The sequence below is a fragment of the Pteropus medius genome, unplaced genomic scaffold (assembly GCF_902729225.1).
Source record: "Pteropus medius unplaced genomic scaffold, Ma_sr-lr_union100, whole genome shotgun sequence".
NCBI lineage: Eukaryota > Metazoa > Chordata > Mammalia > Chiroptera > Pteropodidae > Pteropus > Pteropus medius.
This window is the reverse complement of record NW_024342468.1, coordinates 1,833,131-1,900,709: the sequence shown is the minus strand read 5'-3', so window position 1 is coordinate 1,900,709 and position 67,579 is coordinate 1,833,131. Positions and strand designations below refer to the sequence as shown.

Genomic DNA, 67,579 nt, shown 5'->3' with positions numbered 1-67,579 from the left:
GTTAGAGAGGTAAAAAATGCATCACCTGGAAAGCCTCGTCCGGGCAAGGACGGCCCCTTTGCTGAACATCGCGTCCCACCACGACTGACGGTCAGAAGGCCCAGGCCTTCTGTTTCTTTTCCCTTCCTTTCTCCTCCTACCCGCTTCTTCCTCCCTCAGTCATTATGCTCCTCCGTGCTGAGAGCTGCAGCCGCAGCTGCAGACATTCCTAAGGGCCCCCACGGGTGTGGGCTGGCCCCTGAACGGGCACCATCTCCCCGACTCTTCCCGAGGCCCAACGACCGCCGGCCCACCGCGCGGACAGGGAGACGGAGGCGAAGGGAACCGAGCACCCCGTGCGAAGAAACTCGCGATGCTCGGGAAGGCAGAGTTCCCATTCCCAAGTCCGAGTTCTTTCTTACGTCCCTTCCCACCCCCTACCTTATCACCTCCTCACTGGGGTTCCCAGTGGGTAGCAAACTCGATTGAAGACCCCCTGGAGACACCCAGTTGACCAAGAGTTTAAAGGAACGTGGGGTCCCCAGGGGCTGAGGTGATGTGAGAAGGCTTCAGAGGGGAGGCGAGACCAGCAGCAGTCAAGACCAAGTCTCAAAACACTGGTGGTTGAAAATCGAAAGCCTGATGACCAGTTTTATTTGATCCCCCATGACATCTTTAAAAATTAGGACATTTTTCATAGAACCCTAGCTTCTCTTAAGAATGCACATCAGGCGGCAGCGAGCCCAGTCTGTGGCTCCTGCCCCGCACGCCTGGGCACGGCTGGGCCCGCCTCACTGTGCAGATGACCCACGAGGCTCCCGCAGGCAGCGAGCCGGGACGCAGGCCCTGAAACAGCCCAGTGCAGTGGCAGTGAGGACGCACTCTGCGGTTACCTTGAAATTTGTAAATGGTGGAGACGATGCCAAGGATCTCCACGTCCAGCGTGACCTCGGGGTGGGTCCGGGACCCCGGCACCGCCTGCTGCCGCTTCGTCTTTCTCTTGATCCGGAGCAGCAAGCTGCTGGTACTGAAGCGGTTGGCACACACGGGGTGGCAGTAGGGGTCCTTGGGTCGGAAGTACAGTTCCAGCCTCTTTGTGGGGTCTGCGTAAATCTGGTGAGGCCAAGGGAGATGCGTGAAGCAGTGGCCAACTAAGTAGCCAGCAGGGAACTTGTCCTCTCTCAACGAGAGACTGCTGGTGACCTAGGTGACCGGGGAAGGGCCACGAAGCTCGTGTTTCATTCTGAGCTCTTAGTTCCCCAAAGACTCATTTTTCGAGCCCAAGTATCTTAGTTTTTATCTGGCAGAGAAAATGAGAATCCCCTCTTCTAAGCGGCTGTGAAGCTGGGGATGGAGCTGCCAGGTAAGTCAAGCCGTCCTCTGCAAGAGCCCGTTCAGCGCGGGGAACCGTGTGACTTTTCCGGCAGTATGTCATGGAGCGATTACCACCCGAGCTTACCACGGAGGTGACTGAGGCTGCGGGATCAAGCGACTTCCTACTCTAGGAACTACCCACCCCCAGGGTCTTGGTACTCTGTCTCATGTGCAAATGTTTCTAGGTCCAGAGGAGATGAAATCAACCAGTAATAAGCATTTTGGCTCCGACTAGCTGGTGCTTATCCTTTCCAAGCCTTGGTTCCTTCTTCTTAAAATGGAGATAATATAAGATTGTTACAAGAACTAAATGAAAATACGTGTAAAGCACTTAGCCCAGAACCTAGGTCATGGAAGACATTCAACACGTGTCACCTACATATGAGTGCTTGCCCGACGCGGCATGTCAGCTGTGTGCATATGAAAGCACACAGTGTTCACTGGGACAAGACTATCTCCTTTCTAGTTAGCTGGCTCTCCAACATCCAGGACAGGGCCTGGCCCGGAGCAGGTGCTTGGGGAACATCTAGGGAAGGGAGGTTAAAAGGATCCTTCTTCTTAATAACGGAATTTAGCTCACTAGACTGTTGCGAGGACTCAGCATGTGATAAATATTTTGAAAGCAGGCACTCTCATGGATGTTAGGACTACAGGAGTGAACGAGAGAGACAAGCTCCTGCTCTCGTGGAGTTTACAGAATTGGAGCCAACGGGCCAAGACAGACAGTACACATTAAAACATAATTTCAGACTGGAATTAACAGGTTGTGGAGGCAGATGTTAACTGCTAGAGGCCACTTTAGTTAAGGCAGTCAGCGAAGGCCTCGCTAAAGAGGAGACATTTCAAGATCCGGTGCACATAAAGCACTTACACGGGGCCGGGCACAGGTAAGAATTCATCCCAGCGCCCCCATTTCCTGGTGGCCTTGAACAAGTTGCCTCAATTTCCTTGTAAAACGCGGACAATGACAGATCCTGCCTGGCAGGGTTCTAATGAGGATCCCATGTAAGTAAAGCACCGAGAACTGTGCCGGGTACAGAATGCGCCGTTAGCTATCACCGCCTTTAACACTAACAGAACACTTCGCCTCCCTCTCAGTAAGTCAACGGTTCTTAATCTCGGCGTGCCTCGGTTTTCTGCTCCGCGAAAAGAGGACGTGGCAGCCCAGCACAACCTGCGGGGCTGCAGGTGAGCGTCGTGGCAGGGATGCTGAGGCTGCGGCTCATCCGAGGATGGGATGGAAACGACACCCTCTCCCCTGGGTCTCCCCTACGGTCCTTTTCCCTCCGCTCCCAGGGGGAAACGGTCCATTCCCCGCGGTCTCCCAAGCAAAGCCCCGCCCAGAGCCCGCCTCAAATTCCGTTGCCAAGGAAACCACACTTCCCGGGGCGGCCCGCCCCTCCGCCTGTAATCCCGCGATTCGGTACCTCCCCCGTGGTTCCGGAGATGCCCCGCTCCTCACCCGGGAGACGCCTTCCTCGCCGCCCAGGGTCGGCAGCATCTTGGACACGTCGCGCACCATGCCTGGACACTCCACGCACACCAAGCGCCGCTCGCGCCGCAGCTCCACGGGGACGGCGATCCCGGGCCCCGCGTCGGCGGCCCCCGCGGCCATCCCTGCCCGGCTAGCCCGGCCCGCCGCGGTCCGTTACCCCACGCGCTCTCCTAGCTCTCGCCTCAGTGGTTCCGCGGGGGAATCGTTCCGGCCTAACTCACTGCTCGGGTCTCTCTAAATCCTTGGGCTCAGCGAGACTCGAAAGGCCTCGGAGAGCAAACGCTCGAAGGCCCCGTGGCGCCACACGCGGGTTAGCCCCATGTCCCCAGAACACATGCCAGCAGGGTAGGAGTAGGCTTTGTGCGCTCAGTGACCTGTTCTGGGGCTGTCTCAGACACCCTATGTCCCCTCACTGTCCCCTGGGGCTGCCGGGCCCATCACAGGCCCTTCTCTGGGCTATGAACCTAGTTCAAAGCTGGCATCAGTGAGGAGTGAGGAGAAAGGCTTTTCCCCTGGGGCCAGGCAGCCGGACGGCCAAGCCCGCAGGCCATTCGATGGGGCATGTTCTGGCTAAGATGGGAAATGGATGTTTCAGAAAGAATCATGACAGCCATGGTCCGAGGCATCCTACATGTTAAAATCCTCACACGTGACACTGTCTTAGTCCTTTCTGGCTGCAGTGGCAAAATACCACAGTCCAGTAGGGTTATGAAGGACAGAAATTTATTTCTTGGGGTTCTGGAGGCTGAGAAGTCCAGGATCTGGCTGCCAGCGTGGTGGCTGAGGGCCCCCAGGCGATGGACTGCTGACTTCTGGTCGTGCCCACGTGTGGGGGTGGGGGGAAGAGTCGGGGGCTCTGTGTAAGGTGCTGATCCCATTCGAGGGGGCCCCCCTCATGACCTCCTCCCCGCCCAAAGGCCCCAGCTCCTAATCCCATCACCTCGAGGACTTAGAACTTCAACACGAGTTTCGGAGGACAGACGTTCCGCCCATAGCAGAGGCTGCTAGGGACCGGCTCAGTGTTCTAAACGACTCCGGTCGGTACAGACTCGGAGTCAGACGGCCAGAGCTCAGAGACCTGGGCAAGTCCCTTAGGTCCTCTGAGCCTGCGTCCCGTCCCACGAGGGAGATCGAGGAGCCAGTGAGTGTTTATCCACATACACACGTACGTGTGCTCACGGTCCGTACGCACGCCGCAAAGGGCACCTGTAAACATCGTCGTCACTACGCCCTCTTCCACGAGCCCATCGTCCACGCCCCGCGGCCCCTGGAAGTTGTTTTCTAAGTCCTCTCTGACTTTCTTGCACTGTTTTGGTGAGGTGGGCGGGGCAGCTGGGAACTCTGTCTCACAGAAAAGGAAGACCGAGGCCCAGGCAGGTGACGGAGCTGGCGGGCACGGATTCCAGCCAGCCGTGGGGCACGGCAGGCTGTGGGCCGGGCGAGGCGGTGGGAGTTAGGAGCCTCAGCGAGGACCTGCAGGACGCCTGGTTCCTCGGGGTCTCAGCCAAGTCTGCCCTCTGTCCTCGAGCAGTGTCATTGGGAGGGGTCCTTGGCGGTCATGGAGTCGGGTCGGGGGGTCTCAGGCCTGCCCTTGTGGGGGCTCTCCAGTTACGGGGTGTCCTGCGGGCCCCCTGTAAGCACCACTGACCAGCCCCGTTCCCCCCCCGCCAGAACTGAAGATCCCCGAGAACGCCAACGTGTTCTACGCCATGAACTCAACTGCCAACTACGACTTTGTCCTGAAGAAACGGCCCTTCACCAAGGGGGCAAAGGTCAGGCACGGAGCCAGCTCGACGCTGCCCCGCATGAAGCAGAAAGGACTCAAGATCGCCAAGGGCATCTTCTGACTGGTCCCTCGTGCTGGCCAGCTGCAGGACCAGCCTTTCCAGGGTCGGGCTGGCCGGGCAGCCACGCCCTGGCAGACTACAGTGGCCCAGGCCCGGCGGGCACCTTCCGCCCAACCTGTGTGCCCAGGCCACCCCCAGACCGCGGTTGCACCCTGGACCTCCTGCTGCCGGGACTGACGCCTGCCAGCCGCAGGCTGACCTGGCCTCCCGCGTGGACCACCCGCTGCCTTAGGTGCCTTCTGCTCTCTGGACCCAGAGGACCAGCTGACTTGCCAAGGAGCACTGCACGTGGGCACGGAGCCCTGCACGCCTCCGGGCATTGCCCTCTGTGCCCGTCCCTCACACGTTCCCAAGTGTGGGTCACCGCCACCCGTGCCCGTGGGTCTGACCACTGCAGTTCTCTCCTCGTGCCCTTCAGGGGGTCCCGGCCCTCCCCTCACCACGCTGGCCTTCCTCAGGCTGCACCAAAGATTTCGTCGTCACGGCCAAGTGAGGGCGAGGGCGTCTCACCCGCGCCCCGCTCCCCGGCCCTCCCTCGGGAGAGGAGAGCGCGGCCCCCTCCCTGGGCCACACTCTTCGCCCGGTGAGTGAGGACAGTCTCAGCCAAGTCCCACCGTTGTCAAGTCTCATGACTCTGCAAAGGGCGCTCGCCACCGCACCCCGGACATCAGGGGACCACACGAGAGGGAGGGCAGTGGGAACGGAGGAATCGGGGGAGGGGGAGCGAATATTTGTATAAAAGGCAAAAAAAAAAAAAAAGTTTACCAGTTGGGGAGGGGCAATATTTATTTGTTGTAAATAGTAAATGCTAGACTTAAATATTATATAAAAATCCCGTTTCTACTACGGCCTGGCAGTTGTGTGGCTTTGTACTCTCGTTTCCCCTGCCCGTTTAAAGGCCACGCGGACTCTCACATCTGCGTTCAAATAAGAAATCTCGCGGGGCCGTGGGTTTATTCTCTGAGGAGGGGCGAGAAGGGCCAGCCGCCGGCTCTGGCTCCTAACGGAGACACGCGGCCCGCCCCTTCACGGAGCAGGCGTTCTCCCGAGTGTCAGCCACCCTGGACCACGAGCCGAGCCAGCCCCTCGGAGGTCCCGGCGTTCGGGGTCGGAGGTGCCTTCACAGGGCTTAGCGACGACCTCTGAAATGTGGGTGTCTTTAAACATAACATTTGGGGTGGAAGGTGGTGCAGTGAGGTGCTCCAGGGGTCAGCTCGTCAGAGAAACAGTCGCTAAGGTGGGGCGAAGACGCGGAATCAGCAGATCTGGGACCTGGGGACATCGTCACACGCAACCGCCAGGGGTCTGCCGCACCTGACAGGTGTGGGAGTCTCCGCCAGGAGGCTTTGGTGACTCTGCACGGCAAGGAATGCGGACTTTGAAAAATAGTTGGGCAAACTCGCTGCGGAAGTGGAAGGCAGGCTGACGAAAGCCACCCCTGAGGAGGGGGGACCCTGATTTCCGCGGGTGCCCCTTCGTGAACCCCAATGTCTGGTTCTCAAGGAGGGACAAAGCCTACAAAGAGACAAGAAGCTGGGGTCATGCACAGGAAAAGAGAAAAGTTCTATGACTGTGCTAGACGTCAGCGCTCCTGGCCCGGGTCCCGTCCGCAGCGCCTCTCCTCGTGTGCTGCGTGTTGCTGCCGACCTCGCGGAAACGCAGAGGATCATGAGCGTGCGGTGCACCCTCGCCGGTCAGCCACACACGCTGGGACGTTCAGCCACAGGGAGGGGTGGCATCCTGATCCGCTCCGCAGCAGGGGAGGACCCTGAAAACATTATGATTCCACCTATAAAAAATAGCTAGACTAGGCAAATCGAATGAGGCAGAGGGGAGGCTAGATTATCCGGGGTGTGTGTGTGTCGGGGGGAGCTATTGTTTAATGGGTACAGAGTGCCCTTTCGGGGTGATGAAAAAGTCTTGGAACTAGATAGGAGTGAGCAGTGAGTGGAATTCACGTCACTGGATTGAACTCTTAAAAACAGTTCAATGAGCATACTTTATGTTATATATATTTTACCCCAATGTTTTAAAAATAACACTCGCAAGGACTGCTTCCTGAGCCTGGACGGTGCTGCCTTGCTACAGCTTGGGAGGAAGAGGGAACGTTTTCTGCTCATCTTGTGGCTTCTCTTGACCACCGCTGGGGAATTTATAGATTTCAAGTTCAAACTCGAGTTCTCTCAGCACTAAGTGGGGGCGGGGGCTGGGGGAGGACCGTCAATAGATCAGAACGTGCAGGGTGGGGAGGAAGAGGCTTGGAGAGCGCCGGCTGGTGGCAGGACGTAGCATCCTCGGGTCTCGTTAGGGGCCCATGCTCGACCCTTTACCCGGACTGGGAACCTCATTTCCGTCCTCAGAATTACTTTTCCTGCTGGGTTCATGGCCAGGAGAAAGTTTACAGACTCGGGGGTGTCGGTACTGAACTGTCCCAAAGGGTAGCGGGGCCCGAGCCCCAGTGCCTGGGATGCCTGCATTCTTTGTCCAGTGCATGGGAGTGTCGAGACACGTCCATCAGCGTGGTAAGCGGACTCTCCTGAGCTTGCCTGAGTGTCGGCCACGGTTTCGCCTTGATTGGAGCTGAAGAGTCTGCACCTGGCCCGGCAGGAGCCTCCAAGACCCTGGACAGCCTCCAGCCTGCACCTCGGTCAGTGTTTTCAACTTCAGCCCCTGGATACAGCCTGTAGAGGCAGAGCCGGATGAACTGCGGGTGACTGAATTGTCCTGAAGGCTGCAGGTGTCACCTGGACACAGCAGGGCTCGCCTCTGCCGGGGAGGCCTCCGTGCAGAGTCTGAGCTCACTCACACCTGGGACCAGCAGCCCCCGCCATTCCGACGTGGCCTAGCCATCCAGCGACGCGACGCCCTGAGTGACAGGCGGGCAGGACTGTGCTCCAGTGGAGGACAGAAGCACCATGTCCCCTGGCCCGGCGGAGGCACTGGGGTCTGCGGGCTCCGGGGAGCACCCACCAGGTAGGAACATGCAGAGGAGGCGCGTACGTGTTGATGGGATACCCTGGTGCCTCCTTGGGCCTCCGCTGGCTGAGAACAGGGACAGTCACCAGGAGAAGCCCACACTCAGGGCGGGTCCATCCCCCTCGGTCTCACACCTGAGAGCCCTTGACCAAGTCTGGGAGCCCAGGACAGCCAAGGGGGCCACAGGCCAGCCCGAGTGCCCCCTGTCCCTCCAGGGGTCGGTCTGAGGGCACAGGACTCGGCTCCTCTCTCCCATCGGTAGGCTGGAGAGGGAGAGGGAGCAGCCGCTGGTCCCCTGGTGCTGCCTCACCACATACACACCTACCTGGCTGCGCTGCTCAGGACTCCAGAACCTTCTCTACTCTGAGCCGTCAGCCTCGCCCCACAGTGACTAAAGAACGGGGGAGGAGAGAAAACACCTCCGATACGTGAGCTTTGGAGTCTCAGACCTGGATCTGAATACTTGCCCTGATGGCCTAGGCATGTGACCCCTCCCGGCCTTCCCTCTATAAGTGTCTGAAATAGGGGTTCACGGTGCCCGCCTCACACGGCCCCAGCGGGGTCATGCTGGTTAGGCCCTCGGAGACGTTGGCACCCTGTCCCAGCCTGCACGGAGTGAGCACAGCCCAGCTCTGACGTCTGCCTCCCGCCCCCGACTCTGCCAGAGTCACCGGGCACGGCCCACGGTCGCCTGCTGGCAGGGGACCCAGTGTCCGGCCGTCTTGCCCGTTTGCTTCTGACGTTCTCGTGTGATGCTTTATTCTCTGACTCAGACCCAGCTGGAGGCAGAATCCATTTCTCTTCCCCGGCTGGTTTCCTCGGCCCCGGTTAGAGCAGAGGCCGTTCCCCACGCTCCAGCGGACTTGGCTGTGGCTGGACTCCATGGTCCAGAGGAGGCCACGGCCTGCAGAGCCTGGCTCCGCTGAGCCGCAGCCGCCATCAACCCCGCCCACTGTTTGGGCCGAGCCGAGCCCCTCAGAGCCAGCAGCCTGGCATGGAGAGACCCAGGCCTGGGTCCCAGCCCTGGCTCTGACGCTTCTCCAAGCCTCCTCTGAAACGTCCACTTCCTGGAGCTGGAGCCTGACAGATCGGAAGTGCACTGGGCCTGGGGCCGGCACCCTAACCGTCACTGAGGCCCGCCTTCCTCCAGGCGGGTGGTGGGAGCAAAGAAGGACACCAGGCTGGGAGACGAGGCTTTATTCGGGGAGAGCTCAGGACGGGGTGGGCCCCCTGGCATCCCAGCAGGGGCTTCTGGGGGCCGAGGACATTAGAAGCCAATGACTACAGGCATCTGAGCCCCCTCAGAGTCACCCGTCGTGGGCACAGGTGCAGCGTCAGAGTCACGGGTGGGGGGCACAGGTGCAGCGTCAGAGACGCGCGTGGGGGGGAGCAGGAAGGCCTGGAGTCTCTTCAGGAGAGACAGGAGGCCTTGGAGTGGATGATTTGGGGAGAGAAGAGGGCATGGAAATCATCTGGGGGGGGGGGGCAGGGTGACAATGGAGATCTGTGGGTGTCGCGGGGGTGACATCGGAGTCGTTTGTGGGGGGCGTGGGGGCGGCCCCCTCTCCGTTCACCGTGGGCAGTGCCTGGTAGGTCAGTGTCCAGTAGCGCAGGTAGTTGGTCCTGAGGTGCTGTTTCACGGAAATGTCGTTCATCTTCTTGATCTCCAGGTAGTTGCCGCTTTCCAGGGTGTAGGGTTCCCAGCGCGTGGGCACAGACAAGTTGCCCATGTTAGGGTCCCTGCAGAGGGAGCAAAAAGGCTGGCTGGGGGCTGGGAGCTCACGGGAGGCTGGAGACCTGTGCCCCGGCCCGGCGCGGCCCCAGCTAGCCCGGGCCGTCCTCTGCCTCTGTGCTGACCCGACCCATGAGGGCGCCTCTCCAGCTTCGGGGTACAGGCTGGGGCCCAGCCAGCAGCTCTCACCCTCACACGCAGGCGGGGGTCCTGAGGCTCAGGGAGGGTAAATGTAAGTGAGGGGACAGGAGCTGGAACCCAGGCGTGCACAGCCAAGGTGGCAGGGGGCCCCAGGCTCAGGCTCACCCCCGCCTTACCCGTTTCTGGCAAAGTTGGTCCAGTAGGCGATCAAGGTCTTGGAGACAGCCCTGTCCTGGGCCTGGTAGCCCAGCGGGGTGGAAAAGGGCTTCCCAAAGACATACGGGATGTCGTTGCCGTGGTCGGCCCCCACCCAGTTGGGGTGCAGAAACATCAGAGCGGGATACGAGAACTGGTAGCTGTAGGTCTTGGCGCTCCTGAGGAGGGGAGGGCAGACCGCCCAGGTTAGCAGGGTGCTCACCTGGGGCCACCCAGCCCGGAGATGGACCCCGGAGGGAGACCATGGGGGAGGGGCAGGGGCTGGGAATTCCCTCCGACTCAGGAAGAACCTGGGACCCTGACACCCAGGGAGGGTGAAGCTGTGGGCCAAATTCACGCATGTCACGGGTTCTATGATTGCAACTGTGTTTGTACTTCACAAAACACACTGAGGCGCCGTCTTCCTGTAATTCGGCTATCAAGAAAGAATTTTTTTCTCTGCAAGTGAATTCGTGTTCTTCATCTGATAGGACGAGGTACGTGCACTCAGATGTTTCCCTTTTTGCCTTGGCTGACAGGAAGCTCGGAGCTAAATTTACTGTTCAGTTGCAGCATAGTTTTCATCCTAGGTTCCTAGGTAGAATTCTGTCTTCCTACTTTCATTGCCCATTATTATGTGGAAGTTTTTTTAATGTGGCCACAAGCTTAAGTTGATTTGAAAGTTGGCAAAGTCAAAACCCACAAAAGAGTCCATCGTTCCAAGTTCTCTGCTTCTGCCCAGCATGAGGGATGGAAGGTGGACGCAAGAGCCTTGTGGTAGGCAGGGCTGCGGGGTGAGGGAGGGTCCGTAAAGCCCCCCCAAGGCTGGGAGGAAGGAGGGACCTCCTCAGGTCTTGTCAGGCCCGGCAAAGTGGCTGGTGTAGGCACAGATGGGGACCCAGGCACAGGTGGGGACCCAGGCACAGGTGGGGACCTAGGCATGGCATTCCCAGGTCCCCTGGAAGCCTGTGAGCCTCCCGCCCTCGAGGCCTTGGCGGGCAGGTGCGTGACCCTGGGGGAGCCTCACCCCGCCCAGGTCCTCACTTGGCATTGGCTCTGTGCTGGGCCAGGGCGATCTCCGTGGACATCAGGAAGAGGATGTCGGTCTCTAAGTCCACCACGGTCTTCTTCCTGACCTCCTGAGACGAGTCGTTGGCCCACGGGGCCGTGTAGAAGTCGAAGGTGGCGCTGGCGCCCCTGAGTCCCTTGGCGATGGTGAATCCACTGACCAGCTTGAAGAAGTCCTCCCTGCAGGGACCGAGCCGGCCGTGGACCCTCCACCCAGTGCTGGGGGCCGCGGACGGCCCCCGACACGGCACTGACCTCCTCCCCCAGCTGCCCTCGGCCTCCGCCCTGGGGCCCGCTCTCCCCTTACTCCGTGACAGGCTGCTTCTTCTTGTTGATGGCCGGCACGTCAATGCTGGCAAAGAGGTGGCCGTCTATGTTGTTGGTGCCAGCGACGTAGTCGATGTCGGCCGCGTTGGCGTACAGGTTGACGGGGTTGTCGGGGATGAAGTCTCCATCAATGACGGGGGTGAAGCCCAAATACTGCACTACGGGGTCTGCAAGCCGAGCGGCAGGTCCTCGCACCTTCCCGTGCCCGCCCGCTTGTCCCCGAGGCCTCGGTGAGGAGCCCCTGCCCCCTTTGATCAGGACCGGGGTCCTCAGCCTGTCACTCCCGATCTCGGGGAAGGAGAGTCCTGTGGCCTGGGGGCCATCCTGCTCCCGTAGGGTGTTTGGCAGCATCCCTGGCCCCGATCCACTGGATGACAGGAGGACTTTCTCCCCAGTGTGAAAACCCAAGCTGTCTCCAGACTCTGCCACGTGATCCCTGGGGCAGAGTCTCCCAGGCTGAGAACCCCTGGGCTAGACGCCAAGCCTGTCCTCTCGCAGCTGGGGGCAACCCTTCTGCTCCCTCCCTTCTCACCGGGCCAAGATCAGGAACGGGGAGACCTAGAAGCAGTTAAGGGGCGATGGAGAGGGAGGACTTTGTTCCATCGGGGTTCTGGTCTGCTAGCCAGGAACCGCGTGAGGCCCACATTGCCCTCCGGACTCTGGAGCTGACCCCGATAGCTGGCTCGGAGCCGGACGCACGGGCCTTGGTCGGGCCCCGCCCGCTGTCCCGCCAGCTCAGGAAATGGCTGGTTTGCATTTGGGGCCATATCGTTGGCTTCGGTTCCCTTCCGCCTCGCCCTTGGGGCTTGATTCACAATGGGTGGAATCTAAATGAAGGCCCCCTTTGTCCTTTGCCTTAGAAGAACGAGCAAGAGAGAACCCCAATCTCCCGGGCCTATGACGGGGACGCTCCTAGGCTTCGCCGATGGGGCCCCCCGAGGCTTCGTGGGGTGCAGAGGAGCAGAGCTGGTAGGGCCAAATGCCACAGCAGGTGCTCAGTGAGTTGAAGGAATGAGCGGAGGAAAGCATGGCCATCGAGCACAAAGACCCTCGGTCTGGGGTCTCTAACACCGTGCGCCTCGTCGGAGGGTGGGCCCAGAGGTTCATGAGCTTCTCAACGGGGTCCTGACCCACGGAGGAGAGGAGGGAAGAATGGCCCCTCCTTTCCTCACAGGCAAGGCCCCGGAGGTCTGGCGGCGTGGAGCCGCCGAGGGACCCCAGTGAGCTGGTGAAGGGGCCAGACCTCAGGCCTGGCACTTCCTCTCCTCCAGGAGCGTGGCCCTCCCCGCGCGTGGTGCCCCCGTGAGCCCCGCCCGGCAGCCCCCACTCACACTCCAAGCTCGCCAGGGGTATCTTATAGGCCAGCGTCAGGGCCCGCGGGTCGGTGACCTTCAGACACCTGGCCATCCTGGCAGTATTGTCCACGGGGCAGCCCACCTTCTGGGCGATCTGGGGGTTGTGGGGAGACAGGCAGGTGAGGCCGGTGCTGGGGCAGAGGACAACAGGGTACAGGACAGAGAGCGGAAAGGAGGACGCCCCCTCCCCCGACATCGACGCCGAGCCCCTCCCCCACCCACCGCAGCTCCTTCCTACCCTTCTGGCCCAGAAGAGAGGCTTCTTCTGGATGACCCAGGGGCTCAGCCCCACGCCGCTCTGGCTGATGGCTCGCCGGATGAGGCCCTTGTTGTAGGGAGAGAGGGTCTGCGGGCCACACAGAGGTCCTGTCACCAAGGCTCGCCTTACCTGCCCGAGGACTGGGCCCAGGACAGCCAGGACGCCAGCTGCGGCCCTGGTGCTCTCGGCCCCCGTCGGCTCCCTCCCACAGCCTTGGGGATAGGCCCTCCCCTCCTGGGGTCCCCAGACCTGCAGAGAGACGCTGGCACCTCCAGCTGATTCCCCAAAGATGGTGATGTTGTCGGGGTCCCCCCCGAAGGCCGCAATGTTCCGCTTCACCCACGCGATGGCCATGTGCTGGTCTCGAAGGCCGTAGTTACCTGGGGCGGGGAGGGGCGCTCTGTCAGGGGCCGCTGCCGGGGCTGGGGGTGCACACGAGGCACACGGTCCACGTGCTGGGAGGGAGGCCCGGTCGAGCCCCAGGGTGGCGCACGGTGGACCCTTAGGAGGCTGGAGGGCATGGGGGGTCGGGCAGGGCGGGCGTACAGAGCAGGGGAGCCAGACTGCTCGTCTCTCCCTCCCTGCCATAGTCCCCACCGTCCGTCTGTCCTGTAGCGCGCGTTCCCCCAGACGCCACCTCGATGTCTCGTCTTCCGTCTCTTTCACGCGGCTTGCTGTCCCTGCTCCCCGGTCCCTCTCAGGGTCTCCGTCTGTCAGTCTGTCTGTCTGTCTGTCTGTCTGTCTGGGGACCTCTCTCTTCCCCTGCGACTGCCAAGGGCTTCTTGTATCTCACACACCGTCTCGTGCTCCCTGGCCCTGCAAACAGGATTCTGGGCCTTTCTGGGGTGCTGTCAGGAGGGGAGCTGAGGGGTGCCCCCACTGGACTCCCCCACCCCCACGCCCGAGGTGCCCGGCAGACCTGGCAGGTTGGGGTCCCCGGTGCTGAGGAAGCCCAGGGTTCCGACGCGGTAGTTGAAGGTGACCACGATGACGTTGCCCCGTGTGGCTAACTCCTCCCCATCGTACAGGTAGTTGCTGAGGAAGTTGGGCCCTTGGCTGGACCCGAAGAGGAAGGCACCTCCGTAGATCCAGATCATGACCGGCAGGTCCCGGGACACTGAGGCAGGGGGAGCAAGCTGATGACCCCAAGTGCCCCCTTCCCACTCCCCTCCCTGCTTGGTGCTGATTTCGGGGAAGTTTAGCTCTGGGGCCCCAGAGACGACCGAGGGGCAAAGCTGGGGCCTTTGGCCAGGCGCGGGGAGCTGGGGGGCATGGGAGGACACACCGACCTTCCTTCTTGCCCTGGGGGACCCAGATGTTGAGGTAGAGGCAGTCTTCTGCCCCGAGGGTGTTGTCCTGGGTGATGGTGATCTGCAGGCATCGCTTCTTGAAGCCCGTGGCCTTCAGGATCCCTGCAGGTGGCCACAGGGCCTGAGTGAGGACAGCAGTCCGTGGATGCCAGCCCAGCCGCCAGCGCTGCCCAGCGTCCGCCGCTCCCACCTTGCCAGCCGGGGTGTCTCTGGGGGTTCTCCAGGGTCTTGGGGGGGGCAGCGAACGGGATGCCCTTGAAGATGTCCACATAGTCGCCAAAGAGGCCGAGCTTCTTGTTGACGCCTTCCACGAAGCCCCCTTCTGTGTACACCGAGCCCAGCTGCGGGGAGAGGCGGGCCAGCATGGCATTTGGGCTGGGGGTCCCGCTGGGAGTCGGGCTGGCCCGAGCAGGCCCCGGGGGGCCCAGGAGCTCCTCAGAGACGGCTTCGAGGAGGAACCAGTCTGCCCTGAGACCAGGACCCCTGCCACTCGCCTGTGTTGGTGACGGATTGGCTTGCCGCCACCCCACCACTCCCGCCGGGGGCCTCCCCGAATCTCAGAGGAAGCTGGTTCGGACAGCGTGATTTTGCTCAGGGAAGCCTTTCGACACGGCTGGGAGAGACAGGGAGGAGGTTTGGATTCTGGCTATGGCCGCCTAGCTGTGACCACGAGCCTCATTTTCCCCATCTGTCAGATGGGTGACAGTAGTGTCTTTCTCTTGGCCTGGTAGCTCGTCCAGCTGCCAGCAGGCGTAGATGCTTCGTATGCACTGAATGCTTCATGCTCAGCCGTGAGCTCCCTCGGCTGCGGGCGGGAGGGCCTGCTTTTTCCTTCCTCCCCCCAGCGTCCCGCACGGCAGCCTCCCGCAGGGTGCCTGCTGGCCTGGAGGCAGTGGCCAGGTTTCAGTTCCTCACAGGCCCCGTGCTCCCTGCTGGGAAGGGCCCCTGCCCCCAGGCCATCAGAACCTCCGCAGTGTGTCCAGCCCTCGCACTGGCTGCTGGAGCAGGGCTGAGAACACCAGAAAAGGATGTCCCCAAAGAAGAAGGGTGACCTCCTCTCGGTAGCAGAAGGGGCCCAGGACCAGTACCTGAACCTCCAGAGCCCAGGGGCGGCAGGGGTGCTGAGGGCAGGGCCTGAGAGCAAGATGAGGGGTGGAGAAGCAGCGGGCCGGAGAGCAGCATGGTGGGGGGCTGGGATCCCCCGTTAAAGCCTACTTGTAGCTGTTGAGGTTTCTGTCCTGGAAGCCCTCCTCTGCCTTGGCCCTCGCGCCCACGGGGTGTGGGGGACAATTAGGGAGGGCAGAGCTTAGAGATGCCCCAGAGGCCTGACTCTCTCCCTGGAGGGGACCTGGCCACTAGCAGGCAGACGAGTGGGAGCCCTCTCGGGAGAAGGGGGTTATGCTGGGAGCCAGGCCCCGGGCTGCACTGGGCCGGGTTTCAGGTTCTCGTTCAGACGCTAGGGGCTGTGTGATGTCGGGCAAATCGCTCGCCTGCTCGGGGCCCTCGTCTCCCCTTCTGCAAGAAGGGCACATCGACATCCCTGGAGAGAGGAAGCGGCCAAAGGGACGTTGCGAGTAACATCCAGACTCAGCAAATAAAAATGCAAGATGCCCAGTGACACTTGAATCTCAGATAAACAATGAATTTTTTGTTGTTCGCATAAGCATATCCTAAACAGCGCGTGGACCATATCCGTACCCCAAATGACTCGTGGTTTATGAAATTCACATGTCGCTGGGCGTCCTGTATTTTATCTGCTCCCGAGTCACCGTGTGGATGAGAATGCACACGCATGGAGTCGGTGCCCGGGAACGCTGCCGTGACCGGCACTGGTTCTCTTTCTCAGGCTGGCTCTTTCTGCCGGTGACTCGTCTGTCTGTCTGCCCTCCTCTTGGCCTGTCCCCACAGTGTCCAGAGCTGGTTGAGCAGGAGAGGGGGTCCCCTGCCTCCTGTGCTGGGCAATCACTTACTTACCTTTGCCCCGTTCACTACTGCCAAGCAGCAGGTGAGGCCCAAGACGACCAGCCGCAGGTGTCCCATGGTGCGTGCCTGCCTCTGGGTGGTTCTGCCTCCGGCCCGCGGGTATTTATGGGGCTGGAGCCAGCTGGGAGCCCAAGTTGGCAGCTGCCTACAGAGGATCCCTTTCCCCTCCTCCTACCTCTGACCCTTCCCCGAGGCTGGCCACACTCCAGACAGTATACCTGGAGCCAGGAGACAGCTGCCATTTCCAGCCGGGCTCAGATTGGGCCAAGGTCGTGCAGGCAGGCATGCATGGGCACACACACACGGCGGCAGCAACGGTCCAGCTTTCCCACGGCCGGCTGCTCCCAGGTGCCTCAGTGCCCACAGTGCACCTGTGCAGATTACTGCCTGCTTGGGAGTAAGCAGGTGGCACAGGGCCGGGGCTGCAAGCGCGGCTGGGCGCACGGTGCCCTGTGTTCTGGCTCACGCACAAGGCCTTGGTTTCACCCTCAGAGAAGTGGGCATGCTTTGTCTCCATGCCCTGCTTGCCCGCCGCACCTCCAGGTCAACAGGAGGAGTTTATCGGGGACTGGACATATGACCTCCGTGACAGAAATGACTTAGTGCTACAGGGTGGCCAGTGTGGCTGCCCTCTGTTACTGGGGGCCCACTGGTGTGTGGTCTGAGCTGGGTGTGGGGACCCAGAGCAACACGAGGCGATCCTGCCGTCGGGCTGTGGGGGAGACCGCACCTTCAGCATGATGAGTCTTGGGGTGGGAAGGCAAGAGGCGCAGCGGGGCCCCGGGGCCCGGGAGAGGGGCTCTAGCCCAGCCCGGTGGGCTTTCCCGGGAAAAGGAAGGGCCTGAAACGCACCCAGCGAAAACCCTGCGGCACACGCAGGCAGAGAAGAGACAGAGACAGACAGACGCAGAGAGAGGGACGGAGACACAGAAAGATGGAGCACAGAGCTATGGGACCATAGCGACGGGGAATGTCTCCTCTCAGTGAATGTCTTCTACTCTAGTCACCAGAGAAGGTCATTAAAAAGTGCAGGACCACCAGAGACAGGGCCTAAGGTCCTCGCCTCTGAAGAGTTTGGCCCCACAGCCATCTCCAGTGACGGCCCTACATTCAGGGGCCAGGGGACAGCCAGAGCCCTCCTAGGCCAACGGCCCCTTGGATGGGGCCCCTTTGCCGCCCCGAAGCGGGTGCTTCTCATGCAGGCCACAGCTCTGATCTCGTCATGCCTGTGGCTGTCACCAAAGCCCACATGGATCTATCGATACTGGTCAGTTCGTCTGGCTGTCTGCCCGCCTGTCTGCCTGCCTGATCCAGGCCCACATCTTTTGTAATGTAGGTGCAAAGGGGTGGGCGGCCAATAAATGGGAGGGAGGATTTAGGACACGGGGAAGGAGCTGGGCTGCCCAGTGTGGCATCAGCTGGGGGTGTGCGGACCAGGAGAGCAAAGGCTTTGAGGGGTGCCGCGATGGACAGAGAAGTGCATTTGTCACGACGTTCTTTTGCCCAGTTATTCCAACTCTGAGAACACATTCGAAAGGAAGTAATTCTGACTATGGAGGAGGGGGACCCCTGTGGGCTCAGGAGTGTTCGGCGCAGGGTTATCTATAGTGATCAAAGAGGGAAGACAGGTGGCGGGGGGTGGGGGGCTTCGTTTTACTTGTTTATTTAACAGTAAGGGGCCCCACACAGTCCTGCATGGAGCAGGCGATCAATAAGCACTGAGTGAGCATTCCCAGAAATATCCAGAAGACTAATATTGTCCGACCAATAAGACATATCGCCAGCTGGCTTCTTGGCTAACTTGTGGAATGTGTTCCTCAGTTAGTCCTGCTTTAGAGAACTGACTTTAGGGAGTCGTTTCATCCAGAAACGATTTGGCCAGTGTCTGAGGTCTGACACACTGTCTCCTTGACCACAGCCTGCTCGGCCTCCTTGGAAGTCTTCTTCAGCCAGGTACCTCTACGTCGTCCATTCTGAGCAGGAATCTTGCTGAGTGGGTTTAGCCAGAAGCCCTCAGCCTCTGCATGTGATCACCCTCCATCTGATCAGGCTCCTGAACCACCACCACCCCCGACCCACCCGCAGGTGATGTCTGATCCCGCCCGCCTGTCTTCAGCAAAAATCCTGCTGGGTCAGTCTAGCCAGAATGTCCCTTATCCCTAAGTTCCTAGTGGTGATTTCCATCCATGGACGCACACGCGCACATGCACACGCACACGCACACGCACATGCACACACACATGCACACGCTCCTTGGCTATCAATTCCCACATGGCCACACTGTGCGAACTCAGCTCGGTTCTGTACTGAAGTCTTTTCTCCATTGCAATTGTCCTGAATAAAATCTGCGTCTACCACTTTAGTGTCCTGCTCTGGTTATCGGGGTGGTTACGACGCTGTGACTCAGCTGGGATCAGATTCATCACTGGACCCCTGGGCCTCTCACCCGTGGCCCCGAGTACACACCTCCAAAGAGTCTGTCTACACTCCCGGTTGATGAGGGAACTACCAGTGGGTCCGACTCCCGAGCCATTGCTCTGGGTGACAGCCCACCGAGGCACAGCAAGCACAGATTCAATTCTTACAGTTCAGAGTATACTCCAGAAGCTAGTGTTGGTCCCAGAGAAATGGTCTGGGGTGGAGTCTTGGGCTTCCCTTTGAAGAGGCTGCCCTCGCCCTGAGTTAGTCCCCACTTCCTCTGCTCATTAGTATGAAGAGCGGGCAGCCGTGGGCACCGTTGGTGAAGACATGAGAGCTTCCCGCTAACTGAAAATCCCTTCTCCAGCCCCTGCTGACTGTGGGCTCCACCAACTCGGTCTGCTCCCTTTTTACTGGCTGAGGATAATTTGGAACCTCGTTGGCCTCTTCGGGGAACATCAGCAGGCTCTCTCCTCCAACACGCCCCTCCCGCTCCCGGCCCATAGCTTCTGCTCCGCCTTCCTCCTCCGCCTTCTCCCTCCCCCCAGCTCCCTCGAATCCTTTGCCGCGTCCCGTCCCCACCAAACGCTGACCCGCCCCTTCCCTCTGTCCCGTCCTCTCCCTTCCAACTCCGGCCCTCGGTCACTAACACTTGAGGCCCCCCTGCTCCCCCATCAAGGGTTCTTATGGGACTCAGACCCTTGAAAGAAACTGCCTGAGGCTGAAAGGGAAAAGGGCCATTGCACTCGCTCTGGCAGCTTTGGGGACACCCCGGCAGCTGCCCGGTGTCTCCCACCTACTGCTCGGCCACCTGGCGTTCCGTCCACAGCCTCCAGCAGAGTATATACCGGGGCAGAAGGAAGCCTTAAGTCTCCTCCACAAATATTGGTAAACAGGTGACCTTAGTGTGTCCCAATGGGAGCAGGAACACAGTTTGAATAAAAACGTAAAGGGGAGATAAACCAGTGAGTCTGTTTTAGTTTTACCGACTCATGACTGAAGTTTTAGAATGAAAGCTACAAGGCATGTGTGTGTGTTACGTATGCAAGGTTTTTCCGCCTCTGATGGTGTTACCATATTAATTTATAAAATCCCTGACAGGAACTCTATTCCGATTGGCTTAGAGAGAAATGAGCACTTACACACAGAGCACTCTTTAAGCTCTTGGAAGTATAGAAACTAACTGAAATGCTTTTCAAGTTCACATGAGTTGGGGAAATCTTTGATAAATTCCGTAGCGTTGGTTTAATAAAAACAACTGTCCTCTGAGTTATTAACATATAATATGAGCGTACATTCTTCTTCTACTTTTTACTAGTCAAATAAGGTTAAAAGTAGTGAACAGGGAAATAATTTGAGAGGATGGGGGTTTTGAGTCCTGGTCCGTGGACCTGTTAGGATGTTCAAGGACAGACCTTGGGGCCTGAGATGCCCCTGAAATTGGATGTGTGTTTCTGGGCAAGCATACTTTTCTGTGGAAAGATTCTGTGGCTACCATTGGGTGCTTGCAGGTTCTGTGGCTTCCCAAAAGGTCTAGGCTGGAAGCATCAAAGTTCTAAATCGATATAATTGACAAAGCCGAAGACTCCCCCAGCTGATTTAATGGCACAGACAGCTTAGGCAAATACTTAAAAAAAAAAAAAAATTCCCCAGGTCGGAGCACAGTCCGTGAGGGCAAACACACCTGTGCTGACATCACGGGAGGCAGACACTGCAGCTCAGACAGACACAGGTGCTTCCCCTCACAGCTGTGCGGTCCGGACACGTGTCGCGGCCTCTCTGAACCCCGGTGGCGCCTCTGCTCGGGGAGACTATGTGTGAGGAGCTCATCGCGCGGTAGATGTCGGGGTCTATGGCTCACATCTCTCTGCTTACGAGGTGTTCTAGAAGCGACGCTGAACATTTTTCCAGGCGGAGAAACGTTCGTTTAAAAAGGGGAGGGAGCCTACGGTGGGTGGCACGACCCAGAGAAAGGGGTCTGCAGGCAGCTTGGAGGCGCGACTACGCACCCACGGCAAGACGTCCCCTAGGGAGAAGGCGCAGAGCCATGCGCAGGAGTCTCGCTGTCTCGTCGCTTATCACTTTATGTCATTTAATCCTTTGTCATTTAAATTAGTAATTTTTAGCATTTACTACATGATCAATTATATGCTCTATCTTGAAAATATTATATGTATGTTACGGGAGAAAGAATATGTAATTATGCTGGAATTTCGGTGAGCAAGATTTTCAGCACAGGTGAAAAAAGCAAGTATAAGATCGGAGAAGTAAAACCCTCTCGTCTCACATTTTAATTGAGAAATATCTGTATGAACTCGCCATTTATTTTTTCTTCTTTGTAAAGAGAAGATATCAAACATGTTTCCCAGCTGTGTGTATTCAAAAGTGCGAGAAGAAAACTCAGGAGCAACAGGTTCCGCCCCCCACTCCGGGCGCCCAGACCGGGGTCTCTGTGTCCATGCCAAGGAACGGGGGGGGGGGCACCCAGGGGCGACGGCTGCCCGGGTCTGTGGCAGGGAACCCAAAGGAGGGTCCTGGGTCATCATGGTGGCCGGGAAGTGAGAGGGCACAGAAGACCAGAGGACACAGTAGCCAACCTGGGGCCACCCTCAGGCCCAAGACAGGACCAGCTGGGCATCAAAAAGCATGGCTGCGGTTGCTTGAAACAAATTTAAGAGTTCGCTAAGAAGCTAAAAAAAGAACATAAAAGCTCCCTCGTCACCACCGGCCATTGCTGGGGTGCCGCCTCGTCATTCTGAAAACTAACGAAGGGGGACACAGGCATTTTCCTGCTTTTCTAGTCCCAACGGTATTTCAGGGTAACCATATACACTGGGGTATTTGAGAAAGTCTTTTCTAGAATTTCAGCTAATAGATGCAGCAAGAACGGCCGAATTCACACATCAGTAGTTTGCGACCCCTAAGGAAGTACTGGACCCAGACGATCGTCGATGGCTGTCAAAAAACACGACATAAAAGCCCGAGGGATGAGGAGGACAAAACCCGAACCTGCTGGTCGACGCCCCCGTCACTAGAGGCACTGAGCAGACATCGCCGATGACAGGGCGGGCGCAGCTGCCTAGCTGGTCTTGAAACTGAACTGCGGTTGTCGGGTGTGACCACCCGACAGTCCTGATGTGGTGGAGATGCAGCCTGAGGAGCGGGGCTTCCGGAAACAATCCCAGCAAAACACCAGGACAAACCGGAACCGAAACACAGGGGCGCAGAAGATGCAACGAGTTTGGCGAGACACGTAACTGCCGACGCCACGTGGTGCGTGATGACGCTGCTCGCCGCTTCTGTGCGTGTTCACTGACTTCCACGACAGCTTTCCAGAACACGGGGGCGTAAAGACTTAGGTTTCTATGTGTGGGGTCATGACAGACTTTCGCAAATGTGGTGGGACTTGGGGAGCCCCTCCAGTTTGGCAGATAGGCTGCCTCTGGGTGAGGTTGGGCGTCACGGTAGAGGATGGGGAGGTGAGGGTGCCTTCCTCAGGTCTGGGCAGGGGCCAAGGCGGCTTCTGGGAGCTGGAGACCAGAACCTAGACCCTCTCCCTCTGAGGTTCGGAATTTGCAGCGTAGCTTAGAAGTGGCACAGCCCCAAGATTTGCCGGCAGAGACCAGCGGCCTCCGAGGGACATTACGGAGGTAAGGGGAGACGGAAGCTGTGGGCCTAGGCCCTGCTTGCCTCTGGGGAAGGGCTGCTTCTGAGGGTGTCGGCAGTACCTTGTCCCCAGCAGCAAGGAGCGGGACCACCGGAGGCAGCCAGCCCGGCCAGCTTCTCCGTGAGCCCCTGGGGGTCCTGACGTGTATCGGGACGGGGCTTACCTGAGGCATCTGACTTTGGAATTAGTGGGACTCAGGGACTTATGGTCACAGAGCGGCCTGGTCCGCTGGCTCAGGCCACTCTGCACGAGCGTGGGAGGACTCCCCGGGGAGGGCAGGCTGGGCTGCACCCAGGGACCCTGTGCTGCCACTGGCTCCCCTCCGGGCAGCCGTGGGACAACAGGGTCTGTTTCCACGCAGACCTCTCGAGAATGCGCCCGCCTAGAGCAGTCAGGGATGAACACGACGCTGCAGGACCCTCCGGACTGGGGACCCGGGGCACTTCCGGCGGCTCTTACCCCACCCGCCTGGCCAGGGGCGTCAGGCCTGTTTCCAACTGCCCCAGCATTGCCCACGTGAGGTTACTGAATGATGGTCCCACGGGAGCCCAGCCCCCATGGCGACCGCACTGACACCACGTCTCCTTGGGAATACGCGTTTAATAAGGAAAATTCCAGTAGGGCCCCGCCTGGGCCAGGCGACCCCACGCGATGGGAGCCAAACTCAGGGACAGTCTCCAGCATCTGTACCCACAGACCGTCCCTGCCATCAGTCACGAGACCCAAGGCGAGACCAGCCCCTCGCCGCCAGCTGCTCCGTCTCCACCTCCGGCGCTTGCTGGGAGGAGTGGGCGCCAGCTCAGCCTGCCGGACACTGGGCTGCCTCATGGCTCTGGGAGCTAGGGCGCAACCTTTGGGGATGCCCCCAAGCACCCAGGACCCGAGGGCGGCTCCAAACACCAGGTCCCAGGCAGGACCAGGGCCAGCTGCACCCGGGGCTGGGACCCAGCTTTCCTCAGAGTGGCCGCCTGGGCTGTCCTGGCGACTCTGGGCAGCCCTGAGGAGCCCGAGCTTGTCCTGCCTGCCGGGGGCCCGGGGCTGCATCACACGTAGTCTAGAATCTCCGTCTCCATCTCGTTCTCGCTCCCGTCGGACGGCTTGAAGTCCTCCTCCTCGTCCTCCCCGGATTCATACGTCAGCTGCTCTTTCCCACCATCAGCCTTGGCCGGGCCGGAGAAGAGAGCTGGGGCCAGGGGACAAAGCCACATGTCCCCAGGCTCCTGGCAGGCCCCAGACCCCCAGAACAGGCTCTCGGGGGCCTGGGCCCGAGCTCTGGATGTGGGTGGCCGAGGGACCTGGACTTGGGCACTGCAGGGGAACACTGACAGCTGCGCAGACTGCGTCCCAGGGCTCCACAGGCCCAATGACTCCCTGAGAATGTGCGTGACATTCGTCAGTGCCTTTTTCTGGGAAAAGGATCTGTAGCCTGGATTAGATCCTCAGAGGCGGCTATGTCCCAAACGAGGCTAAGAAGCCTCACTCCCATTGGCAACATGGGGTTCTGGGAGGGCCTGGGGGGGCCCTCTCGCTTACTCTCCCGAGCCTCATCAGACCTGTAGCCCAGAAAGAGCTGACCCCTCCCACCTCATGGCCTCCTAGTCCCAGGGAGGGCCAGCAGTGTGGGGTGACGGGACCTGGCTCTCCCAGGGGAAGACGCAGACCACACCCACGTGTGGCTGGGAAATGTAGAATGGAGTCGGGGTATAAAGAGGTGGCCCCGGATGGCAGTGCCAACACGCCCACCCAGGCAGCCACGGCGGGCCGCCAGGGGGCGCTGGCTCCCGGGCTGAGCCCCAGCTCACAAGGCCTACTTCCAACCAGTGTCGGGGGGCAAGTGATCCCACCTGGGTGCGATTTCTCGAGAACGGGCCCATTAGGGACACTTGCTCTGTCCCCTGGGGCCCCCGCCCCCGTTGCCCCGAGCGGCTCTCACCAGGCCTCTTGGAGCGGATGGTCTGCCGGATCATGAGCGACATGGCGTCCCGCAGGTCGTCGCTGGTCTTGGGGAGGCACCAGCCGTCCCGTTCCGTGCAGGACTCCTCAGCCCCGTCATTGCGGTGAATGATCTTCTGCAACCTGGGGGAGTGGGGCGCCAAGTTCCGGGGGGCTCCCTGCTAACGGGGAGCGGTGGCAGAAAGACGCATGTAGAGTGACATCGCGAGGGCGGGCCACGGTAGTGAAGAGCATCCTCGGAAGCTGGGGTCCTTCACCGGGGGGTCCCCGACCCCTCGAACCACACCAAGCGGGGCGGGTGCCCACACCCCTCCCCCTGGGGAGTTACCAGACCTTGAGCTGTTTCACGTGCCCCTCCCCCAGCTTATCACTAAGAGTAACCAGGGTCAAATTCTGGGATGCTGGTCAGTTCGGGGTGATCGGAAACCGTGTCACGAATCCCCCCGTGGGCTGTGGAGGGGAACACAGCAGCAGACCGTCTCTGGCCACCACGGCGCTGTGTGTGGGACGCAGCACAGCCGGCTGCTTGGGCAGGGGGGCAGCCCAAGGTGGACGCTGGAGGCCACTCCCGACAGCCGCGCGAGCCAACGCGGAGGACTCTTCTGGAGCACTCACGCCCTGGCGGGCGACCTTCTCGCCGAGACTTAGGCTGACAGTAGAGGGGGGATTGGGGGGAGCCCCCCACCCCCGTACGTACTCTTCCACGTTCAGGTCGCACAGCTGGTAGAACATCTGTCGATACGGCGGCAGGGCCCCCTCCCGGAAGATGTAGACGGAGTCCTGGGGGAGGACGGGGGACACAGGCATTGTCAGCGGGAGCTCCCCCCGCTGCGGGCAGGGTCGGAGAGCCCCACGCCGCAGGCTCCCGCGGGCCTCTCCGAGGAGTCGGCCGGCGGCAGGGACGGCAGGCCCGCCTCCTCTCCCCGAGCCAGGCGGGCAGACAGGCCCAAGGCCGGGAGCAGATGCAGAGAAACAGGCTCCGGCCCCCAGGGGGTTCTGGGAGGGGGAGGCAGCCAGGCCCCGCCGCGGCCCCTGGAACCGTGTGGGGTGTCGCTCCAGCCTGGTGCCGGGCTGTGCTCCCCGTGCCTCCTGCGGTCCGTCCTCCTCATCCCGCCTCACGCAGCCCTGCACGCTGCCCGACGTGCCGCAGCTTAACCGAGCGTCCGTTTGCCTTTCCCCGCCCAGGCACGTCGTTCCAGAGGTGCAGACGGCGGTGGCTCAGGCGACGACCTGCCTGCCCCTCGCTGAGGGTGCTGACGGCCCGGAAGCTGGCCGAGTCCCCCACAGCAGCTGTCTCTGCCCCCACTTCTGCCCACTCCCACGCTTGGCCACCCTGACACGAGGCAGGCCACACTCTGTCCCCTCCCCCAACTGCAGAGCCGCTCCCGGCAGCCCGAGCGTGGGGAAGGACCTGGGGGACTGCCGCCACTCTTGGGTGCCGGTGTTCATGGAAGCGTGGGCCTCGAGGGCAGGGCCCTGGGCCCGTCCACGTCAGCACGCGCACCCCGCAGCTGGCGTCCGGGTGGCCTGGGCGGGCTCCACACTGCTGCAGGGCCCAGCTCTGACCACCCAGTGGCGGCCACGCACCCCACCTCAGTTGTTGGTGTCGTGTTTCTCTCTGAGACCTGCGGCCACCTCTTTGTGGAGATGGTCCTTACTCCCCACAGCCCTGGGTGGTTTGCACCCCAACTTCTCGCTGTTTTCAGAGGCTGTCTGGACGTGGGAGTCACGCAAAGGCTCTGGGTGGGCAGAGCCGCCTCAGTCAGAGCCCCTCTGGGTGTCACAGACGAGGGGCCCCAAGGGTGCAGTGCATGTACCAGGCCCACGCGAGGGAGGTGCGCCCCACGCCCCTCTCAACCCAGAGGGCGGCTGCTCCCCTGGGACTCCGAGGACACCCACCTTGAGCTTGTATTTGCTGGAGGCCGACTTCCGTGTGCCAGCTGTGCCCGGTGGGCCCAGGCCCTGTTTCAGGTCGTGCATGGAGACGAGCTGGCTGGCTGTGAGGGGACAGGGCAGTGCTTTGGAGTACAGGGGTCTCTCCCAACACCCCGCCTCATCCCCTCCGCGGGGCGCGCTGGCCAGCAGTGCCCCGGGTGGTCCCTTGGGGAGCTGCTCTTCCTCCTGCAGCCCAGACGCCCGTTGCCCTCAGCGGCCCCGGCCCACAGTGGCCCCAGGCACGTACGCGTCTTCTTGACGGTGATGGGGAGGCTGTAGTTGTAGGTGCTGCGCTTGGCCTTCACCGGCATGTCGCTGGGGGCGTAACCTGCAGACGAGGGGGGCGCGTCAGGTGCGGGTGGGGGCACACGGCGCTGGCCTCGCGCTGCAATGCTCCCGGGTGCAGCGGGGCCCGCTCCCAACACACGGCTGGGGAGGTAGGGGCTACCGCGTCCCGGTGGGGAGCTTGCAGTGCTGGGGCTCTGTGCAGTGGCTCGCCGCGGGCCTGGGGACGGGACACTTCCCGGATGACTGGCCTGCACCACGGGAGCCACAAGTCACTGTGGAGCAACCGAATGAGCGTGTGACCGCGGTTCAGTAACGAGGTCGCCGGTGGAGCCAGGACTCAGCCTGGGTCCTCGGTCCCGTGGCATCTGGCCGTCACCGGGGAAAGGCCCTTTGCCCCCTCCTATGCACACGCTCTCATTACAAACAAAGAGCGAAAGCAAGGGTTTGAGTCATTTTACCGTATTTCATTCCACACCGGATTCGGAAATCGAGGACTTGGTAAATCTTGGCTTCTGGGCTTTTCCGGGGGTCGTACCCATATCGAATCCACAGGCTTCTCCAGGGGCCCGTAATCTGGAGGCAGAGCAGGTGGGAGCGGAGGCGGGGCCAGGGCCCACCCCCAGCTCCCGCAGAGATGCAGGCCGGGTGCCTGCTGGGTGGGGCAGCGGAACGCCTCAAGAGTTGGGGACACGGCTCTGGAACCCTACCCCAGCTCTGCCACGTGCAGCTGTCACCTTGGACAGGTCACTTGGTCTTCCTGTCAGATGGAAACGACACGAGCCCCCTGGAGCCTTTACCAACGGTGCCTGGCACAGTGAGTGCTTAGTAAACGCTACCGCTGCCCTAATGGTTGGGGCGCGCTGTCCCCAAACGATACTGCTGAGGTCCTCGTGTCTACAAAGTCAATGCTAGAAGACAGCGGCTCTCCAAGCCTGGGGTCCAAGCACCAGAGGAACGAGCCTTTCTCGTACCCTGCCGCCGCGAAGCATCATCAGCTGCACCTTACGCTGGCCTCTGCAGTGCTCTGCGTGGGGACCCTTGGCAGGCAGGGTGCCTCCCCCCAGCATCTTTGGGAACCTCGGTACTGTGCCCCCCACCTCCGTGCCCACCTGGACTGAGTCCAGCGTGGCTCTCCCCACACCGGACCCCACTCAATCCAGAGAGGAGGAGTTGAGGCCGGTGGCACTGTGATTAGGGGCCCAGGCTCTCGGTCAGACAGGACGGGGTCCCCAGGTGGCTCTGCCACTCGCTGGCTCTAGGACCCTGGAACATCAAGTCACCTCTCTGGGCCTAGGCTCTTCCTCAGAGGGAAAAAGGGAATCTCGCTGCCACTTCCCAGGGCGGGAAGAAAGATATGACGTGCGTAACGACACTCAATCCAGCGCCTGGTCCTCAGAGAGCTCTCAGGCCAAGGTCGTTTTAAATACGTGACCCTTGACTCGAAGGTCATGTGATTTGCTCCTAAATCCCAAAATCACCCCTGCGTGGCCGAGCATGTTACTGAGGAGCTGTGGAGGCCTTTCTAGGGGGGTGCCACGATGGGGCCGCCTGCTCTTGCGGTGGCTCTGAGAGGCCACCACAGGGACTAGGAGGACCCTGGTGGGAGCCGAGGCGGGCAGCTGGCCAGACACTCACCATGTAATAAGCCATGAAGGGCAGCAGGATCTTGAGCTTGTCTGGGTGGACGCTGATGTTGGCCTTGACGGCGTTACGGGACCAGATGGGGCGGATTTCAAACAGCTGGTGGGGGAGGGGTCAGACAGAGGCCGAGATGAGCACAAGCAGCTTCCTGCCCACCAGCCCCAGGCGCCCCCGAGGGTCTGGCCCGTGAGGACCTTCCGGAGAGGAGTCGGGAGACAGCAGGGGCTGGACCAGCAGGGAGCGGCCTCTGGGTGCTGCACGCACGCACCCACCCGCCCCTTCCCTCAGAAGCATGGACTGCACACCCAGCATGTGTCACATGTGGCCGCAGGGCTAGGGGTCCTGAATGACCACGAGGGACACGTCTCTGTCCTTATACAGCTCACAGGGCAGCGGTGGAGGCAAATGACCAAAGGAGCTGGGGGCAGTGCCTGAGTTGGGACATCGTGAAGGCCGAAGGGACGAAGGGATGGCCTGGCCCAAGGCGGACTGCAAAAGGCCAGTGTGGCTGGAGCGTGGGGGGCGGGAAGGGCCCTGAGCCGGGGCAGGATTGGGCTGCGTCCAGTGGACAACGAGGAGCCCTGGAGAGGGGCCCCCCATGTGCCCCTCCTGCAGTGGTTGCTGGAAACACAAGGCGTCCACACAGACTCTTAGAAATAAGCCCCACGCAAGGAACAGTCATCTCCGACAGGGAAGAGGCGGGCCTCGGTCAGCAGTGACGTGGCCTCACTGACACCCTGCTATCCACACCTGTGGGGTCGGGAGGACAGGGCCCCAGCCTGCATCTTTCCAGAACCTGCAAGGATCCTAGATGCCAAGGCAGAAGGCCACTTCCATGCCAAGGCACAGCCATCCACTCCGACCTAACGGGAGGAAGCGCGGGGCCTGGCACACAGTAGGTGCCCCGTCTGGCAGGTCACACCAGGGAATGAATAAATGAAAGCTTCCTGGATCCTGGAGTCCCACGCTGCAGTCACATTCGGACAGTGCACCGACTTCACCACTGAAAGGCGCCTCTTAGAGACCTCTAAGGAGCACCTTCCACCTGGGGAAGCGGGGCTTATGCTGGCGTGGCTTTCGGACACGCCACCTAGAGGTGAAATCCCCCAGGTACCAGGGAACCGATCCAAACAGGGAGTGCTGCCAAGGCACAGGCCACAGGCACAGGTGAGACGGCGGGGCGGGCGCAGCTGGGCCAGCGGGAGGCAGGCAGGGCAAGGCCAAGGCCAGCTCACCTTCTTCAGCTCCTCCTCCACCTTCCAGTCCAAGGGATTGGTGCAGACCCTCCTCCATGTCTGGACCGCAGCCTCCAGTGGCTGCGCCGGCACCTCATCCTCTTCGAAGTTGACAAAGATGGCGTTGTGGGGGCGCCGGGCCCTGCTCAGGCCAATCAGGTTCTCGCCCGAGACGGGGGGGTTGTTGTAGCCTTCCCTGGGGACCGAGGGGGCCAGTGAGAGCTGGAGTGCTGAGGACGACCCCAGGCCCGGTTGGGCCAGGCAGGGGGCCACCAGGCCTCTGACGCCCACGTTTTTGTGCTTTTCCCTGGAACCTAGGTCAGGCCGAGGGTCTTGGCGTCAGCTGCTGAGGGCGGGAGGCGGGGCTCAGGCTGATCGCCAGGGGAAAATGGGGCAGAGACTGCCAAAGACGACTAAGAAAGGCTCTGGGGCCTGCGGCTCTGAAGCTGGGCAAGGCCAAAAGGCCCCAGAGGCTGGTGGCCTCACGGCTGACTGAGTCGCGCACAGTACCGAGCAGCCCGTGAAAAACGCCACCACCTAAATGCCCATCAGCCAGGAACGGTGAAGCCATTTAACAGCAGCCACACAGGACACGATCGACCAGCTGTCAGACAACGTGCTCACCAACTTCTACGATTCACTACGATCCTCCAAACAACCCACGAGGAAGGAACCATTTTCCTGTGAGGTCACTGAGGCCACAGGGGTTAGAAAGCTAAGCTCATAACAATGGAGCGGGGACTCACACCAGGGAGGCTGGCCGGGGCCCCAGTAACCACCCGCGCTGCCGCCCTCTGACGGAGCATGAGTCCAGCCCAGAAGCATCTGGACAACACCCAGATGAAGGAATAACAGGAATGGTCAGTGGTGTCGTCACGTAGCAGAGGCTAAAAGCCAGGGTTCGAACACCCGTTGCATCTGAGTCTCTCTGCGCTGGCACAGAGCACACCCTGGCGAGAGGGTCCCACGATATTCAGAGTGGTCACCTCTTCAAGGTGGGGTGTCAGAAACGTCAAACTCATACTAAAGCCGGGAGGACGGTGCGAAGGACCCGCCTCGGCCCGGCATCCGCTTCAACAAATTATCACTTGGCCAATGTCATTTCCCCCGTGCCCCACCCCACACTCACTAAATTATTTCAAAGTAAACTTTAAAGAATGTGCTGGACGTCATAGAATTTCATTCAGGTGATTATGACTTTTTAAATTTGCTTCCATTTAATCTTAATTGTCTACATGAGTGCGTGCCACCTGCGTATTTATAAAGGACACGTGAGGGAACACTATGACAAAGACAGGATGGAGCCTGCACCTGGTTTTAGAAGCGTGATTCCGTTAGGAACCGTCCTGAACAGCAGCAACGTTACTGTCTTTAAAGACACTTCCACGAAGGACAGCAGCTCGCTGTAGGGGAAGGGCTCCCCACCCCCGACTCCGGCTTCCTCGAGGAGGACGGACCCCTGCAGGCCAGCCTCACAGCCTGTCCTCTGCCCACCTGTCCTAGAAGAAGCTCAGCCTCTCTGGACAGAGCGGGGCCCATGGGGTGGCGGCTGGCCTTCTGCCAGTCCGCGTGTCCCCAGGGAGGCCAACAGAGCAGAACCATAGATGGCAGCCCTGGGAGAAAAGGCAGGTTCTTTCCACGCGCTGGAAAATCGATAAACCACGAGGGGAGGAGTAAGGGCCTGTGGCTCCAAGGGCAGCCGGCCCTCCTCCCTTGTCCCTTTCCCAGAGGCCTGGGGACAGCTGACCGCTGGCCCCACACGACAGAGAAGTGACTCATGCTGTCAGTAGTGACAGGGACGCTATTCTTCTACATATTTTTGTTTGTTTCTGACTATAAGAGTAAAATGCTTGTGGGAGTAAAATAAAACATTTCAGAAATACATAAAATTTAAAAATAGATCATATTGCCCCCTGCTTAAAACTCGACTATGCTAACAATAACATCCACGGGAAATATCGCCCTGCGTGCACGGGTCTCGGCAGGTGGGGACGGGACCTGGTTCTTCCAGTTACATAGTTCTGGAACGTTTCGTTCTTCCTAGCAAGCACGACTTTTGCAATCAGAAGAAGGGTCTGGCGGTGATGTTATGGATTCAGCAGGGATCTGAGGCGTCAATCACGGCCACCTGTGTGGCCCATCTGGCTCTCGCGTCACTTTTGAGATGACCGGGGACGCTGAGCAGGGGGATGTCATTTAATCGGCTCGCTATGGTAACAGTATTGCGGTCGCATTTTTAAAAACAAGTCCTTCCCTGTGAGAGACACACAGACTTGCTTCTTGAGGACGTGCTGTGACGCTGGGGCGGGGGTGGGGAGACATGAAGGAGCAGCAGAGGCCACTAGTCACTGCAGCTGGTGAGGTGGGTGGGCGTCCAGCAGACGATTCTCTCTACTCTTGAGTATGCTTGGAACTCTCCATAATATATATTTTTAAAGGACGAGAACAATACACCTGCTCCTTAGGATGTAAACTAGGGTCTGTAAGACCCAACCCGCTGCCACTCTCCAGCTCCCTCTGGAGGAGGGGGCAGCACTGGTCCCCCGACTGCTCCTCCGATGTGCTAGTCCCCTGTTCTGGAATGTTCTCCCAGACTTCACCTGTCCGTCACTGTCATCGGTCAGGTCTGCTCCAAATGTCAGCTCCTCCCAGGGCCCACCCTGACACCCCAGGCCCCACCCGCTCTGTCATGTAAGACCCACTCCCCTTTTCTCTCCCGTGACACGCATGGGGACACGGCCCCCACTGCCCACTTGCCGTACCCTCGTGTTCTGTCCAGCTCCCCCAGCCCCGGGCCGGCCCGGAGCCTCACGTGGTGTTCCCCACCAACGCCAGGCTCCGGGGAGCGTGCGGGGCCGCGACAGCTGGTCACTACTTGTTGAAGGAAATATGTCACGAGGGGGAAAAAGCTCCCACCCTCCCACCCCTCTGGACATAACTTTTTTCGGCCCAATCTTCCAGATTTTCCTAGGCTTCTGTTATCACACCACGGTTTATCTCGATACCATAGAATCTGCTCTAACACCTGCCTTCACATAGAGCAAAGTGCCACGGCCACGGCGACCCACGAGCCTGCTCTCTCACAGGTGACAAGGTTCCCCTGGGCATGGATGGGCCGAAATTTAATTAACCACGTCCCTCCTAAGGGGCCGATTTCTTATTTATTTATTTTATCAAACTCTACCTGGCACTCACTACTGTACTACTTCAAAAATCTTCAGTCATTTCTCCCTCTAAACAATGCAGGAGTGTGTCCCACGTCCCGGACAGACAGGACGCTGGCGGGGGCGGTGGGGGCTCGCTCGGGAGCGCACGAGGTGAGGCGGCACCAGCCCCTGAGCACAGGCGCCCGGCACACCAGGCTCTTAGTTTCTCGCTGCTGCCAACAATTACTCAGTAAACGCTCTTAGTGTATCTGCGAGCTCTTAGGTGAGTCGCTGTGAGATAAATTCCTACAGGTGGGATCGCTTGGCCAACTGGAAAGAACATCTAAAATCATAACAGATTTTGCCAAATTGTTCTCCGAAAAAGCTGACCTCATTCTTGGTGCCCCTTTGGTAGGAGGGTGTCTGTCTCTCTGCATCTCAGGGTTCATGCTTTGGGAGATGGGCCCTCAAGTCCCAAGGCGACATCTGATTCACCCTCTCTGGTGTGGGGACATCTCGGGGCCAGGCTTCTAGGAGGGGTGCAAGGAGCAGGCTGAATCCTGACAAGGAGTGTCAGGGCCCCGCATCACCAGCTGCTCTGCCTCTGGAGGTGCCGGGGCCACGGGGCTGGGCAAAGCTGGCAGCCCCCGGCCGGCCAGAGGGAAGCTGGCCCTTGGGAACCCAAAGTCAGCAGGTGTGGAAACTCTCCACTTTTGGAAGCTTAAAACATGCTATAGAATAATTCTTCAACAAATGTCACCACCTGTGGGCCATTTTTCGAATTGTCTTTTTCCTCTTGCTTATCTGTTTTCCTAATGTCACTACCCCAAATCTTCATCCACTGGGTCCACAAATACTTGAATACTTGGAAGCGGCCTGGCCAGCTCTGTACGACACAGGATTACGACACAGTACAGAAGGGGCCAATTGCTACCTTCAAGGAGCTTACATTAAAATTGAGACATTTTAAGCATTTTGGCCTTTTTGTGTGTCATTTGGAAAAGTGAAGCATTCAAAAATACAAACAGTATGGCACTGAGCGACAAGCAAGTCCCAGAGAGTCACAAAGTCAGGGGCTCAGGTGTTGTCCGTGTGCCCTGGACAAGTCACTGGCCCTGAGTCCCAGCTCCCCCATGTGTCAAATGGGGACAGCAGAAATACAGAACCTCTGCAGGGCCGAGACTGAACACGAGCAAAGCGCTTCCCCCATAGGCTCGCTAAGTTACAGGCTGCGGAGGGGATCACGTTTTTCTCAGGTTAGGTGTTTTCAAACTCACGTTTTCTTTTTTTATACCATTCAGTCTTGGTTTTTATACAAAGAAAGTCCCATCCTTGCATGTCACTGTGTGGCTCATCCCTGAGGGAAAACTAACACTCGACACACTCAGGCCGGCCCTGCCCGCCACCTTGGGGTCTCTCCCTACTGCTGGGATTGTCTAAATGAAAGAATTCATCATTTACACAAACCCAGCACTTGCAAGCGGTCTCGCTGGGGTGCACATGGGGGCGGGCAGGGAATGGGCTGTGACACAGACTGTGATATGTGTCCGTCTAGCTTCTCCAATGCTTAGTGCCAGAGAAACCACCCTGAGTCAGCGGATGCCAGTCCCTTGCTCAGGAGCTTGTGTTTTCCATCAATGACCAGGGACTAAACCAAAAATGGCCATTTCTTGGCGGGAACCAAGTCCCAGAGCCAAGTTCCCTGTCCTTTCAAGGCCCTCAAGCTCGTGAGCACACAGGCCACCGCTCACCGACAGCTGTGTCCTCGGCCCTGGGCTGAAACTCCCTGTGCTTTGTAAATTCCATCCCAAGGCCTCTGGCGGGTGGGTACTCATTACCCCGTTTCCGAGATGGGGAGCCAAGGCTGGGGAGGCTAACGGCGGGTCTGAGGCCTCCGACTCAGCAGCCGCTGCGGGGGCGGGGCTCACCGGTGCTGCGTCTCCGGCCGGTAGAAGTAGTCCACGGGGGTGTCCAGGCGCGAGAAGATGGGCGGGGGGATGTAGAGCGGCAGGTCCTGGTGGAAGAAGCCCTCCTGCTCGGGTTTGAGCATGAGCACCTTGTCATACATCGACGTGTGCCCGCCGCCCGCTTCCGTGTGCACGGCCAAGTACTGGAAGTCAGACATTCCTGGAGAGAGAGGCAGACAGGTGGGGGTCACCGCAGCCAGGACAATTCTCCCGATTCCACCTGTGTAAGAGGAACTGGCAGCTGCCACGTGCCAACAACCACGTCTCCTTAGGGAGGTGGCGGCTGCCAGGCCATGGTGCCAGGAGCTGAAACCACGCCCTTCCGAAATGTTTCCATGAACTTGGCGTGATGCACTCCAAGTCACTGAATAAACACTACTGTAGGAGTGGAGGGGTCACGTGATCTGTGAGCCGTCTAGGTCAGTGCTTCTCGAAACGTAATGTGCCTAAGACTCACCTGGGACCTTGCTGAGCGCAGATTCTGAGATGCTGCATTTCTAACAAGCTCTGAGGTGAGGCAGATGTCACCATCCGGTGACACACATGGACTGGTGAGGTGCCGGTTTAGTTAGAGAGGTAAAAAATGCATCACCTGGAAAGCCTCGTCCGGGCAAGGACGGCCCCTTTGCTGAACATCGCGTCCCACCACGACTGACGGTCAGAAGGCCCAGGCCTTCTGTTTCTTTTCCCTTCCTTTCTCCTCCTACCCGCTTCTTCCTCCCTCAGTCATTATGCTCCTCCGTGCTGAGAGCTGCAGCCGCAGCTGCAGACATTCCTAAGGGCCCCCACGGGTGTGGGCTGGCCCCTGAACGGGCACCATCTCCCCGACTCTTCCCGAGGCCCAACGACCGCCGGCCTACCACGCAGACAAGGAGACGGAGGCGAAGGGAACCGAGCACCCCGTGCGAAGAAACTCGCGATGCTCGGGAAGGCAGAGTTCCCATTCCCAAGTCCGAGTTCTTTCTTACATCCCTTCCCACTCCCTACCTTATCACCTCCTCACTGGGGTTCCCAGTGGGTAGCAAACTCGATTGAAGACCCCCTGGAGACACCCAGTTGACCAAGAGTTTAAAGGAACGTGGGGTCCCCAGGGGCTGAGGTGATGTGAGAAGGCTTCAGAGGGGAGGCGAGACCAGCAGCAGTCAAGACCAAGTCTCAAAACACTGGTGGTTGAAAATCGAAAGCCTGATGACCAGTTTTATTTGATCCCCCATGACATCTTTAAAAATTAGGACATTTTTCATAGAACCCTAGCTTCTCTTAAGAATGCACATCAGGCGGCAGCGAGCCCAGTCTGTGGCTCCTGCCCCGCACGCCTGGGCACGGCTGGGCCCGCCTCACTGTGCAGATGACCCACGAGGCTCCCGCAGGCAGCGAGCCGGGACGCAGGCCCTGAAACAGCCCAGTGCAGTGGCAGTGAGGACGCACTCTGCGGTTACCTTGAAATTTGTAAATGGTGGAGACGATGCCAAGGATCTCCACGTCCAGCGTGACCTCGGGGTGGGTCCGGGACCCCGGCACCGCCTGCTGCCGCTTCGTCTTTCTCTTGATCCGGAGCAGCAAGCTGCTGGTACTGAAGCGGTTGGCACACACGGGGTGGCAGTAGGGGTCCTTGGGTCGGAAGTACAGTTCCAGCCTCTTTGTGGGGTCTGCGTAAATCTGGTGAGGCCAAGGGAGATGCGTGAAGCAGTGGCCAACTAAGTAGCCAGCAGGGAACTTGTCCTCTCTCAACGAGAGACTGCTGGTGACCTAGGTGACCGGGGAAGGGCCACGAAGCTCGTGTTTCATTCTGAGCTCTTAGTTCCCCAGAGACTCATTTTTCGAGCCCAAGTATCTTAGTTTTTATCTGGCAGAGAAAATGAGAATCCCCTCTTCTAAGCGGCTGTGAAGCTGGGGATGGAGCTGCCAGGTAAGTCAAGCCGTCCTCTGCAAGAGCCCGTTCAGCGCGGGGAACCGTGTGACTTTTCCGGCAGTATGTCATGGAGCGATTACCACCCGAGCTTACCACGGAGGTGACTGAGGCTGCGGGATCAAGCGACTTCCTACTCTAGGAACTACCCACCCCCAGGGTCTTGGTACTCTGTCTCATGTGCAAATGTTTCTAGGTCCAGAGGAGATGAAATCAACCAGTAATAAGCATTTTGGCTCCGACTAGCTGGTGCTTATCCTTTCCAAGCCTTGGTTCCTTCTTCTTAAAATGGAGATAATATAAGATTGTTACAAGAACTAAATGAAAATACGTGTAAAGCACTTAGCCCAGAACCTAGGTCATGGAAGACATTCAACACGTGTCACCTACATATGAGTGCTTGCCCGACGCGGCATGTCAGCTGTGTGCATATGAAAGCACACAGTGTTCACTGGGACAAGACTATCTCCTTTCTAGTTAGCTGGCTCTCCAACATCCAGGACAGGGCCTGGCCCGGAGCAGGTGCTTGGGGAACATCTAGGGAAGGGAGGTTAAAAGGATCCTTCTTCTTAATAACGGAATTTAGCTCACTAGACTGTTGCGAGGACTCAGCATGTGATAAATATTTTGAAAGCAGGCACTCTCATGGATGTTAGGACTACAGGAGTGAACGAGAGAGACAAGCTCCTGCTCTCGTGGAGTTTACAGAATTGGAGCCAACGGGCCAAGACAGACAGTACACATTAAAACATAATTTCAGACTGGAATTAACAGGTTGTGGAGGCAGATGTTAACTGCTAGAGGCCACTTTAGTTAAGGCAGTCAGCGAAGGCCTCGCTAAAGAGGAGACATTTCAAGATCCGGTGCACATAAAGCACTTACACGGGGCCGGGCACAGGTAAGAATTCATCCCAGCGCCCCCATTTCCTGGTGGCCTTGAACAAGTTGCCTCAATTTCCTTGTAAAACGCGGACAATGACAGATCCTGCCTGGCAGGGTTCTAATGAGGATCCCATGTAAGTAAAGCACCGAGAACTGCGCCGGGTACAGAATGCGCCGTTAGCTATCACCGCCTTTAACACTAACAGAACACTTCGCCTCCCTCTCAGTAAGTCAACGGTTCTTAATCTCGGCGTGCCTCGGTTTTCTGCTCCGCGAAAAGAGGACGTGGCAGCCCAGCACAACCTGCGGGGCTGCAGGTGAGCGTCGTGGCAGGGATGCTGAGGCTGCGGCTCATCCGAGGATGGGATGGAAACGACACCCTCTCCCCTGGGTCTCCCCTACGGTCCTTTTCCCTCCGCTCCCAGGGGGAAACGGTCCATTCCCCGCGGTCTCCCAAGCAAAGCCCCGCCCAGAGCCCGCCTCAAATTCCGTTGCCAAGGAAACCACACTTCCCGGGGCGGCCCGCCCCTCCGCCTGTAATCCCGCGATTCGGTACCTCCCCCGTGGTTCCGGAGATGCCCCGCTCCTCACCCGGGAGACTCCTTCCTCGCCGCCCAGGGTCGGCAGCATCTTGGACACGTCGCGCACCATGCCTGGATACTCCACGCACACCAAGCGCCGCTCGCGCCGCAGCTCCACGGGGACGGCGATCCCGGGCCCCGCGTCGGCGGCCCCCGCGGCCATCCCTGCCCGGCTAGCCCGGCCCGCCGCGGTCCGTTACCCCACGCGCTCTCCTAGCTCTCGCCTCAGTGGTTCCGCGGGGGAATCGTTCCGGCCTAACTCACTGCTCGGGTCTCTCTAAATCCTTGGGCTCAGCGAGACTCGAAAGGCCTCGGAGAGCAAACGCTCGAAGGCCCCGTGGCTTCGGGGTGTCCTGGCTTCAACTTGGTGTTTAAAAGGGTTTGCCCGAGGGGCGGGGCTAGGGCCTGCCTCTCGCACCAGTCCGCGTTGAGGAGGATCGTAGGATGCCGCCCAGCTCTCGACTTTAGCCAATGGGAACCCGAGGGCCGTGGCGATTTTAGCCAATGAACAGTCGGGCGGAAGCCAGATTCCAGCCCTCCTTCCAGCGCCCTAATTTTAGCCAATAAAGAACCAGATCTAGATCGAGTCCCCGCCCCTTCCTCTCATTCTACCCAATGACGGATGCCGAGCGGAGCCAAACTTCCTGCCGCCTTCTTGTGAGGGCGGGCGCGGGTAATGAGTTGATTTCCCTGTTGCTGGAATCCAGCTAAGCGGTTTCCTGGGGGCTTGGACCTCCCCTCTTGCCAGCGTCCCTATCAGGGGTTTTCTAGTGCACCTCCACGTGGAAAACTCCAAGCAAAGCCCTTGGGGGACTGGAAGTTTGGGAGAGACTGTGTGAGTCCTTCGTTTTTTAGACACTTATTACACAGCGACTGTGTGATGGGCACTACTCAAAACCTAACAGAGGTGAGGAGGAGGTTAGGTAAGTGTCTCTATGGGGGACCCTGAAGGGAGGGACAATGTGGAGAGCGGGTTGTAAGCTGACAAGGTCCTTGCAGCCTGCGAGGGCAACCAAGGGTGACCTCGCCTCCGCAAACTCCTTCTGAGAACAAGAAAGTCCAAATGTAGCCGCAGGCAGACAAACTAGCTGAAGGTCATGAGAAGATGCGGCATGGGAAAAGTAGAAGAAACTGTCGTTCTGCCTAAGGGAAACTGCTTACGCCAGCTCGCACGTTCTTGTATAAAAGCAGCTCGCAAAAATAAAACCGCCATCACCGGACAGTGGACCCCCCGACCCCAGCTTTCTGTCTTCTTTCTTTTCTTCATCTCCCACCGTTCCCACTCAGGATTATTTTCCAGAGCCGCACCGGACATGGCAGGATTTACCACTTGCTGGACGCAGCAGGTGGCTCCAGAACAGGGACCTGAGTATGGGAAGACGTGTAAATGAGGTAAGGTGAGAAGGCTCCCTCGGCAAAAGCGTAGGCAAAAGAGGAGGAGGGAGAAAATACAGATCGCAGCCTGGTAGAATTCAAGAAAACACGTGTTAAATAAATTTAAGGAATAGACTGTCATCATCAGGAGGAAAACATGGGAAAACAAGGGTCAAAGGACCGCAGTATTTTTGTACAGATGCTTAGAGCTAGGGGATGTGGTGTGCGCACTCACCAGATTCAGCAATTTTTAGATTTCATACAGGGAACTTGTCCCTGGTTCCCAGATGAAGGGACAGTGACTTTAGAAACGTGAGAAAAGGTTAGAGTGCACTTACGGGAACGCTTTTCAACTGAAGGACCTAAAGAGTGCCCTATTCCAACTTTTGCCTTATGGAGACTAGTAGGGGACACTCTTGACCTGCACCATCTGCCAGTCGACTCCCCACTGCTTCACGTCAGGGAGATCAAGTACAGCAATTAAAGAGTACAGTAGAGGGTTATGAAGCTTTCAAGAAAACTGTGGCTTCAGCCCTTCCTTTAAATGAGGAGCCTTTGCTGCCAGAGTATAAGCAGGAGTTAGAAACAGAGGAACGTAAGTATTACCTTACAGAGTCCTCTCATGAGAAGAGCTCCGACGATGCAGGGGAAGAGTCCACCACAGGATTGGTTGCGGCTTCGGCAAAATTATCTTGTGGAGCGCCGCCTATGGCTGCTCCTGCAGCTCCTTCCTGCGGAACCAGGCCTAAGAAACAAAATACTGTTACCTTGACTGTAACCCCTAAAACCTTATGTTCTCCTTTACAACAGGGATTGCAGATAGCCAAAGAGCAGGGGGAAGATACGGGGGGATTTCATGTGTTTCCAGTCACTGAGAGACAGGTAGACGGGCGAGTCATTAGAGAACACTCTCCTTTTCCTTTGAAGACGCTTAAAGACCCGAAACAGGCTTGCACTACGTATGGGCCTACAGCGCCTTTCACTTTGGCGATGCTTGAGGGTTTTCAGGGTGAAGCCTTGCCTCCCAGTGACTGAAAATCGATTGCCAAGGCTTGTTTATCAGGAAAGGATTATTTACTGTGGAAGAGTGAGTGGTTTGATCTCAGTGAACAGCAAGTGAGGCGTAATGCTGCCCACAACATTCCTATAAGTATCGAAATGTTAACTGGAGAAAGACAATATTTAGATCTCATGCAGCGGCTGGTGTATCCGGTCCAGGTATATCAACAGATTAATATTTGTGCCATGAAGGCCTGGCACAGCCTTCCTACTTCCGGGGCTAAATCAGAAGAATTGAGTAGTGTAAGGCAGGGCCCTGATGAATTATACCAGAATTTTGTTTCTCGTCTCTTGCAGGCTGTGTCTAGGACGGTATCCGATGCAGAGGCAGGGGAATAATAGTGAAACAGCTTGCCCATGAGAATGCTAACAAGCCCTGGCAGGCAGCATTAAGACCCTATAGAGAGACTGTCATATTGTCTGATTTTATTGGAATCTGTACAGATGTTGGGCCAGCATATGTGCAAGGGTCCGCCCTGGCTGCTGCCCTAACTCAGTCTCTAGGTAATATAGGGGATCCACAGGAGAAGGTAGAGGAAGTTGTTTCAAATGTCCCACCCGGAGCTTAGCTGGAGGTTTTGGAAGTTACCCAACATCATGTGGTTGAGGGGCAGGTAAACCTAAACCATCTGGAGTATGCCCCCGATGTCAAAAAGGGACCCATTGGGCCAATAAATGTAAGTCTAGCTCTGATGTCCAGGGGAGCCTGATTCAGGGAAATGGCCCCCCAGCCCCACCAAATAATGGGGCCCCTGACCACCAGTCCTTCGGTAACCCTGTCGTCCAACGTGGCTGCCTCAGGCAGGCCTTCGGTCCGCGGTTTTGTCCCAGGAGAGTCAAGCAGGCCCACCGTTCAACAGCCCTGCCACGCTATGCCAGGAAGCGCAGGACTGGATCTCGGTCCCACCACCTGATATGTATTGACTCCTGAAATGGGGCCACGAGCAATTCCTACTGGGATATGGGGTCCTACTCCTCCTGGAACAGTAGGTCTTATGTTAGGAAGAAGTAGCATGACCTTGAAGGGATTTCAGGTGTTGCCAGGAGTAGCTGATGAAGATTATACAGGGGAAATTAAAGTGATGGCTCAGACAGTAAGAACTGATGTTCAAATATTATCCACTGATAGAATTGCTCAATTAGTACTTATTCCTTATATAAAGGCTGGGAAAATATTAAGTTCTAGGGAGTGGGGAAAATCTGGATTTGGTTCCTCAGATGTTTATAGGGTCCAACAAATTAAACAAGAAAGACTCTTGATAGAGGGAAAAATGTGTTGTGGTCTATCAGTTATCACTGATAAGCATTGGCCTTCTAATTGGCCCACTGCTCCAGCTTTAACTGAGCTGCAAGGCATAGGACAAGCTCAAGGACCATTACAAAGCTCAAAGATATTGCGATGGACAGATCCTGATGGGCAACAGGGCTCTTTCCATCCTCATATACTTCCTGGTCTGCCTGCTAATTTATGAGGAAGAGATGTTCTGTCACAGCTAAAAGTTATGATTTTTAGTCCAAATGCTCAAGTTTCTAACATGACGTTTAGAGAAGGTTGTATCTCTCTTGGTGGACTAGGGAAGGAACAACAAGGCCATGTACAATCTACGCAAGGCCAATCTAAATATGATTGCTCTGGGTTAGGATATCAAAATTTGTAACTGGGGACTTGGTAGCTCCTGCTACCTCATGTAAGATTACAGCTGGGAAAATATCTTGGAAGTTTGATGCTCCCGTTTGGGTAGACCGTGGCCCCTAACTCAGGAGAAGTTATCTGCAGCCCAGCAGCTAGTTAAAAGAACAGCTTCAGGCAGGGCATATTGAGCCTTCCATTAGCCCTTGGAATACTCCAATTTTTGTCATTAAAAAGAAATCAGGGAACTGGAGGTTATTACAGGACCTCCGTGCAGTAAATTTAACTATGAAAATTATGGTGCCACTCAACCTGGCCTCCTTACTCCAACTATGATTCCTTGGAATTTTCATCTTATTATAGATTCGAAGGACTTTTTCTTTACTATACCATTAGGTCCTGAAGACAAGAAGCGTGTTGCTTTTAACATTCCTTCACTTAATTTTAAGGCACCCGTGAAGAGGTGTCAATGGAAGTTTCTTCCACAAGGTGTGGCTAATAGTCCTACACTGTGTCAAAATTTTGTTGCTCAAGCAGTAGTGCCAATTAGAGAAAAGTTTCCGAACTCCTATATCATCCATTATATGGGTGACATTCTGCTCGCACACTTAGAGGAAAGAGTATTTCTGCAAGCGTATGCCGAACTGCAGGTGTCTTTACAGAATTATGGTCTTTGGACTGCCCCAGAGGAAGCGCAGAGGTCTGTGCCTTTTTCATATTTGGGAAAATATGATTTTGCAGCGTACAGTCAAACCACAAAAAGTTCAGATTCGATTGGACTCATTAAAAGTGCTTAATGATTTTCCAAAATTACTTGGAGATATTAATCAACTCCCAGAGAGTTAACTCTCGCTGCTATACAGGCTTTACAATTAGTAAATGAAGCAATACAAAAAACACAGAACTATCGTATAGATCTCTCTCTGCCTTTGTTACTAGTAATCTGCCCAACTAAGCCCCTACCAACTGAGATTATTTGGCAGAGATTAGGCCCAACAGAGTGGCTGCATTTATCAAATTCTGTTCCAAAGGTTCTTAACCCATATTATGAGTTAGTTGCCATCCTTGTAGATAAGGGTCACACCTGGATGCGACAGCTCTTAGGAAGAGATCCTGATACTATAATTATTTCTTATAATCAAAAGCAGCAAGCATGGTTAAATCAATATTCTGATTCATAGTCATTATCATTAGCTCAATGTAACACAACCATTGATTGTCATTATCCACCTGATAAGCCGATACAGTTTTTGCTACAAACACCTGTTATGTTTCCAAAGGTGATTTCTCAGGTACTTATCCCTAAGGCCATTATTGTCTTCAGGGATGGCTCCAGCAGTGGTATTGCTGTGGTACATACTCCTACTCAAGACTTATTCAAAACAGACTAATATGACTTTGGCTCAGAGAACTGAATTATTGGTTTTAATCTGGGCTTTAGAGCTGTTTCCGCGACAACCTGTAAATATTTATTCAGACAGTGCTTATTTATATACCGAAATCAAGTTATTGAAACTGCCTTTATTGGACATACGGCAGATGAGAGCCTCTTCTGTTCATACAGCTTCAAAAGCTTATTCAAGCCAGGACTGACCTATGCTTCATTGGACACACACGCACACTCGCAACTCCTGGGGCCACCGGCCAGGGAAGTGAACATGCCGATTGCACTGCCCGCGCCAATGGAGCTGTTCTTATCGACTGTTCACTGGTTGCTGCGCTCCCGCCCCTACGCAGCTAGCTATAGAAAGTCATCAACGACACCGTCAAAATGCATCGGCCCTACAATTTGGAAGCAATTTGGACTGACTAGGGAAAGGGCTTGAAGATATTAAGCAATATCTTCAGTGTCAAATTCATCTGCCTGTTCCTCATTCTGGAGTGAATCCAAGGGGACTGTTACCTAATCACGTATGGCAGATGGATGTCGCTCATGTAGGATCCTTCCGCCATACTCCCTACGGACGTACTACCGTACATACCGGTTCAGAATCGATTTTCTCCACCGTTCGTTTTGGGGGAAGGCTCTAGTCATGTGATTAGTCATGGCTTGCAAACATTTGCAGTCCTAGGCCTCCCTAAGCAAACTGAAACTGACAATGGACCTGGGTAGACTAGTGAGACGTTTCAACAATTCTGTCATAAGTTCCAGATCGCACATGTGACAGGTTTACCCTGTAATCCTCAAGGACGACGCATTGTGGAACGAGCGCATCACACCCGCGGACTTCAAATACAAAAACAAAAGGGGGGAGTCAGCGCCACGACTCCTCAAAATATATTAAATCATATACTTTTTACTTTAAAACACAGATGACGATGGTCAAACAGCTGCAGAAAGGTTCTGGTCCCCTTCTGGGAATCCACAAGCAGTAGTTGGAAGGACCCGTTAACTAATGAACGGCACGGCCCGGATCTTGTTTCAGTGTGGGCCTGGGGCGTGTGTGTGTTTTTCGTGAAGGTGCCTGTGGACACATTGTGAAGATGGCGAGTGGATCAGACCCAGAGAAGCTCGTCCCTCCCCCGAAGCGTTTGTAGATCACTCCTCCAATAATCATTCCACGGGCCAGAGGGACTGGGAAGGCATGTGATCCCACACGGGGGCATAGTAAACATTTGACATCGGAAGGACAGGACATGGGTCAGCGCCAGGCTTTGTCTGTCACACCTGACCGGCTGTGGCCATATAACACCAGGGTAGGTGAATTTTAATTATTTGGGGGTATCATCGGCTGCACCACTGGGTGCGGGGACTCGTACTGGGGTCCGGGATGCTTGGGAATTGACGGCCGTGGGGGCGCTAGATTTGCCACTCTCACTGGACCGTGGGACATGCCTGAGTACTCGCAGCACTGATCTATTCTGGACTTTTCTAACAATAATGGCGATGCCAGCAACGCATCCTCCTGGGGTCCCTTATTGTCCCAATACGACATCAGCAAAGCTGAGAGGATGGTGAATTGGCCAGAACGTGCTCACCCTCTGCGTCCTGGGAGCATCACTCAACCAGACGGCCACGATGGTGTGTGACTGGTCTCATCGCCTCGTCGCTCAGAGACTGGCTGACGCCTGCAGGGTACGTAGCCTCTTTGGTGACCGCCCCAGAGGGACACATTCAAAAGGACCTGTGGCGCGCCTTCGCAGCCTTGGACCTCGTTAATCTGTCTGATTCATCTGCTGCAGATTTGAACGTCAAGCATCGCCATAGGGTTCGAGCCTGCGTTGCCGCCCCCTATGCCTTTCCAGTTGGTAATTACAGACAATTTTCTCAAATGGACTTCTTAATATATTTTGTGTCAATTGTTATTTAACTCACAACGAAGGGTCAGAACTATTGGTTTTGAATCAACTTAGTTTTATAATGTTACCAACAAGATTGGAAGAGCTTTGGTATGATGAAAGCAGTGTTCGAACTCCGCTAGAAATGAAGTCTGCCTTGAGCAGAGACAAAAGAATTATGGGACTGGTTATTGCTGGTTTAGTAGTCTTTGTGTCTTTAGTAGCCACGGCAGTTACTACCGCGGTCCCATTGTCACAAAGCATTCAGAATGCCAGTTTCGTAAATGAATTAGCCCATAATACGTCCGTGGCCATGAAAAGTCAAGAGGATGTTGACTTAAAATTAGAGGTAAAATGAAATGCTCTAGAATCAGTTGTTCAGATTGGAAATGAGGTTGAGGCCTTGGAGATGAGAACGAGTTGACGCTGTTGTGCGGCCTACAAGGGAATCTGCGTGACTGACGTGACTTACAGCCAGTCACGATGGGACTGGCAGGGGGTTAGACCTCTTTTCAAGATATTTGGCATCATAACAATTTGAGCTCAGATCTGCCTAATTTGCATCGAGAGATTTTGGACGCTCAAAATGCAAAAGGTACTATAATCAGCCCTCGAGCTTTAGCTAAAGACTTGTTAGATAGCTCACAAGGCTTTCATCCGTTTAATATGTGAAGACATACTTTTTGGATTTTGGCAGGAATTTTGTGCTTCCTAGTTGTCTTTTTCTGTATCTTTCCCGTCAGCTGCCGCGTCTTCCAACGACAATTAACACAGTATGACATCGGTCTGCATATACTGCAGCTTCAAAAGAAGGAAAGGGGGGCATGTGGAGAGCGGACTGTAAGCTGACGAGGTCCTCGCCGCCTGCGAGGGCAAACGGGTGACCTCGCCTCCGCAGACCCCTTCTGAGAACAAGGAAGTCCAAATGCAGCCGCAGGCCAGCAGACTAGCTGAAGGTCATGAGAAGATGCGGCTTGGGAAAAATAGAAGAAACTGTCGCTCTGCCTAAGGGAAACTGCTTACGCCAGCTCGCACGCTCTTGTATAAAAGCAGCTTGCAAAAATAAAACCGCCATCACTGGACAGTGGACCCCCCGACCCCAGCTTTCTGTCTTCTTTCTTTTCTTCACGTCCCACCGTTCCCACTCAGGTACATTGTCCAGAGCCACGCTGGACGTGGCAGGATTTACCTCTCACCGGATGCAGTAAGACAGGGCCCATTCTAGAAAGCTGTGGACGAAAGAAGGGTTCTACAGAAAGTGACCTCACAGGACGATCTGATCGTAAATTCCTAACTGGACAGGTCATGGTGGGTGGTCCCACCTCAGGCATGTAACAATTAGTGAAAATCTTATCTGTGCCTTTAGCAAGCCCGGTCTGTTGCTTTTGTGTGTTAACACATCTTCGAAATAACCACCATCAAGAGAGCGCATAACCTCAATCATTCGGTCCCTGCCATGCTGTCTCCCACCTCCATGTAATTAATCTTCCTTACCTTCCCTCCTTAATTTCAAGTGCACCAAACAAACCGCAAAACAGTCACTCTCCAGAGCATTTGAGATCTCGCTTCCTGGCACTTGTCAGTCTGGCCCAAATAAAATCTTATAAAAGTTCTTTACGGGTTTGGATGTTTCTTACATCGACAAAGTAACAGAAGGGAAAACTCTAGGGAGCAAAGTGGGGGCAGAGGTGAGGGGTTAGAGGTCAACATAGGTCAGATCCTGAAAGAATGTAAGTAACGGCTGGCTTTTTCTGAGTACGATGGGGAGGAGCCTTTGCAGGGAGCACCATGATGTCATCCATGCATTTAAAAAACTCTGGCTGTTGAGTAGAGAATAGGTCAGAGGGCAAAAGCGGACTCTGATAAACCAGCTGAGAGGCCGCGTGATCCACGCGAGGGATGCTGCCAGGGCCAGGGAGGTGGCGGTGACTATAGAGGGACTGGATGTGAGCGTTTGAGAGAGAGTCAGTAAGAGCAAGGACCCCCTTGGATATGCATACCCTAAGTTTCTGAAATAATTTCTGATTCCAAAGATTACCTCATCGTTCTAGATGGATTTATGAAGTCCAAATAAGTGGTTGCAAAGACCACTAAATATTAAAAAGAAAAATGTGAAACACGAGTAAAATATGTTGTAATTGGAAGACAATTGGACACCCCAAAACGTTGAAAGAAAGGCCCCCTCTGAGAGCATAAGGAGGAATCGACCAGCGGTAAATGATGGATGAGCCAGAAGAACCTCGTATTTCGACAGGAAGCGGCACGTGAGGACGGAGCAGCCCCCGACCTGCCATCTCCGATGGCAACTCGCACATTCCACCACCAAGGCAGATTGTGGGCAGTGAGGCCGGGAGAATTCGCCAGGATTTCCACACCTTGAGATGAATCCTCCTTTTAAACTTCTCATTCGCTCTCATGCTGTGCTCACCAAGCAGACTCGGTGGTTGGTTTAATTTTCCTGAAAGGAGAATCTGAATAACAGCTCTATATTTAACTCCTGCCTATAATGGTCAATTAATAAATCGGCGCGTTTACATCGGACCCCCGTGAGTTGGGTACATGTGAGTCGGTCCTGAAGACTGTCACTATCGGTAGAGTTGACTGATTAAATATTGGATGCACAGTTAAATTTGGATTTCATGGAATACAGGGCTCACACTTATTCTAAACATTTATTATCTGAAATTCAGATTTAGCTAAATCTATTTTTCAGATTTAGCTAAATATATTTTTATATTTTATTAGCTGAACATGGCATTCCTCTGGGTATTGAACATACTGCGTTTCTGAACCTGCCAAGCTGACTGCGAACCACCCCGAACCGAAGCGATCCCACCGAGGTCCCGAGCACCCCGTATACCCCAGCCCAGTGACCCTCCGGTTTTGTCTGCTGTCATCTGTTCTCTTTAGAGGGATCTCTCTAGAATGAAATCTCACGCTGGCGCTGTCTCCAGTGACCCCCCCCAGCCATGCCCCGTCCCGCAACCTGGCTGACCTCATCGACCTTCAGCGTTCTGCTTAGCGTCCACCTCGCCCGGAGGGTTTGGTGCCGTTCTGTGCGCCCGTGGCACCCGGACTCCCCCATCACAGAGCCTTTTCATTTCTCCTCCACCAGCGAAGCAGCTTCCTGGGCAGGCCCCGGTGTGTCCCGTTCACACCCTGTCTTCCCAGGCCTTGGCCTGGGGCTGCGCACAGAGCAGATTCTCGGGAGAGATTTATTCGAGTGGATGATGCCGTTCTAGCCGTTTGAGCCTTCAGTTCAATCCAGCCTGTAGGTCAGGGCATGATGATGAGGACACTAAATCAAGGTTTGGCCCAGGGTGTCCCCAAAGTGCACAGGAACTGAGGAGAAGGGCTCGGGGAAGACAAGGGGCCAACCTCAGGGCGTGGGCCCACACTTCCGGAGGACAGAGCCTCGGTTTGATCTGGGTCCAAGGCAGGGAGGTCAGGGGCAGGGTGGGGGCAGTGTCACCAGGCTGAGAGCAGAGAGAGGCTGGGAAGGATCAGGAGCCCAGTGAGAGAAGCAGCTGTGACTTCCCCAAACATCGCAGCCTCACTGCAGGAAACAAGGGCACTTAGTATCTGTGTTGAGGGGCACTTTCTCTGCCAGGTTTCAGGGCCTCCTTCCCCAGCCTCGTTCCCCCATCTCACTGGACAGAAGGCCTCAGGAGTCTCTGCAGATGTCACCACCTCCGAATGGGGGGAGGGGGAGGGCCAGGGGAGCAGCTCGTACATACCACCCCCACACAGCAGAGATGCAACTGCCGTCCACGCTGGGGTGTTGGTGACCAGCTTTTGCTGCCCAGGGAAAAGCTGAGGACACCTGGCCCAGGACACTGAAGAGTGCGCCTTTCACCGCCAACCCTTGGGGCCGAGCCGCTCTTCCCAGACTCGGACCCTCCCCCCGAGACAGGCGGAGGAGCCAGCCCCCTGGGGAGAGCTTGGGTCTCAGGCCGCATCTCGGCCTTAGCAGTAGGTCCTCCTGGAGGAGGAAGACGGATGGTGAACACATACAGCCTCCTCACACCTGGCGTGCTGTGGGTGACACGCTGAGAAAAAGCACCGAGGACGTGCACTGTGCCGAATGGGGGCCCAGGGGACACGTGCACATCCCAACCCCAGCACGCTGCAAGTGTGACCTGACGTGAAAAAGGCCTCCGCAGATGTGATCAAGCTACAGAATCCAAGAGGAGGGGACGTTCCTGGATGATCCAGCTGGGCCCTAAATCTAACGACAAGTGTCCTTAGAGAGGCAGAGGAGATCGCACACACAGAAGAGGCCATGTGACCACAGAGGCAGAGTTTGGAGTGATGTGGACACTAGCTGAGGACTGCTGATGGCTGCTAGAAACTGGAAGAGGCAGGAAGGACCCTCACCTAGAGCCTCCAGCGGGAGCGTGACTCTGCTGTCACCTGGATTTTGGACTTCTGGCCTCAAGAACTGAGGGAATAAATCTTTGTTGGGTTTTGGGCCACCCAGTTTGTGAGAATTCATTACGACAGCCACAAGACCCTAATACTGGACAGAGTCCTTGAGTTTCTGAAGCATTCTCAGGATTCATTTTTAAATCGTGACATTTTCTATCATGAGCGGAGCAGTTTTTCTTCTCTCTGGAGTCACAGGAAGTCGTTCGCTGGGTGGCAGACCCCGGAGCCCTCCCTTGGGGTCACAGACCCGCCCCTGGGCTGGAGGCTCTCTCCGAGGTGCTGACTCGCGTGTTAAATGCCACGTGCGGGCCTAGGCGGCTGAGTTCCCGCGAGAGCCCTTTATCAAGTGCTCCCCGAGGCTCAGATGGTGCCACAGGGAAGACGAGGAGCGCCCGCCCTGGCAGAGCTCACACCTGATTGGTGGAGACAGACAGCCGGCAGGTGCAAGGACACCTGGTGTGAGCCCGGGTCAGGAGGGCGGGAGGAGAAACAGCCCCCGCGTGTGAACTGCGCGTGTTAACTGCCTCCCCGCAGGCGGCCTCGCGCCTGCGTCTCCCTAACATGCCGCACCCCACTCCTCCAGGCCCCAGAGGCTCACAGAGTCCGTTCTCCACGGGTCCTCCCGGGCACGCGGGGCCCAGCTTTGGGCTGTCCCATGTCGGGCTGCGTCCAGGCCCTGCAGCCCAGTCGAGAACACAGCAAGCAGCCCTGTCCGCGGGGCCTTGGAAAGGGGCCGCTGGCTGATTGACAGGGCTGAATCCCATGGAGCAGGGTGGGGAAGCGAGCGGACACCCCTTGCCACCCCGCAACCCCCTTGTCTGACTCCGGTCTAGGGTCTGAATACTGAATACTGGCTGGGGAGCCCCTTCTATGGGGGGACCTGAGGCGGGGGCGGGGGGTGACTGATTCTCTATTAACCGAGGACAAGGAGTGCTTTGGAAAATGTTTCCTCTGGGCCCCAGAATCTGAGTATTCCTTCCTGGGCCCCTGGTCAGTCTATGAAGCACACAGAGGGCGCTTAATATTCCCCAGCCGCCCCTGGATTCTCCCTGCACCCGAAGAACGGGAGAGAAGGCGTAGTGTTCACTTTCAACCACGAGAGGGCGACAGAGCATTCCGCAGGCAACACCGCCATCTGGTGGCCATCGGCGCCCATGACACCTAGAAGAAAGCGGAGGGGCCGCTCCAGGACCAGAAAAGGGTTGGGGGCTCAGGGAGCAGAGCCTCCGAGCGGGCCTGCGCTGGGCGGGGGTCAGCAGCCTGTCCCCTCCCAGATGCGACCACAGGGAGGGGGCCGTGCCTCTCCCTCGTTACGACGTGGGAACTCGCCCCGGCCCAGGAATCCTCCCACAGCCCCAAGCTCGGTGGCAAGTGAAGGGGATGGAATGGTGTTTACAGAGGTTTCCACGTTTTCTCTTTGCTCCCCAGTGGGACAGACTGTTCCAAAAGACACTCACCTTCCTGGTCAACTCGTCATTCAAAAGCAAAATCAAACTAAATACATACAGGACTGAATGTCAAAGGTTCTTTCTAAAGCAGAGTTTGCATTGCCGAGTTAAATATTTTCAAAAATGTGCTGGGCAGAGACATAGTTACGTCGGAGTGAAGAGCATTTAAGCATCAGGGCCCTTGAATTGCAGGTGCCTTTTGTTGAGGCCTTGGGAGGTGCCTTATCTTGTTCACACAGGCACACGTTTTCATAAAAATTGAAAAAGTGAGATATTTTAACTGTAATTGGTTAAGACTGCTGGCTCTTTCCTGCCCTCGGTCACACCTCCCTTGTTGTGAGAGGCAGTGGTCACTGGTATCTGAGGGACTCACTAAGGAGAAGTTGGGGTTGCGTGGCATATATGCACGTGGTCTGTAGTCACTTCAAAATAGAAGTAATGAGAATTACTTCTGTGTATCACGAAGTTTTTGCTGCCATCCTGAGCAGTGATGGTTTCTGGGGACGCTGGCTCTTACCACATTCTGTGACAACTCCCCGAAGTTGTGATATGAAGGTCCAGGGCCAAAGGTAGTATAGCGCTCAAGGCCAGAAGCCAGCCTGGAAAATTCTTCAATCAGCAGACGTGTAAAATTGTAAGCAGGGGAACGTAAAATGGTTCAGCCGCTGTGGAAAACAGTATGGTGGCTCTTCAAAAAATTAGAGTGACCGTCCAATCTAGCAGTCCCGCTTGCGAGTACATATGCAGAAGAAGCAAAAGCAGAGTCCCAAACACGTGTGTACACCATCGCTCTAACAGCGTCATTCACTACAGCCCAAAGGCGGGAGCAGCCGCACGCATCCACTGAGGGACGACGGATCAGCCCGCGGTCCAGCACGCAGTGGCACATGAGGCAGCCCGAAAAGGCGGGACATCCTGACACACGCTACAACATGGACGAACCTCAAAGACGTTAGGCCGAGGGACATAAGCCGGTCGCAAAAAGATAAATCCTGTAAAATTCCACTTATCTGAGGTCCCCAGAGGAGTCAAATTCATAGAAACAGGAAGTAGAAAGGTGGGTGCCAGGAGTGGGAGCGGGGGACACTGTTCAATGGGGACAGAACGTCAGTTTTGCAAGGTGAAACAGTTCTAGGGACGGACGACAGTGAGGGAAACGCAGCAGTGTGTCCGTGTGAACGCCGCCGGACTGCGCACTTAAAAACGGCCAACATGGTCAACTTGATGTCGTGCGTATTTCAACGCAATTTTTAAAAACCCGTAAGCAGAGGATTTGACTCTCATCGACAGTCAAAATGGAAGCTCTCTCCTGTCGGGAATAAATGTGATCGTGCAGAGTACGCAAGTGTAAACATAAAGTATAAACCAAACTTTTTTTTTACGGGGTGGGGGGTTGTTGATAGGATTCACAGAAAATAGAAGTAATGAGAATTCTGTGTAGGGCCCAGCTCCGGCAGGACCACTGTCCTACGTCTTGCCAGGAGGCGTCAGGCTGCTTCCCGCCCTGTGATCTACCCTGTGTTATTCCATAGTATCTGGCCACGGTGTTCTCGGTCACAAGCCGCGGAGCTGAAGAAGGCGCTCTCAACCAGCAATCGCGAAAGCCAGGTTTTGACCAGCCACCCTGAACAATCATCCTTCCGATCTCCCTGTAGAAAGTGACATTGCAAAATCATTGTCCCGCGAGGGTCGAGCAAAGAGGACGTAGCCAAAAAGGTAGAGAAAGGGACCGTACGGAGATGTCCGACAGTCAACTGATGTGTATTTTCTTTTTCTTGATCTTTTGGATTTTTTTTTTGGTACTTGTCATATAGAGTTTAACATTTGCTATGATTTCTTTTGCTCGTCCTAAATAGCTTCTTGCTTTTATACCTAATTTTGTATTCTTAATTTTTTTTTTTTTTTGGCCTTTTGGCCTAAAGAAGGACCCTAAAGTTGTGTACACGCGAAGTCCCCCAACTCTCGGAACTGTCCCTGGCGCCAGGCAGAGTGCAGACGAAGGAGCAAATGACCGGGAAGCTGCCCCCCGCCCACCCCAGCACCTTCTCCCTGCTTCCGCCCCGGGGCAGGGGGCAGCCTCTCTCTGACTCTTGAGCCAACTCTCTATTGCTCCTCCCTCCACGGGTATTAGGGACATCTCTCTGTCTTTTGATAAAAACTCTTTAATTGAAGGATAACTTCCGGATCAGAAAGCGTGTGCAGGCGTGCATCCTGCTGGACCGTCACCAGGTGCACGTACCTGCGTAACTAGTGCTCAGACTGAGGAAGAGAATGTTCGTGGCCTGCACCTCAGAAGCCTCCCTTTTTCTTTACGATTATGGTTCCCTTTACGGTGTCCTAAGAAATCTTTTCCCAACTCGAGTGCATGAAAATATTTTCTGCTAGAGGCTTTGTCTTTTAAGTTCGTCCTGCGCTTTTCATGGTCGTGTTGGGAGAAGCTGTTTTACACAGTTCCTGCATCCCACGCAAGGTGACCCTTCTCTCAGGGTCTTAAATGTCTCTACTCCCTGAAATACTGTCACTCCCCCCCCTCTTCCCTCCCCTTCTCCCTCTCCCTCCCCTCAGTTGAAATTATTTTCCAGCAGCTGTAATTTTTTTTTTTTGCTGTGGGTTATTTAGAAGTCTATCGCTTAATATCCCAAAATTGGGGCATTTAAAAACTATCTTTCTGTTATTGACTTCGAGCTTAATTCTACCGTAGGCAGATAACATCATCTGTGTGATTTCAGTCCTTCCTTTGAAATGCGTTACGATTCGCTCTATGGCCCGACATGTGGCCGGTCTTTAGGTGTTCCAGGGACGTGGGAAAGTTTCGTGGGTGCCGCACGCAGGTGTCAGGTGCACCGTCCCAGGTCCTTCCGGATGCGCGTCGGTCTCTCATTCTATGAGAGATGTGTTAACCTTTCCCACGACGATCGCAAATTTGGCTATTTCTCCTCTTAGTCGCGTCGATTTTGCTTCGTTTGTCACGGAGGCCATGTTATGTCCATATATGTCCTCTTAGTCTCCTCGATTTTGCTTCGTTTGTCACGGAGGCCATGTTATGTCCATATATGTCCACACAAACTTAGAAACGCTCCCTATTCCTGGCAAGTGGCTCCTTCGCCGTCACGAAATCCTTCTCTCTGGGAAAGTCTCCGACGTGCGATGTTAGCAGAGCTGCGGGAGAATCGTTTGGGTTAACGTTTTCGCAACATCTATTTTTTTCTATCTTTTCATTCTCAACATTTCTGTATCCTTACATTTTAGGTCTCTCTCTCGTAAGCCGGGTGTAGTTGTGGGTTTTTTCTCCTGGGTAATATCCTTTGTCTTCGAACCAGGGCATTTAATTGTTTTATGTTTAATGTAATGGCGAGATATTTCAGTTTCAATGTTTCGTGTTACTTTTGGTTTTCTGCTTGTTCCATCTGTTCTATGTCCTTGACCCCCACTTTCTCTTCTGCTATTATACTGATTATATTTTATCATTCTATTTCCCTTTTAATGGTTCCCCGAGAGATTATAATGTGAATCTTTGATCTACTGAAGTCAAATATAAATTAGTACCTGTACCACGTCCATGACAATGCGAAGGCACATTTAGACCCTTCCTGCCTTTTGTGCGACTATTATCATCATGTCACATATATGTCGCATATATGTATATATAAATGGTGTGTGTGTGTATAAATATATATATTTTTAAATCAACTTTATCAAGGTACAATTTACATGCAATAAAATATACCCAGTTGAAGTGTATAGTTCGATGAGTTTACAAGTATATGGATGTAGTCACCCCCTCGATCATGACACAGAATACTTTAATCACCCAAAGGATTCCCCAGTCCCCTGAGCGGTGGGCCACCTTACCGACTGGGCAGGGAAGACAGCTGGTGACCGAGGAGGCATCTGCACCCAGGGCTCACCCAGACACGCGAGGGTGGTGCTGGGACCTGCCCTCGCTCCCGAGACCTCCCACGAGGTAAAATTCTCCCAAAGGGAGGTGGAGGGGATCCTGGACAGTCAAAGGGGGAAAAAGATAAATGATGTCCAAACTGGACATACCCCATTTTGCCCCAAACCCCCTCCTCTGAGATTCCCTCTCTCGGGAACGGCAGCACCAGGAGCTTGGGTGTCACCCTGAGTCCCGCTCTCCCTGGCACCCCGCATCCTCCGGTGCTGCAGGGTCCGCTCCCTCTCCGGAATCAGGAGCGCGTCTTCTCTTCCCGCTCCTTCCGTCACCCCCGTCCGGTGTCATCTCTCTGCCTTGCCACACCGTACATAGCCACCCAACCGGTCTCCCGTTCCCACGTACGTTTTTACATCGGGGGCCGGGTGGCTGGATACACAAGGTTCAAAATCCACGTGGTGAAAATGTCCGCCTCCCTCTCCAGACGCTAAGGTCGACTTTTCCCTGGAGGTGACCGACGTCACCAGTTTCTCATTTGTCCCTCCGGAGACACTCTACATTGTTACACACGAAATCACAGATATGCTCTCCATCCCCTTTTAAAAAGTGAACCAACCGCTGACCCACATGGGCTTACCATTGTACTGCCCCTCTAATAAACAGTTGCACGTGTTTTTATTGGCTTCCCTGGAGGTGATGACTCTGATCTATTAAAGTGGACTATAAATAAATCGCCCATACCTTCCTTTTTCTCTCTGACAGTGCGTCATGGAAACTCCTGCGTATCCATTCGCACGGTGCTTCCTCGTTTTCTTAGACAGCTCCAGCGCTAGGTGGACCCCGATTGATTTCTCAGGATACTTAGGTTGTTTCCAGCCTTCTGTAAACACAATGTAGCCATGAATCATTGTCGTGTGTCATTTCACACCTGGGCTAGATATCTAGAAAGTACTGTGAGGGTCAAAGGGTGTGTGCATCTGTGATTTTGATAGATGTCGCTAAATGTTCTCCGGCAGGCAGGGGGTGCAGCCATTTATATCCTGTCCCGGGGGGAGGCCAGGCTGTGTCAGGGTCACGGGGGCGTCTGGGACCCCCAGGCCATCCTCCAGCACAGGCCCTAGACCTGCTCTTGTCTTGAGGGGCTGCCCCACCCCTTTCTGCAACCCTCACGCCCTGGCTCAGGGCTTCACCCCCTTCAGGGACTTCCCGATTGCTTTACACCGCCCCCGCCCATGGAGCAGAAGCCAGGGGGCGTCTCCCCCTCCCCGCGCGGCCTCAGACCTGCAGTGGCTCCCCTTTGCTGGGGCGGGTGGGACCAAACGCTACACAACAGATTCTGGGACTGTTCCCCACTACTCCCAGCCCTTAACCTTGCAGTGTCCCCACCCACCCCCCCCGCCCGCCCAGAGCCCTCCATGGCTTTTGTCCCCATCCTCCCCCTTCAACTCGGACAACCGAGGAAGGGCTGTCCGCCCCTACTTTGAAGGGGCCCCTGTACGCGGCAAGCCTGCCGCCCCGCTCCGGGCCCCCTCCTCGCCCCCGGATTGATGGTGACAGAATCTCCTGGCGCCTTTCACCGACAGAGAGACGCCTCATCGATGATGGCTGAAGAATGAGCGCGACCGCGACGGCCGGGAGAACCGCACCAGCGGTCACGCGCGCGGCAGCGCCCCGCGGGCCACCAGGGGGCGCCGTCCCCCGCACCCCGACCCCGCGGGCCCCGCGCTGCGCGCACAGGGCGGGGTGGCCACGGGCCCGCGAGTCCTCCGGGTCGGCGGCGGCGCCCACCTGGACGGGCCAGGCTGGGGTCCCCGCTGCAGAAGGGCGCTCGGGGAAGGCGAGGAGCAGGACGAGTGACCCGAATAATCAAATAATTCAGCAAAAGCTTGGGGGCAGGGCCAGGAAGACCAGAGGGGAGATGAAGAGGGGAAGAAGAGCAGGGGCGAGGAGGAGAGAAGGCGGGGGTCAGGGGCAGGTGAATGGGGGGGTCGGTGAAGAGGGAGGAGGGACACCGCGCCTGCGCCCCAGGCTCCGTCCTTCCTCCGCAGGGGGTGACCTTGGCGCCTGGGGCCGGGGTCCGAGGGCGAGAGCAGGCCTCCGAGCCGGGATGGACCCCTGATTCGCCCGCGAGGGTTACCTTCGGATTCAAAAGCCTGGGACACAGGTTCTTTAAAGTTCGGCCCCACTCCGGGCCAGCTGTGGGCCGGGGCGCCCTCCGAGCCGCTCTGAGCTGCCGTCCCTGCCATTGTCCTCCGAGGCCAAGGAAGCAGAGTCCTGGACAGGTGCGCAGTCCACGCGGGCTCGGGCAGGCCCGGCTGGTTCCGAACAGTCCCGACGGGAAGAGGCGGACCCCCCCACCCCCCGCGCCCCAGCCCCTTGCGGCGGAGAAGCGTCAGGCCGGTGCGTCTGTCTGTCGCCCATGTGTCCTTCCATTGAAACGTATTGGTTTGCTGAGTGTCGTCGGGGAAGCAGCGGAGACCTCCATGGACCCTGTTCAGACAGTGGCGCAAACAGCTATTTGATGACAAACAGAACCAGCATGGGCGGGGAGAATCCCTGGCCTGCGAGGCCTCATCGTGGGGTTGTGGGCGCCGTCCCTTAGCCCTGGAGAGACGTGGCCCTTCTGCAGCTGTCCCGCAGCCCCGAGGGTCCCTCCCTGCTCCAGCCCAGAGCCGGGATCCTGGTACCTCAGGCCTCAGTCGAGGGGCATCGTCCGCCCGGCCGGTCCCCCTGGACCATGAGCTGTTCCGGGCTGGGCTCTCGTCCTCAAGCCTTTGTTCAGCAAACCCCAAGGTCACGTGCACCTACGTGCAGCTTTTTTTATGCTGCCAAAATATACATAACATAAAATTAGCCATTTTAATCCTTTTTAAGAGGACAGTTCAGTGGCACTGAACTACCTTCGCACTGCTGAGATCCTCACCCCCCGTCCGTCTTCTGAAACCGAAACTGCCCGTGAGATATGACGCCGTTTCTCCCGCCCTCCGCCCCCGGCGGCCACCATTCCCCTCTCTGTCTCTGTAAATTCGCCTGCTCTAGGGACCTCGTATAAGTGGAATCATACAGTATCCGTCCTTTGGCGATGGGTTTGTTTCTCTTAGCATCGTGTCCTCAAGGCTCGTTCATGCGGCGCCGGTGTCAGGATGTCCTTCCTCCGCGTGGACGGACTGGATTCGCTTAGTCCGCCAGCCCGCGGCGGACTCTTTTGTGCCCCCCTCCTGGCTGCTGTGAAGCCGGCTGGCTGTTCGGGCCTCTGGCTCAGCTCCTTGGGCCGAGCACGCGCCCGATGATGCGTTTTGCAAAGTTCTAGAGAGAAGGGGCTGCAGACCTCGTCAGGACCAGTGACCATCCCTTCGCCTTGCAAGGCCTCAGAGGAAGAAAGGGACTTCCCTGTGTACCACGCACCCCCGTCCCAGCCTGACGCTGACCCCCAAGCCTGGGAAACAGACACCAGAGACTGTCTGGTCACTTAGGCCTGCGGCTCCCCAGGACGGCTCTGTGTGGAGTGTGTGTGTGTGTGTATGTGTGTGTGCGTGTGATCACTCTTGTTTTACAGACAAACAAGGGGCCCAGCGTAGAGAAATGACTTGTCTAGGGTGACAGAACCGCACAGGGCGCAGGCCTCGCTCCCCAGCCTCCTGCCGTGTCCCGGGGTCTCCTGAGGGGAAGTGGGGGTGCAGTCCCAGGGCGGATGTTCTCCAGCTCCAGCCTGGGGAGCCAGGATTCCCCCGGAGACACCCCCAGGGCCGGGGTGGCTGGGCCAGCATGCGAGGCTCCTGGCCTGAGATGGCATCCCCACCCCCGCCTCGTCCAGCGGCCCCTAGAGGACGCTGCCCTCACTTCCTGACAGCTGGAGCGCAGCACAGGCGAGCTGGCCAAGGACGTGGGCGGAGGGCTCTGCGGGCTCCCCCCACCCGGTTCTGAGAAGGCCCCCACCCTTCTCTTTCTCCCTCGAGGGTGGGGGCGGGATGGCAACACCAGTGTCCTCTGCGGGCGCTTCCTCTTTGGCCAGCGCTCTGCGCTCTGCGGGGTGGCCGGGCCCAGCCCAACAAACGGCCCGTCGCCCCAGCCTGACTTCCCCAGGCCAGGCCTCTGCACCCCACCCCGCTGCAGCAGCCCCCTGCCGCTTCGGAGGTCTATCTGTCAGAGGGGCTCGGAGGGCGGGGGAACCTTATCTCCCTGCCAGGAGCCTGCCCTACAGTTGGGGCTGTGTAATCTGACATTGTGATTTTTTCGTCCTTCTTTACCCCCAGCAAGGGAAGATTTGCTGAATCACCGGGGGAGGTGGTTGGAGGGGCTGGGGGCGAGGCAGCTGGAGGGCAGTGATAAGTCTGAGGCCGGCTGAGGGGCGCTGGGGAGGAAACCCCAACTGTGACGGTTTCCAGCTAAGATTGTTGTTCTGTAGAACTGCCTTGGGGACGACCTTAACCTGCGCCCCGCCCCCCGCCCCACGTGGAGCACAGAGACTCGACAGCAGGGACCCTGAAGAACGAGAGCGAGTTGGGGTGAACGTGCCTGGGCACCGAGCCCCCACAGGGTGGCTCATGGGGCCCACTAGGTCACCCTTGATCTCCACGTTGGCCTCCCGTGGACCTGAGAGGGGCACTGGCTGCCCAAGCCCCCCTCCCACCAGGGGTCTTCCATCTCCCCAAGGCCTTTGCACTGCCGCTTCCCAGGCGTGGGGCCGCCCTCTCCACTTCTGACAGGTCAAACTCTCTGTACCTTTCAGATGTCAGCCTCCTCCAGGAAGACTTCCCTGACCCCAGGGTTGGGCCTGGTGACCCCTCAGCCTCCCAGGGTCCCCTAGGTGTCCCTCTCCTGGGTCTTGACCTACCAGGGCCCGGGGTGGACGCCCAGCAAATGCTTGTCGAACAGAGTCCTGGGGTTCTCTCCTTGTAACCCCGAGAGGAATTGCCTTGCATTGGGACTAAAGTCTGGAGCCTGCAAAGTGGGAAGGAATCGCCAGGGTGGGGGGCGGGGGTGGGTGGGTCCCGGGTGGGTGGGTCCCCAGGCCCCTGCTCTGCTGCAGAGGGGACCCGCTGGCAGGGAGCGGGGGCCCCAGCCTGGGCCCGGCCCTGCTTCTCTGCAGCCCCCACCTCCCGGGGCCTCGGCCTTCACTCTCCCTGCAGGGTGGCCTGACCTTCAGGTGCCAAGTCCCTCCGCCCCTGCAGTGGCCGTAGCAGAGACAGATGTCCCACCAGCGTGGCATGGTGCTGGGTCACACACAGAGTCAGGCCGGCGGTGCTGTGCGCGGTGGGCGGGCCCCGAGCCGAGACCAGGCTTCCCCAGGATGCTCCCGGCCCCCTGATTTCTGATTCCCCCCAGAATCCGGTGGGCAACCGCAGTCCCAGGGAAGAGGGGGTGATTGACGCCCCTGAGTCAGTGGCCACATCCCCTGCTGCTCCCAAAAGGGGCTTCTGGGGCAGGAAGAGCCGCCCATGGCGGTCACTTCACTGCCTTCCTGCTGCCCTGCTGAGCTCGGAGATAAGTCGTGCGCCCAGCGAGACCCGCAGGCTCCGGCCGTCCCCAGAAATCATGCCAGGGTTCCTCGTGCGGAGGAAGGAGCCTGAGCGCCACGATAACCCTTTTATTTTTAAGAGATCCGGGAGGAAGTCCCCAGTCACCGTTTGCAGAAATAGCTCCAAGCCTCAGCCTGGCGTCTGTGGCTCCAGCTGTCAGCAGGCACAGCCCGGGAGTGTAGCCCGGGTCTGTTCATCGCAGGATGGCAGAGAGGACACGAGTCCTGAGGACCCAGGGTCACAGCCATTGGCGACGATAATAACAACGACACTTGTTTGTGGGCGATGCCTGGAAAGAGGCTGGACCTGCGAGGTGCGGACGGGTGCCAGCGACGCTGAGCCACTGTGGACCTTCCGAGTGACTTAACCTCTCTGGCCTCGGTTTCCTCCGAAGGGTTCATGTCTGCAATGCCGTCTGGCCCGTCCTGAGCTCTCAGGACGTGTCGCATATTGGTTTGTCATCGGTAATGCCACGCAGAGGTCTAAGCTGCAAAATGTGTCAGGCCCTCCTTTCCTACCTTCCTGAGTTTCTTTATTTTTTTTTACGCCGACAGCACCTGGTCTTCCTAGGTGGTCTCCCATCCAAGTACCGACCAGGCCCGACCCTGCTTAGCTTCCCAGATCAGACGGGATCGGACGTGTTCAGGGTGGCGTGGCTGGAGACTCCTCCTCACTTCCAAACCACGCTCCACAGCCGACGTTCACCTGCGCTGCGTGCGCCGCAGGCCCCGCGTGAGCACGTTCCGCGCTCCGCCACCCCAGGCTCCTCCCCACCTCCCATTCCTAGTTCAAGAATTAACGAAGGGAAATCCCAGATCGGGCCCACGGGCTGAATCTACAGACCACAGGTGTCGTCGTACCTACCAGAGAGGCTGAGGCTCAGGGGGAAGTGCCTGAAAGTCCCCGGGCCATGTGGGGGCCAGAGTGACATTCCAGCCCCCCAAGACCCCTGGCAGGGCCCCTCCTCCCTCCCCTCCCCCCGTGGGAAGGGACAACCCAGCGCTTCTCAGTGAAGCCTTGCCAAGCACGGAACCAGTGATGCCCACGGGACACACCACTCCTTTCTTGTGTCGTGGGTCCTGGCCCTGCCTGTTTTTCCTCTGTGTCCCCACGGGGCTAAAGAGGGCGGGCGTTGGGTCTGTTTTCTCCCGTGCCCCATCCTTGCTGCCCGGAATGGTGCCTGGCACGTGGCAGGCGCTCAATAAACGAGCTGATGAATGAATGTTTTTCCAAGCCATTAGGGTGTTCTTTGTGCCTCTGGAAGAATCCTGGGCCCAGGCTGTCACGTGGGACTCTAGGGGACACGGCTGTCTGCCCTGCAGACGCGGGCAGGCCTGGCCCTCTGCTCCAGCCCCGGGCAGCACAGAGGCAGTGACTTCTCAGCTCGCCGAGGGACCCTCGTCCTTCTCTCTCTCTTAAACAAATCACCCCCAGCAAACAAACAAACAAACAAAGCAAACCTCTACATTGTTATAAATATCATGGAAAACCCAGGAAAAGTCTAGAGTAAGGAATTTTTTAAATCCACCATGATGCCACCTTCCCCCCGCCACCCAGGATAACCCTGAGGCCCTCAAGGTCCCTCTCCCTCCAGGTTGGGCTGCTGCACAGCAGCTGTGCTGTGGGCATCAGGTGTTCACAAGTATTTCTTCTAGAACCTCCAAGCCTGGGGGTGGCTACCGGGGCTCTGCCTCCCCTCCCCCTCCTCCGACTCGTCCCACCGCGGGCCTCCTGGGTCCTCGGCTGTCTGTTGGCCCCTCGTCTACACTCACGCTAGAATCAGTTTCCTTATTCATAGCCGGGGAAGATAACACACCTGTCTCCCTGAGTGGTGATTCCTGTGACGATGACAAGTGCCAAGCTGGACATTCCAGGGACTCCCTAACCGAGAGCTCAGCCCTCACCCTGAGACCACAGGGGCAGGGAGAAAACAGGCTAGAGTGGGAGCGAATGGTGGACAAGCGCCCTCCCGCTTGCTCCCACGTGCTGCCCCTGTGCGTTCTGGGGCATGGAACCTTCCAGAAAAAGAGACTTTCCTTCGGCCTTGTGAAGGAGCTGGGAATCATCGGTCCCTTTCCGTGGCCTGGAGGCCGTGACTGGGAGGGAAGCGGGGTCCCCAGCTGTGACTGCTCGTGGGGCTGGCATGTCCAGGGGGCCTCAGCGGCCTCCTCCTCCCTGGCTCTCGTCGTGGGGGTGAAGTGGCTGGAAGTGTCTCTCTCACTTGCTTTCTCGTCCCTGCTCCGTTCTCCCGCTCTGGGGGCCGTCAGGCGCCCTGATAACACTCGGAAGGCGCTATCGGCCGGGAGCGCCCTCCTGCCCCAGGCTGCTGGCCTGCTCCACGCCGGCGGTTGGCAGCCCGCATCATTTGATAAACTTATCAGGCCAAACCTGAGCACGGCCGCTCGGCACGGGCCCCTGCCCCAGATTTCCCTCCTCCCGCATTCCTGCAGCACCCTCCACCCCCGCCAACCATCGGAACCCTGGGCTCTGCCTGGGTCCGGCTGGGGCCCAATGGCAGCTGGACGCCAGCCCTCCACCAAGGCCGGGGAGGAAGAGCTGGGTGTCTGGGGGAGAGCTGCACGCCCAGCATCCACCCTGCTGCTCCCAAGCCGGAGGCTCCCCACCTTGGGGCTCGCACCCCACCTGCCAAGGAGGCGACAGGGGCTCTGAGGAGGTTGTACGTCCATCCCAGACTTATTGGGGACCTACTAGGTGCTGAGCCCTAGCAGTATCTGCCGGGAGGCGGCTCAGGGGGCTGGGGGTGGGGGGCTCAGCAGCCAGCACTTGTGAGGGAGGAAGGACCTTGCCTGGGGACACTCTAGAAGAGCAGAGGCCTAGTTGCAGGGGGCTGGTATTTGTGCACAGGGAGTCTTTTTTTAAAGCCAGCGATAACGTTATCACGCGTGCCCATTACAGACAAACGAAACGTACGCACCGAAAAATAAGGAGGAATAAATGGGCACAACCTCCGTTTTCAGCGACGGCCGCCGTAGATAGGCTGCATGTTTATCCTCGCGAACTTCCTTCCATGCGCGTGCAGTGAACGAAATGGACTCCCATGGCGGATCCTGATTTGTAAACCACGTTTTCGTTCCGATATCGCAAACAGCTTCCTATGCCGACACATTGATTCTGCAAAATCTATTTTCTCCTCAAATTTTTTTCAGTAAACACACACACACACACACACACACACACACACACACGCACAAATCCAAGTCTTGCGTGCAGATTGCCTTGAGAGTGAACTCCACCCTCCTTTCTGGCCCCCAGAAACGGCTGCTCTCGGGGGTTCGGCGGACTTTCTTCAGACTTACTTCTCTAAGCATCTGCAGGTGTCGTGAAGCAGCCTTTTGCACGCCCGCCCGCGCCGGGCCCCTTCCGGTCGGTCCCTGCAAAGCGCACCGTGACGGCCAATGGTGTTGCCCTCCCCTCCCTGTCGTGAGAGTTTAGGATGGTTCCAATTTTTTTTTTTCGAGAATGGTGGGCTTCAGAAGATGGGCCTGCGCGGGACTGTGCGGCCACCCATGACTATTGCTTTAACTCGAATTCCTAGGGGTAGGATGGAGGGTCGCGGGGTGAGCACATGTTGAATATTTATGCACTGAAGTTGGGGTTCAGGGGTTCAGAGAGGGCAGAGGGCATGCCGGTGGAGGGAACACCAGGGGCAAAGGTTTGAGGGTGACAAATTGCATCGAGAATTCCCTAAAGGCCTTTTGGGGGGAATAACAGGAAAGACTTTGCTGCTCGTCCAGAGTTCCAGGGAAGTGGGAAGGCGCGGCCTCGACGTTCCTCGGTGGGACCTCCCTTTCCTTGGGGAAAGCGGGTGGCCCTCCCCTCCCTGACCAGCGCCAGCGGGGAGCCGGGGAGGAGCTGGGTTGACGTCATGGGCTGCTGTCACTCCTGATACTGACTATGAACCGGCCTCCGGCCTCCAGTGCTCCCGCGTGCTCGCTCCCCGGGCCACCCTGTGCACCCACCACGGACCTTCCTTCCAAGACTCAGCCCTGATGTCTCTTCATCCCCTCCCCTGGTCTGCGAAGCGGTCGGTGGCGTTGGGGCCTGGGTCTCTCCTGCTGCCTCCCGCCCGTGCCATGCTCCGCCCACAGCATGCGGCCATTCCAGCTTCGTGCGCATCTGGCCGGCCTAGGCTCTTGGTCATTCTCTGGGTGTGTCTCTTCTGTCCCCTGCCACCTCCCCCACTCCTTATTCCTCCTGCCCCTGCCCTCTGGGGTAGCCTGCTCCCACCCCGAGGGCAGCGAAGTTTAGGCCACGGCCAGGGGCCTGGACTTGAGTCTTTGGGTGACGGGGGAGCCACATTGGGTCTCTAGGGAACTTTCAGAATAGGTCTTGTTCTTCTGTAATTCAGAACTCTATGGCCTCCTAGTCTCCCACCACCCCAGGGGCCCAGCCCTGCCTCCTCCCCCGCCTGGTCCACCCACTCCTTCCAGGCCGACATACTCCAGATGGGGACAGGCCGGTGCCAACCCTGGGAGACGCATTTCTATCCTTGTCAGTGATTTCTGTGGAGACCTCCTCTGGGCATCTCCCAGCCTGTTCCTCTGGGGACCCTTGTTGGGGCTGGGGGGGCCTGACTGCCCTGCTGGAGTGTGACCTGCTCTGGGGTGGGGCTCAGGGACTGGGGATGTAGCCTGAAGCTGCCGCCGCCTTACGGGAAAATGAATTCAGGTGTTGCATTCTGCTCCCTAATGTGGCCGGTTTGTTTTAATAGTAAAATAGTGGTTTTGTTATTTACCATTAAGTAAATTTAGGTACTCCAGGTCAGGTTACGGCACCACCGTGAAGTCTTACGGGGCCCTGTGCACGCCGACCCAGCCCTCAGCGGGCAGTGCGGCAGTCTGAGAGGGGTGACAGCCCCCGCCTCATCACGTGACTTCAGAGGCCACCATCTGCGCCATGTTCTATGTAAACAGAGTCCCCTGGCGTCATGCAATCAATCCCGTAGCCCCGGTGGAAAGGCCACTAGCGAGGGGTCAGTAAACCTGGATCCTGTGTGACATTGCCACGAGTAGGTGGTATGCTGAGGGTCACTGCTTCCCCTCCGGGCCTCGGAGCCCTGATGTGACAAAGCGAAGCCACGTCCTTGTCAGGGGGCTGGACACCGCCTTCCAGCTCACACCCTGCCACTCAGAGGGTAGGGATTTCACACAGGTAGGAAGTGACGTGAGAAGCAGAGAATGGGGTGATCGAACTCTCTCCAATCGCAGACGCAGCTTGGAGGCACCCCATTGCACCTCCTGAGTGGGGGCCCCCAATCCCAGTGTGCATCCCTAAAGGGACAGAACTTCAACAGGGAGCTCGGCTCCCACTGGCCTGAAAATCGCCACTGGCTTATGGGCTGGAGCCCGTCTGGGCGCCTTCCCCAGGGGCCACTGCTCTGCGTGAGGAGCCCATTGATCCTGTGGCCAGCCTGGGGTTCCAGCAGCCCGTGGGGCGCAGGGGGTGCGGGCTGGGGATGGGGCATTGCCTCCCGCTCAGGGCAGTGGAACTGGGGGTACTCCGAGGAGCCCCCAATCTCAGTGACTGCTTCCTGTGGAGAGGGGGAGGTGAGGGGCCGAGCCAGGCCCCTCCATGCGAGGCTGACTCCTCCCCGGGGCGGGGGGGAAGCAGATTTCATGGAGGTCCCCTCAACATACATGCCCACTGGCCCCCTTTCTCTGCAATGTGCAAATGGGGTTCCGAGCCCCCACTGCTCTGAGGCTGCAGTGGCCCCCACGCCCACACCACGTGGGTGCTCAGTGAGGGCCAAATCCTGATCTCCCTGAACCTCAGCAGAGAAAGACCCATTGTCCCTCCCAGGACCTCGCCCTTCGGCCCAAGTGGCTGAAATCCTGGTGTGGTTTTGTTTAGCAAACAAGGAACATGCAAAGCAGCTCCATGCATGTGTGTGCATGCATGTGTGCGTGTGCGTGTGTGTGTGCGTGTGCGTGTGTGTGTGTGTGTCCCCAGCACCCACCCTCACACTTCCCCAGACCTAGGAGGTGCGTGTCTGGCTGCGTAGCTTTGGGCAAGACCCTTCCCCTCTCTGGGCTTCAGTGTCTCCGCGGACAGGCGGGAGGGGTGGGTGGTCTCCAAGGTGTTGCTGGGCCAGTGCTGCCAGAGGCCCTCTTCCCCTAGGGCCCTGCAGGACATGAGCTGGGAGGTGGCTGATGCCCGACCACCTTCCTATGCAAATCTCGAACCCCCACCCCAGCCTCTGCACCCCAAACAGGTTTGTCAGGGGAATTCTGGCTAAGGCAAACAGGAAGAGCCTCAGAATGAGACATGCCACCAGGGCCCTGCCCGGCCAAGCCTCGAGCCAGGGAGTCCTTGCCCCCAAGGGGCCCTGGAACCCCATAGTCACATAGGAGGCGAGGACTGGAGGAGGCTTTTGCAGGCATCACTGGGAGGAAGTGAGTGGAGACGCGAGAAGACCCTCATCCCAGCTCCGCGCTGGCCCACGTGTGACCTCAGGTAAGCTGGCCGAGCCTCGGTCGCCCCGGTATAAAATGAGATCACGAATGACACCGTCTTGCATGGGTTAGAGACCATTGTGGAAACCCCACCCCGACCCCGGTACCTGGAAGTGACTCATTTGGAGCCGTCCATGGCCGTGGGCCAGGTCCGGGCTAGGTGCTGAGGCCTATGGCCCCGAGAGGATTCCTTCTAGCGGATGGAAAGCAACACACAGACGACCGTCAGTCCGGGTCCAGTGGGTCCTGAGCCGTAAGCGAGGAGCCCAGGGAGCAGTGTTCGGAGCAGTGTTCAGAGCAGGGAGGACTTCTGGGTGGAATGACCAAGGGAGGCTGCGTGGAGGAGGTGGCATTTGAGTGGGCCTTGTACTTACCACGTGCCGGGCCCCGCTCACTGCTGTTCATCACACGTGGTCTCAGGGAGTCCTCCCAACAGCCCACGGGAAGGGACCGTCCTGTTGACAGAGCAGGGAGCTCGACCTGAAGTCACACGGCTAGTGAGGGGCAGCATCGGGCTTCGCTTAATCACATCAGCAAAGTCCCGTTTGCCATCTGATGCAACATCCGCGGGGTCGAGGGACCAGGACCCTCTCTGGGGGTCGTTATTCAGCCTGCCACAGCGATTACTTGAGGACCTGCGACGGGCGGTTCCCCCTGGATTAGCCAGGTGGTCACAAGGAGGAGGCAAGAGGTGACCGCAGAATGACAGGGGGTGATGGAAGCAGGGGCCAGAGTGAGGCCCCAGGCTGAGGAATGGAGGAAGCGGATTCTCCGGAAGCTCGCAACGGAACGCACCCCGCCGACACTCGTGTTT

General features: G+C 57.3%; 3 protein-coding genes, 2 long non-coding RNA genes and 1 pseudogene across 8 annotated transcripts; 1 reads left to right on the top strand and 5 right to left on the bottom strand.

Annotated features, from left to right (window-relative positions):
* Positions 1 to 117: 117 nt before the first annotated feature.
* Positions 118 to 3,141, bottom strand: LOC120602746 (general transcription factor 3C polypeptide 5-like). The gene is made up of 2 exons (XM_039862975.1): positions 2,816 to 3,141; positions 118 to 1,092 (listed from the first exon to the last, which is right to left on the bottom strand). Exons 1-2 carry the CDS (start codon positions 2,966 to 2,968, stop codon positions 694 to 696), a joined length of 552 nt encoding a protein of 183 aa, XP_039718909.1. The 5' UTR covers positions 2,969 to 3,141; the 3' UTR covers positions 118 to 693.
* A 4,968-nt stretch (positions 3,142 to 8,109) lies between these two features.
* On the bottom strand, positions 8,110 to 16,098 carry CEL (carboxyl ester lipase). Its single transcript, XM_039862973.1, is given in 12 exon segments — positions 8,110 to 9,062; positions 9,064 to 9,411; positions 9,721 to 9,918; positions 10,784 to 10,987; positions 11,115 to 11,301; positions 12,466 to 12,583; positions 12,728 to 12,835; positions 12,998 to 13,128; positions 13,668 to 13,865; positions 14,038 to 14,160; positions 14,249 to 14,399; positions 16,033 to 16,098. Coding segments are annotated over 12 exon segments (1,956 nt in total). The 3' UTR covers positions 8,110 to 8,938.
* A 6,610-nt stretch (positions 16,099 to 22,708) lies between these two features.
* Positions 22,709 to 38,026, bottom strand: GTF3C5 (general transcription factor IIIC subunit 5). 2 transcript variants are annotated; one of them, XM_039862971.1, is made up of 11 exons: positions 37,674 to 38,026; positions 35,731 to 35,950; positions 34,253 to 34,451; positions 29,179 to 29,374; positions 27,938 to 28,042; positions 26,761 to 26,875; positions 26,262 to 26,342; positions 25,979 to 26,076; positions 24,777 to 24,859; positions 24,060 to 24,202; positions 22,709 to 23,309 (listed from the first exon to the last, which is right to left on the bottom strand). In XM_039862971.1, exons 1-11 carry the CDS (start codon positions 37,824 to 37,826, stop codon positions 23,170 to 23,172), a joined length of 1,533 nt encoding a protein of 510 aa, XP_039718905.1. In that variant the 5' UTR covers positions 37,827 to 38,026; the 3' UTR covers positions 22,709 to 23,169. The 2 variants fall into 2 exon arrangements, with proteins under 2 accessions (XP_039718905.1, XP_039718906.1); XM_039862972.1 differs by having other exon boundaries at positions 23,181 to 23,286.
* A 93-nt stretch (positions 38,027 to 38,119) lies between these two features.
* LOC120602744 (uncharacterized) lies at positions 38,120 to 46,618 on the top strand. Of its 3 annotated transcripts, none has more exons than XR_005652830.1 (3): positions 38,120 to 38,570; positions 38,951 to 39,055; positions 43,051 to 46,618. It is a non-coding gene; the product is annotated as an uncharacterized LOC120602744 (long non-coding RNA). The 3 variants fall into 3 exon arrangements; XR_005652829.1 differs by having other exon boundaries at positions 43,007 to 46,618; XR_005652831.1 differs by having other exon boundaries at positions 38,120 to 38,586; positions 43,007 to 46,618.
* A 7,258-nt stretch (positions 46,619 to 53,876) lies between these two features.
* LOC120602706 (uncharacterized) lies at positions 53,877 to 55,385 on the bottom strand. The gene is made up of 3 exons (XR_005652815.1): positions 55,179 to 55,385; positions 54,734 to 54,878; positions 53,877 to 54,040 (listed from the first exon to the last, which is right to left on the bottom strand). It is a non-coding gene; the product is annotated as an uncharacterized LOC120602706 (long non-coding RNA).
* Positions 55,386 to 60,837: 5,452 nt separating this feature from the next.
* LOC120602762 (uncharacterized) lies at positions 60,838 to 60,956 on the bottom strand (annotated as a pseudogene).
* Positions 60,957 to 67,579: the final 6,623 nt, after the last annotated feature.

Excerpts from the sequence above, each read along its gene's own strand:
- LOC120602746 (XM_039862975.1), bottom strand. The coding sequence starts at position 2,968 with ATGGCCGCGGGGGCCGCCGACGCGGGGCCCGGGATCGCCGTCCCCGTG. Across the intron at positions 1,093-2,815 it reads GCGAGGAAGGCGTCTCCCGG|ATTTACGCAGACCCCACAAA; the intron begins GTGAGGAGCGGG and ends TGGCCTCACCAG.
- GTF3C5 (XM_039862971.1), bottom strand. The coding sequence starts at position 37,826 with ATGGCCGCGGGGGCCGCCGACGCGGGGCCCGGGATCGCCGTCCCCGTG. Across the intron at positions 26,343-26,760 it reads CCGGTGTGGAATGAAATACG|GTTACGCCCCCAGCGACATG; the intron begins GTAAAATGACTC and ends CCTCGTCTGCAG. Across the intron at positions 26,077-26,261 it reads CATCACCGTCAAGAAGACGC|CCAGCCAGCTCGTCTCCATG; the intron begins GTACGTGCCTGG and ends GTCCCCTCACAG.